This window comes from Pollicipes pollicipes, unplaced genomic scaffold (genome assembly GCF_011947565.3).
Source record: "Pollicipes pollicipes isolate AB1234 unplaced genomic scaffold, Ppol_2.1 Scaffold_4002;HRSCAF=4701_pilon_pilon_pilon, whole genome shotgun sequence".
NCBI classification, from domain to species: Eukaryota; Metazoa; Arthropoda; class Thecostraca; order Pollicipedomorpha; family Pollicipedidae; genus Pollicipes; species Pollicipes pollicipes.
Window position 1 is genome coordinate 5915643 of NW_023596420.1, and position 70383 is coordinate 5986025.

Consider the following 70383-nt stretch of genomic DNA (forward strand, 5'->3'; position numbering starts at 1 on the left):
GCACGGGCCGCTCCACCAGCTCGCAGCCGGTGACGCTGTGGCCCTGCTGGTACAACCAGAGCAGGTCGTACGAGCGGCCGCAGAGCGGTACGAACACGCGCTGGGCCGGCCGGCCGCGCAGCCAGCGCTCGTAATGCGCCAGCAGGTGTTTGTCGGGCGCGGCGGAGGTCGGCCCGCCGACGTCCATCGCCCAGAAGGCGTCCCAGTTGAACGATGGTGTCGGCTCGGCCATGGCGCGCGACCTGGGGAGCACAGCACCACGTGTCAGCGCGGCTGCTGTACAGAGTCGTGGGTGTGTGACAGGGGCTTTACGTGACAGGTCTGTCGGATGTCCAGTTCGCTCAGTTTAGTTACATTCCTTCAAGGGATCAAGCCTGCGCTTGGTAACTGGGAGTCATCTCACCGCAAAAGCCGCTTCCGAGAAGTCACGCTTAGTGGGTTTCGATTCGATCACACGCATGCAGCGCCTTCGTCCTACTTGACGCGTAGGGATGTGCCACAGTGTGACATGTGGGGACCGGCCGTCTGTGGAGCATGTCCTCGGCTCGTGCCGACACTACGAGGCGCCACAATGTGACATGTGGGGACCGGCCGTCTGTGGAGTATGTCCTCGGCTCGTGCCGACGCAATGAGGCGCCACAGTGTGACATGTGGGGACCGGCCGTCTGTGGAGTATGTCCTCGGCTCGTGCCGACACTATGAGGCGCCACAATGTGACATGTGGGGACCGGCCGTCTGTGGAGCATGTCCTCGGCTCGTGCCGACGCTATGAGGCGCCTACAATGTGACATGTGGGGACCGGCCGTCTGTGGAGCATGTCCTCGGCTCGTGCCGACACTATGAGGCGCCACAAAGTGACATGTGGGGACCGGCCGTCTGTGGAGCATGTCCTCGGCTCGTGCCGACGCTATGAGGCGCCACAGTGAGACATGTGGGGACCGGCCGTCTGTGGAGCATGTCCTCGGCTCGTGCCGACACTATGAGGCGCCACAAAGTGACATGTGGGGACCGGCCGTCTGTGGAGCATGTCCTCGGCTCGTGCCGACGCTATGAGGCGCCACAATGTGACATGTGGGGACCGGCCGTCTGTGGAGCATGTCCTCGGCTCGTGCTGACACTATGAGGCGCCACAAAGTGACATGTGGGGACCGGCCGTCTGTGGAGCATGTCCTCGGCTCGTGCCGACGCTATGAGGCGCCACAGTGTAACATGTGGGGACCGGCCGTCCGTGGAGCATGTCCTCGGCTCGTGCCGACGCTATGAGGCGCCACAGTGTGACATGTGAGGACCAGCCGTCTGTGGAGCATGTCCTCGGCTCAAGCCGACGCCATGAGACCTATAGGCGGCAGAGTTTTCGCCAGCGCCCCTCCGTCGGCTGGTTGGTTAACACCCCCGTTGAGAAATCGCAGGCATGCTTGTACTTTTAGCATACATCGACTTCTGCACTATTTTTGCTCGACCAACAGTATAGGTGCTCCCGTGCAACCGCCTAATAAGAGCTGACGGCACATTTAGAGCTCGACACTACAGACGTAGATGAGTGTTTTCGAGTGGGCCCGGAGAGGCCTCGATGCCGAAGCGCCCCTAAACACCACATCATCACACCCTCGCATCAGTTCATTCCATGAATTAACGCTTAATCTGCTTTTGCTGCTGCGGCTTCTCGTCGAGGTGTTATGAAACACGCAAATGCTCTTAAAAAACAAGCAGGTGCCCAAGCACACGCCGCGCATGCCGAAACAAACAATGCATCTTGCGCACGTTCATCCACTCAGCGTTCTACACAAGTCATTGCTGATAGGTCTCGGAAAGAACGTGTGACATCAACGCCATTGTTGAAGTCATTACAGGCTTAGGCCACGTCGCAGCCGGTCCACCACCTTTCAGCCTTGGGTCTCTGATTCGCAGTATTCACTTTCGTTGGAAAGTATCGTTTGGAATTCGTGACGTGCGCCAGCTCTAAGCCACCCGCAATATGTGGGCGAAAAAATGCACATCAACCACAAGCTGGCAGAGAACCAAAGGCAAGCCGCCTTTTGCGACGTAGGACGAGCTGGGCGATAAAATATGAGGGAGCCGTCGGTTGCTAGCATGGAGACGCTGTCAAAAACACTGAGTTAATGAAACCATACGCCCTAAGGAACCGACGCCAATGAGTTTGAGCAATGCGTTGAAAAGTGCGTGGCGTTTCAGGAAAAACGGACGGATTCAAGTCGTTTATACTTCAGACATTTATTTGCATTCCGGTACCAATGATACAACGACGTAAAGAGAATTCAACGCTTGTTTGTACCTGGCCACTGGCTTAGTTACGTCCTTCTCAGCTGGAACGGCGCAGCACGCGCTGCATGTGACCTCCACCTCACTTCAGGCACGGCAGCGTTCGACCTCCTGCTACCAAAATGGTCGCATGCCGTTTCTCTAGCTCCAATGCCTTCTCAAGTACTGTTAAACGCGTTGTAAGTTCACGCTTCCTGCAGGCTCTCAGTACATCTGCGACTTCAGATATCCTCACAGAGAGAGAAAGAGAAAAAGAGAGAAAGAGAGGGAGAGAGCGAGGGAGGGAGGGAGGAGGGAGGGAGAGAGTAAGGGAGAGAGAGAGGGAGGCAGAGCGAGAGAGTGATATATGTATATAGATAAACATTATGGTATGTTTGCTTGGCCAGTTGCTTAGTTCCTTCAACGAAATTACTCTTCGTGCGAGCCGGTCTCTGAGACAGCATCTTGACTCATTCGCCGTATGTACACTGTGCAGTTATATCATCTTGCTGAAGCCACCGGCGTTACACATATTCACCGCAGACTTCCCCAACGCAGTCCAGAACTTGTTGAAGACCGCCACGTACTGTTCTGCCGCTGCGGGCACTGCAGCCCTCGGCTGGCCTGACACCAGAAGGGCCAGTGACGCCTCGGCTACTGATGGCGCACCAGGCGGCGTTCTTTTCACCGTGCAGTGGCGTTTGCGAGCCTTAACTACGCGCCCGGGTGGCCGGCTAGATGCCCTTCGCTCGGGTGGGGGAGTCAATTTGACTACCCGCTGAGATCTCGGGAACTAAGAAAGCTAGAAACACCAAATTTGCAGGGTTTTTTGACCTGTACGTGAACTCACTTAGGTCAAAGTTTGAGCCTGCTAGGTGATGATCTTCAGGCCAACTAACGTCAAACAAGGTCAAATCCAAATTGGTCTCCTAAGTGCCCCCAAATCCTAAGCACCTGTTCCTAAACAAAAGGTCAAAAGCCCATTTGAGGTCAGTAGCCTTGTTTGACTTTTTCAAGGTCATGGTGACCAAAATCATACAAGACTGCTCTGAGCTTTTGCATTTGAATAAGCGACAAAGATTACGCTAGACAGCATGTTCATAAAATTAAATGTCGACCCGGGTAATCTTAGATCAATGACCTTTTCTGACCTCTAAGACGTCAATGGATGATGTATAATGCGGTTACTACTGTCAAATTAGAAATGAGAACTATAAACTATCCCATACAGCAACCCCTAGAGTAATACATCAGGCTGGTTGTGACCTTGGTCTGACCTTCACACCTGACCTTAGGTCAACGTAATTTGCTCATTCAATATTTGTAGTGCCTAAGAAAGCATATCAGAGACTTATGGCCTCGTCAAACGTCCGTTATTGTATCAGATTGGACGATTCCCTAGAAAATGCCTTCGCTGAAAGCATGGCCTGACTTTGAACTGCCATGGGTCAGTGATCTTACAAGGTACATTTAACGTTTTGATGTTAAAAGATTCGCTATTTAATTGGCTGCAGCCATGAAAAGATTGGCGTGGCTACGCTGTGCCGTTCGGAAACCATTCTGAAAAACCGCGCGCTGATCTCTCCCGAGATGCGAAGTAGTCCGGCAGGTCGGGGTGCTTCTCTCCCTCCTTCCAGCCAGAGAGAGTCTGCTGAACTACGCGCTGTGGGAGTTCGCCTGCTTGCTGCGCCTTGCTGATCTCCACCAGACGCTGCAGTGTGGCGGGAAAATCGCTGAAGATTCTCTCGCAGAATTCATGTACGTCTTCTTGAGGCACAGCGCTGAATTCATCCTGCTTCTGGAGCGGGTGACGTGAGAGGAAGTCGTCCCGCATATTTGGTGTTTCTAGCTTTCTTAGTTCCCGAGAACTCAGGGGAGTCAAATTACCCCCCCCCCCCCCCCACCCGGGCGAGGGGTACCTAGCCGGCCACCCGGGCATGTGTTAACGGTAGTCTCGGTAGACCAAAAGTTACGTCGCAGGTTATCTGCAGGCTAGCAGCCGACGGCTCTGGCTGCTGACTTTACTGTCTAAAGAAAAGTTTTCCTCGTCGTCAAACTAAATCTGGTCCATGAACGATGGGCTTAAATCCTGGTGGACATAGGAACCAGGTGCTGCAGTGCATGCACGCGTTGCAATCGACTGATAAGAGCTTCTGATGCCAGCTCTCTCTACATGGGGGCAGACTGAGCTCTGGTGTCACCAGCTTCAGCAGTACATGCGCGTGTTGCAATCGATTGGTGAGAGCTTCTGATGCGAGCTCTCTCTACATGGGGCAAGACTGAGCTCTGGTGTCGCCAGCTTCAGCAGTGCATGCGCGCGTTGTAGTCGACCGATGAGAGCCTATGATGCGGGCTCTCTTCGTATGCAGGCAGACTGAGCTCTAGTGTCGCCAGCTTCAGCACAGTGGCCTCGCTTCAGCGTCCTCCCATCCGGGCCGACGGATGGGTCTGTGGGGTTCAACAGCAAGACCGATCTTGCTGTTGCAGTCTTGGTCGGGATTCTTTTGGCTCGTTTCCTTGGGCTCACTTCAGTAGTTAGGTTTTCAAGGCTGCCGAATGCGATAAACTGCTGCATATGGCACTGGAACGCGTTTCTTGTTAATGTGTTTCGTGTTTTAAACTACCGTTTAAACTTCGTTGTGTCTTTAAATGCCTTCTTCCTCTGGGTCATAACGGTTGATTACGCTTCGAACTGCCATTTCACTACCGTCTCCTGCATACGATAACATAAAAGAAAATAGTATGGATATGGGCTTCAGAAAAGTTAAGGGAATTGTGCTGTCGTTTCCTATGCAAGCCTCTATTTTAGGAATATATCCTTACGATTTCCTGGAAACTCCCGGTAATTTTTATCAATTGGATCAGATGCAGGCCAGCTGATGTCGCTTTCACGCGGTGTGTAACAAATACTACAACTCTAGATTTGGCCGGCTATGAATCCGGTTAGGCTTGGCCGTTTTAATCGACAACATCGATGAATTCATTATACGGCTTTGGAAAATGTAATGTAAGTATTATCCATGAGAAACACCACGTGGTTGTATAAATTTCATATCACATAATGTTCTAGGTTAAGAGGAATGTGGCCCGTTTGCGTCATATTCGAAAAGAAAAAAATTGTGAAACCCCAGTATCAGTTATGTCGAATAATAGCATTAGGCAGTACCATTGCAGCATCAGTATGTTATGTCCACGAAATAAATCTCAATTATTTCTTTAGAAGGGCTGCCTTTATTAGTATGAGTGAAGTCAGTGCAAATAAATGTTTGCGACTGTTTCAGCACACGGCGTAAGCCATTTAGAGAGAAATGCATTGGTGGAAGTTTATATTTATGTTGTTTAAATCAAAGTCATGGTATGACGGTCAGCCAAATTCGCGTGATAATGGCCCTGTATTTGCATATATTCTTTCCCGAATGGAGTGGTTCAAGCCGTCATAGCACTTATGGCACAATCATTTAGGCCGATCAAGGTATTTCAGACGTTACATGACTCACGCCCTGGAAAAGGCAAGACTTACTCAAAAGGCTTCCTTCCACAGTGATGAACAGGGAGTCCAATGGCATGCAACCCTGCTGGAGAGGCTTACTCAAATACAAAATCTGAGTTTTTCAGACGGATCAAGAAAGCGGACATTACAGATCAAATAGAACGCATCTGATCTGACAGTAAGTGAAAAGTACAAGGGTGGCACACTGCATTTAAGGCCACAACGTATCGTATTTACAATATCCTTCCGAAAGGTGATTTTGGTCGTTTTCTAGTCAATTGCTGACAAATCCATAGGTTGGGCACTTAAGGTCTGCTAGTGATTTGTAGCCGAAGGTTCACTTATACCGGACAGTTAGTTTTTGGTGTTCATCTGCCCCGATTATATATATATATATATATATATATATATATATATATGTATATGTATATATGCATGTATCTATATACATATATATATATGTATATGTATATATACATGTATCTATATACATATATATATATATATATATATATTTATATATATGTATATGTATATATACATGTATCTATATATATATATATATAATATATATATACATATGACCACATGGCGATTTAACATCAACGCTTGAACATCTCCAAAAACGACTGGATCCACGGCTTGCGCACGATGATGTGAGCTGGTCTGCACACATCACCCCATACTTCCGCCAGTACCATTGCCTGGCTTCTCCCCGCTGGTACATTTGTCTCGTGTCGCCATGCCACTGGGTCGCCATGGTCTGGATCCGGTTTCTCTCCGCTAGTACATTAGTCTATCGTCGCTATGCTGCTGGGTCGCATGATATGGGTCCTGTTTCTCTCCGCTAGTACATTAGTCTCTCGTCGCTATGTGGCTAGGCCGCCATCATCTGGATGAGGTTCCGCCCATGTTCTTCAACCTTTTGTGTCGGAAATTTTGCAATTTTCATCTAATCTTTGAAATTGTTATAAAGAGCATTATCACAGAAGACACGGGTTACAAGTTTGCATGCACATGCCTAACAAAAGAGTAACGTTCGAGGATTGAGCCTGTTTTTGATGAAAACTCAGTGCCGGCACAAGGGTACAGTTTCGCAAAACCAGTTGGAGGCGTGGCTGAACAGTGAAACGGGATGGAACATACCCCGAAGATAACCAAAAGTGGGTTTCTCTCCGGATTTGGCCTACTTGCTGCTCAAAGTTGGTGGGGGCACACACCTGTTTTGCGAAGCTTCATCCCTGGGCTGGATCGCCCCAGTCGAAAACTTTGTCAAAGTCCAAGTAAGACCTGCCGGCAAGTAACCTCACGCAGCAATGAAGCACACACATGTATCATTACATTGCATATAGACCAGGACATAGATCAATCGCCTTCCTGATTTCGTAACAGGTAGCAGGCTGACTAATGACCTCAGAGCTGCCAAGATCGATGCTATTTGCAAGCGTTTGCATTCAGTAGTGACCTTGTTCGTTTAACGAGGAGACACCCAGGGAAGGTAAAAGTGTACTTTTTGTCGCCGATTAAATTTTTGGAGGAAAAATTGTTGCCAATAGTGCAGCGCCATATCATATGCCAAAATGGTCATTAAGTCCCCTCCCAGTAGCGTCATCGCTGATAAGTCTATCACCGAGAGTCTCATCGGCCATTGCAATTTCCAATATCATGCACATAACCAAAATGTTCAATCATGCATTGCCCTTCAGTAGATGACAGGATAAATGCTTCTGCTAGGAATGCAGGCGTACCCACCTCAGAATGATGGCATAGCCCAACCACAACAGGCGCTTTCTCTCACCCTCTGGTCTTGCCAGGGCCTCACATTTAAACTCGATCTACGGCTGGATTTGCTTTCCCCGACCGCACAAAAGAACACAATGAAGAGCCTTAATAGCCACGGCAGCAGAATGCATGGCAGATCTCGAACCAGTGGCAAACGGCGCTGGGAATTATGTCAAATATGGGCGCCTCCACGAGGCCACGTCCGCTTATGAAAGTCACGTGTGTGCTTCGAGCCCCATCACGTCATCAAACACTCCTGCATACCTCAGGCATGCTCCAAGCCTGGCGCGACATGTTTTGACTGGTGAGCGCCTTTCGCCGTGACCCAACAAGTAAACTATATCGAAATTCGTCAATAGCTTCACATCAGGCGGCTAGCTCCTTCTGAACAGGTAACCGCCCCCACGGGAGGGTGGGCTATGCGACACTCTCCGTGCGGTTTTCTGAGAATGGCAATGCGGCATATTGTGCAGACTCGCTCAAATCTTTGGTAGCCTCTGCGACATCCATTTCACGCGTCTTGTCACCAAAGTATGTCGCTAGCAATTCTAGTCTCAGAGTAGCGATGTTTTTTTTACAAGCATTACAAAACGATTTAAGGCCGGGGGTGCGGCGGGTGGCAAGCAACGATTCTGTGGACCGCGCGCGGAGGGTTGGCACTGTTAGATGAATAAAACCCTACATTACAAATACTCTCTCCAAGGACTCCAAACAGATGAGATTACATGCTAATGCACTCATAATTACACAAGAAACGGGCCTATTTATGTTTCATGACACTACACTGCATAGCTTCGTATATATGAACATGCAAAAGTGATGTTTGGTTTTCAGGACAAATCTGACCTTCGACTGGGTCTAGTGGGGTCAATTAATAACAGGAGGCTTCTTACCAATCACGAGATCTCGTTAAAGACAGTTCACTGTTCGTTTTTTTGCTAGGCTTTACCTCTCTACCTCTCTTAGTTTGCAAACGTCAGGGAATCCCGCCCCCCACTAGTCCGAGTTACGGAAACCTGCGAATCAAGGTAAGGGTTAAAATTGCTAGCTGCCATCCTTCTTTATTCATTTTATATATGCTGGCATAAAAACCTGCGCATCAAATCATGAAAACACCAACTACTACAGCAGAGCGACACATTTCATTATGAACATAAGAACACTGGTAGAAGCTCAATCAGCACGCCAAAATTGCCCTTTGCATGTAAAAAACATGCAAATCTAAGGTTAGCTGTGATGTTTGCCATGTATGATGTAGGAGTATCAATCCAAATTAATTTCTGGGGCACTAAGCAATATCTATGTCGGGTTGGGCCCCCTTAATGCTGACTACTCCCTCCCAACAAACATTTCTGGCTGGAAAATGACAAAAAAGATGTGAGAAAAAGCTGACTTTAACACAAAACCATCTTCTCAGGAAGTTACTTATTGACCATCGAGCCATGGTTTGCTACCTTCACTGATCATACTTAAAAATTGGCACTCCTGTCATTATGCCACCTACCACATAAACAATATGTATTTCTACTATCAATGTGGACTGCATATGAGGTGGGTTGTATACCTTCACAACATGTACTTAAATGTATGCAGGGGGTGTGCTAATGGTTCCATCAGCACTATTTTACAATTCAATGTTGCAAAAATAGTCATGAAATATGCCATATTTGCATCCATGCAATGTCATACTCAAAAGTACAAATAAAATAGGCATATGAATGAGCATTGCAGAATGAATTATTTTCAGAGCTTTCCTGGTACAGTACGGGTGCTATAGGGAAATACCCAACATTACCCTCAGAGGCAGTCAAGTGCCAACCTTTCACTAACTTCATGGGACAGTTGGACCAGCAGTGCCATAAAACCACTGTTATGTGAAGTAAGGCCCTTGAAAAATAGCCTTTTCAGGTGCCTTCAAAAGGCGTTTTGGATAATCACAGGTCAATTTTATCTTCATCAGATCATCCCATCGACTTACCCTGAACTGTTAATGCCTCTCGTCGCTGAGGACAGGATGCCGAATCGCGGCACCGCCAACGAAGTAAGCGAGGTAAAAATTAAACCCTGGACGGGTATTCATGGCACTGTAATGCGAATGCCATTTGCAAAACTACAGCGTGTTAGAAGGTCACCGCCCGCCTCATATCAGTCGCATCGCAACGGCTTAAGTATGACCTCGAGACCAGATGAATCTCCATATTTAGATTTTTCAGTATTTTATGCTGTCTATTTCGAGACACTGAACTTCGACTGCTAAAAAAGCGAATCGGCTGACCGGCCGGGCACGTCGGAAGTATAACCATTTGTCGCCGACCTGTCGACAGAGAAGCCGACCAACTAAAACCGTAGGATATTTTTGCCGCCGGGTTGGAATGAAACCTGGAAAGGGTACCATGGGTGCCGGAGAGTACAGTACAAAGTCGTTATGGAAGAGCTTGTTGCTGCTGTGTGATGAAGTGTATTGCCATGGAGGCATGATATCTATGTATGGAGACCTTGTGTTATGTTTTATATACGGGTGCTGTATTATTTCGTCTTAGGCCGTCAGCCAGAATTCACTGTCCAACAGCATTTTTGACTCAAAGGCTTCATATACATTTTTCTCGCCAACCTATCCACCAAGTTGGCAGAGTTTGCCACCCCTGGAGACACCAATGTTTGGGTAGTGCGACCCTCTACACGAAAATAGCTTCTTGTTCGCACCCTGAGCTTAAGGCCAGAATACAGCTGGGAGGGCGCTGTGTGACGGAACACGGTTGGGTAGGTGCTGCTGGACGGCTGCCGCCACCCAGGTTGCACGCGTGTGTGCTGCCACCTATATATAATAGACAGTCGGCCGACCACGGTCGGGCGGCTGAAAGCGACAGTGATCGGAAGTAGCAAGCGACTAGTGAGGAACATTCACGCCACCCATGAGCGACGCGACTAGCCGACAAGTGATGCCACCAGCTACAGGCCCAGCATCTCCTCTCAACTCCATCTGCTGGGTGGCGGTCTCTCTCCTTCCCACCCATGGTCGGTCCGCCGCCTGCTGGCCGGTTTGCGCAGATGATCTTCCGAGGCTCACCTACGATGCACAGCACGTGAACTGCAGGCTCAGATTGGCAGAGAAGCTCGCTGAACGATGGCAGTTATGGTCTGTCCACAGTGAGGCACCTCTGACGGTGGCTAACTGCGTTGTTCTCGACTGTCGAGGCGAACGTCTTCCTCAGATGCGAACCGCGGGCCCACGCGAACGCGGGCTGCACCGGGCGTACAGCGGTCTGAAATTCGGGTTAAGATTTTCGTGACCTTAAACACCACCAATGGTTTTTAAAATGCTAACTGAACGGTTTCCGGGTGATAATGGTCGTGACTATCAAATAAAGTTTAAGCGTTTTAGTTTGCCGATAGTATCCTGAGATATCAACGGAGATCTTGGATCAGACATCCCCTTTCATAGATTAACATTTTAAGCCTGGTTTTTTTACATGACCATCCACACTCCTAACCAGCGCATGCCAATGTCTGCCGCGTCGATGCGACTGGGGAAGATACGTAAGTCATTGTTCTAAAGTCACCTGTGATCCTAATTGGCCTGGGAGGACGTGGAAAAAGCATTGATATACAATAGACAATACATCTGCCTGGATAGCCGGGCCCCGTTTCAGTGTCTAGGCTGCCCGGATGGGCTGCCGCTGCCGCGGCTTTTTCTGCCTTATTTCAATGACATAAATGTGAGCTATTTAATCCACCTCATACCCATTTCAATGGTGCTAAAAGCAAGGCAGCTGATCTGCAAGAACAAAAACTACATTCAACAACCCTACCATAAACTGCACCATTGCTGGTTGAATGACCTGTGATGCCTGTTGGACCAGTGACTGTCTCAAATAAAATCCCCATGCAAATGTGGAACAGCGCCCTTATAGGTGATGTTCCATCTGCCGGGCAGCCGAGCTATGATAACAATAATGCATGTCTCAAGGGTGCGTATAACATTTGAGGATAATGAGAACAGTGACCTTGGATGTTCTTTATCAGAGTGGTAATGCATATACTTATATTTAGATTAATCGCGTAAGGTCGTTGACGTATGGCAGGTCAAGGTCAGGCCATGGCTGTCACTGAGGGACTTTTCTAGGGAATCGCTCAACGTGATGCAACAACGGAATGTTAAACGAAGCCATGCCTAGCTGAGCCGGTTTCTCAGACAACAAAGCAATTTAATTTAGAATTACATCCAATTCCACTGACGTAGGATCCAGCATAAAGACGACATCGAGGTGAAAGCCAACCTGCTTTTTTACGCCAAAACTTGGTTTCATGGGATAGTTTCTGGCGTTTATTTTACATATATTTATGACAGGGAACGCAACAGACATGTTACGTGGACTTCTTAAAGGTCAGAGTAGATTACTGACCTAAAATGGTCCAGGTCAACATTGTGTTTTACGGAACATACCGCCTAGCGTAATCCCCAACGCTTATTTGTGCTGAAAGGTAGGGGCAAACTTGTAGGTATTTGGTAAAGCGGCTCCAGCCCGCTGCAGTCCGAATGTATGGCAACTGAAACAACCATAATGTCAAGGTCACGTGCCATGCAGGTTGATTGTAAAAGCGTTGGTAGTTGAGCTGGATGAGCTGGCTGCTCAGTAGCCATGCTCGTCTGGGAAAGTTCGACCTTTTTCAGAACCGAGAAGTGAAAGGACTACGTAACATAGCTTAGACCACGCGAGCTTTCAAGTCTTAGAACAAAAACACCGACGCCCGACGTTGTAGTCTTCACAGGCCATGTGGCGTTGGTCCCGTTGCTCATATTAGGTGGTGGTCGGTAAGCGGATGGAAACGGCAAAACGTTTCTGAAAGAAGCACCTGTGAACGTTTTAGAACGTCAATTCGTGCGTGTAGAACGTAGTCCGGTGGCATGTTTTGCCTACACAATTTACATATAATGATGGGAACGAATTAGTGCTCACATCGCTGTAAGCCGGTGCTGGACAATGGTTTTGGAGCTATGCAAGTAAGCATAATATCCCTTTTTCTCGCTGCTGGCTCTCTTGATATGTTCAGGGAACATCTCCCAAATTTGGCGAGTGAAATTTAATCCCCAGTCTAATTTTTTAGCCGGACAGATACGCTTCGAAAAACTTTCGGAGGCATTATTTCACGACGGCTGTTCTCGTGCGCCAGGCGCCCGCCGCCCGATGTTGCCCCATGAACGCCACTCGGTTTGATCAAAACCGCAGCCTCGGCCATTGATATTCCTGCTTCTAAGACTGCGAGCATGCAGGCTCCAATGCTTTAAAGTAGCTTGTGTGACATGTTGCTCCGGAGCAACGATGAACGCCGTAGTGCAAGTTTGTCAAATGGGGGAAGCGGAGCCAATAAGGTTGACCTAACCTGCCCTCAAATCCTGATGGCTTCCGGATTTTGGTCACTTTGGTCTGCGTCTTTGATGTCAAAACTGGGCTTAAAAACAAATATTTGGTCGGTTTAAAAAAATGTTGTGATATTGACAAACTACTTTTCTCTTGAAGCCAATGTGATCGTAATAATGATGATATGTGAAGATGATGATAAAGATTGTGATGCGTTTAGGACCTATATTGTACCTGCGGTTCAGACACTAGATGCATTTAATTGGCCCAGTGTTTCCTTTTCGCTCATGTACATTTGGGGCGGGGGTTCAGAAGAGCATTGAAGTGGACTTAAGTGAGTGTTCCACATTTGCACGGGGTTTTGAAATGAAATAGTTTTTTAGATCATTCGGTGCAGTTCACAGTTCCGCCCTTCTTGAGATATAAAACGCTCTAGGTTCTCAGCTATTTAACCATGCATGACGTAATAGTAACGCCATTTAAATCCCGCCATCCCATAGGTCACGCACGTTCAAGGCCAATAAGAGTATTTTCGTTGAGCCATTCCGATCTGGCGTCCATTGGTACGATTTCCAACTCTTGGGGCTGTTGGGGACATCACTCGACTCTCACTCGATATTGAGCAAGCTCTGCAAGTTTCAATCACGAATCGCGTTTCGTACTAGCAATGTAAAAAGTTGAACGTGGTTGGTAGTTGTTACGGAAATGAGCCTTATGGTCGAATAGCTTGAGTGGCGTGCCATAACTAAGCATATGGATGCAAATAAACTTATTTTCTACGTGAGGGTATTTCCTTAAACCCACGAAAAAGATGCAAAAGCGCCACGAGGCAGCGACCAAAAATACGAGCACATACCGATATTTGGCATAGCGAACACTTTCAGCACCGCCACTGACATCTTCCGGTGAGTTCAAGTACTACGATATTTGGCATAGCGAACACTTTCAGCACCGCCACTGACATCTTCCGGTAAGTTCAAGTACTACAGTTGGGGGCTGAGGTGGCGATTTCGCATGGCTAGTTTGGCACCATAACGGCATGCAAACGTTCCATGACGCAATTAAGCAGTGACATATTGACAAAACACAAGTACCTGGATTGGGGAATTTTGTCATCTAGAACAATCTCTTCCACTTGAAAATGTACCAACGCTTATAATTTCGTTGATTTCATCACATCTGATGTCTGTTTCAACAGCGTCGAATGTAGAACATTACCTTAAAGTCAGCATTATGGAGGGAGGGGCTGAGGCACTTCGAAATTATACAAAGTGGCACCATTGGATGAACGTCCTCGTTTGTGTTGCCCTTTTGTTATTTTTTTATCATTTTGATCCGCCCTATTTAACGCAAAGGAAACCCCTTACCTTTTTCCGAGCAAGGAACCCAGCGGGTAAAACACTAGGAGCACATTTCCGTTCCAGCCCGGGGTGCCTACCGGCTGCCATTCTGGTGAAATAGGGGCTGTGTGTACGTGTGGGCCTTCCTGACAAAACTGCACGCACATTGGTCGCCTGCCTGATGCTGGGGGCCGCTGACCCGGAAACTTGTGCCTGGATCGACGCAGGGGCGCTCAGTGACGTAAAACACATCCCTTATCGACACAGCTGTCCAATGATTGGCACAGAGTCTCAAGTTCAGCATAGCGGGCCTCTGGCTGAAATGGGCTGGAGAGCTGTAATGAAACCCCCGACTGACTGAAACACGGACCTGACCTTCTTTTGCCTCATTGTGCACTCTCATCGTAAATGATCATATCCACTTTTATTGCCAGAGGTCCCCGAGCAACGCAGGAGGCCCTCTAGCGCTCCGGGTCCAGTCTCTGTCCCTGCTCAGCAAATGCTACCGTGGCCAACTTAGAGTCCCTTACCGACCCAAACTACCTATTTGCTTGGGCATCATTGCTTCTGGGGTCCCGACCAATGTTAAAAGCGGGTCCCAGCCTTGTCCTCGTTTGGGAAATGGGTTCCCAGGGCTCAGAGCGACACGGAGCCGACTGTTGGTTGCTGATGGTATCTGACCAAAATAGAGGCCTTTATCGTCCTATCGCGTCCCCTGGGCCACCTAAAAGAATATAAATCGAAACCCGTGGGCTGCAAAATGCGGCAGCTTTTCAGAGCACAGGGTGGTCCAGATAAAAATAGACGCACGTGTTCACCAACAGGTGTATTTGTCGCACAATCGTGGCTGTGGTGGTTATGCAGCGCGATCCAGCGGCAACGGATGATAATCAGGTGATATTTCATTAAGATCTATTTAAATGTCTTCCCGTGAATTACACACCCTTTTTAAAAAGCGTTTCCAAAGAAGGACAGCTAACATTTATTAGAAATGTGAAGTCATTCTTCGACAGAAAGCAAATTAGCATCTACGAAATATGTCGACAAATTCTTTTACATTCTACTGCTTGAAAACACAAATTCCAAGTGGCTCAAATCCAGGCAGAAATTGGGTTCTGGGGTAGATTAGGTCAACCTTTAAGGTGTAGCCCCCCTAACTGATTTTAGAAAATGGCACCCTTGTCCGCAACACAGCTGCGTCTGGCACCATGACAGAAGATTGTGGTCTCGTCCTAGTCCTACAGTGATGCCAGGCGCAGACAGCTGATACAGATACCTGTATTGTAAATACTGTTTTGGCCGCCGGTTGGCTCAACGTGTGAACTGTACACACTACGACCATCTTTACGATCGTTGCACCGATACGGCACCCGAAGCTGTCGCCTGCAGGTTGTAAATCTTTTGTGTGACGCCTAACAGGCTCAGGCGCACAATTTTCTTCGTGCCATGTTAGTGTGAAAATGCATCTCTGTGAAAGCAAATGAGATTTTAGTCAGTCCTAGCTGAAAGCCAGATCCAAGGCCTTGGAGCCTGTGTTTGCCGTTGTGGACTTCATCGTGCGTTAGTATAGTTCAAAATAGCGGCAGGGGCTGACGACCCCTAACAAACCAAGTGCAGAAGACAGCATACCAATTGAAGCGCTACAGGCTATACATTCGTATCGCTAAGCACTCCACACTGTGGTAACAGTCTGGCTGACTCTGTGTGGCAACGGCATGGCAGCGGTCGCACGGCGGCCCCACAACAGCTGAAAACACATGGCTCTGCCACCTGCAGATTGAGACGAATGTCCACGGGTCCATGCGGTCAATGCCACAGAGAACGCAATGCCTTCCAAACCACGCTCCGGTGCGATCGATGCATCATGGCGACCTGGCAAGCGCACAAAGCCCCGGGCTTAAATTCGCGTTGCATGGGGTCGACGATGCATTGCTGCTTGTGTATACTGTGCCGGGGTGCTCGGTGGTCGATAATGATAATGGTTCGATACCGACACATGAGGCACAGGAAACTTGTTTTCTTGTTTTCATCGACCCCGATGAGCTCCATAGAAGTCAACACTACTTGTGCGGTGACATTGCAAGCATAATTTGACCGACTCCGCTACCTGTCGTCCGTCCTTCCTCTCCTTCTTATCCCCACTGTCAGCAGGACAGGCCACGTAAAAGTGGAGCGATGCTGATGGCTCACCAGCGCTATCCCAACAGTCAGAAGTCAGTCTGTCCACAGCTCAGCGCGCTGTGTGCGGTCCCGGCATTGCGCGTGGCCACTGAGGTTTCACTGGCAACAGCAGCGACGCGGGCCGACCGCCCGCCGCGCCAGCCACTCGCTGCGTTGAAGTCGCGGTGAGACCGAGTGAAAGACATAGCTTATGCCCCGAAGCGGCCACAAGGGTTGATCAAGTCCTTGCCGGCATGCGTACCTACCAGTCTGCGTTTACTGAACGTAAACATGGAAATAAACAGGGAGCTGCAGGGTGGAGTCGTGGTATGTTGTCTGACCCTGGATTGTCGAGGAGTTTTTCGCCCAAGGGACGAACATTAACCCTCGCAATTAAAACTAATACAGGGATATTCCCAACCCGGCACAGATTCTACCTATCCAAAGACAGGGCCTCCTGTTCCATAAGAGGCCTTTTGGTGCAACGATAAGCTTCCTGATTCAGACGGGAATCGGAATCCTTCAGATTCACAAAGCGGGGCTCCAAATCCGACAAAAAGCTTCATGTTCTCAAAGCAGGGCATTCCTATCCAGAGAAGCGGACTTCTGACGCTTAAAAACGGCCCCCCTGGCCCAGAATAGTGGCCTCCTTGATATGAAGAAGGTGCCCCTTATCTAGAACAGGGGACTCCTAGTACATTGCAAGACATCCCAAGCCAACTAATGGGCCTTCTAAGGCAACAAAGTAGCCTCCTTAATACAAATTGGGTCTCCTGATAAAAAACGGGCCCCTTCATGCAGGAATTGTTCCTCTGAGCCCAAGTTAGTACCCTCTAGCTCAGTTATGGGGGCCTTCGTGATCGGAATTTTGGTAAGGTGTAGCTAAGAAACCTTCAGTTTGCGCAAAAAGAGCCTCCAGAAATTTTGGGTGGGCAAAGCGTTTTCTTGCCTCCGCTACCAACCGGCAATGGAGGTGGGCATGTGTCCCCTTTACCGCCCCCCCCCCCATCCCCCTCCCCCCCCCCTGCTGCGCCGCCCCTGACAAGTACTCACGTGCTGTGGCGGCGAAGTCCAGGTGTGGCGACGGCCGTCTCGCTGCTGCCGAATGCCTCGCAGGTAGCGCTAACAGCGCACTCCAGCTCGCGGGGCGCAGCACGTGCTGCAGTGCCGGTCAGCCGCGCTAAAACGGCGGAGGGTGCGCCGCCCTTGAGCGCGCAGAGACGGCCGTTCTCACCGCACGTCGTCGCCGGCAAGCGACCGATCGGTCTGGTTGGTTCGCAAGCTGTTCGGCAGATGGCTCTGCTGCAATATTGCATGCCGTTGCAGCAACAGGCAGCAGGTCAAGGCGTGACGAAGCAGCAGAAAGCGCATGATTGCATGACACGGCACTTACAACCGTTCTACTCGATGGTAGAAATCAATGCCACTATAGAAGTGTCTGAATATGATGAGAAAATGTTAACTAGCAGAGAAACAACATTTGGGTACTCAAACGGACTGGAATTGGTACGTTATCAGTAGCAATGGAGGCACTGAAGTAGTGCCTGGGCTGACATAGTAAGCAGCTAACTAATACATGGTACGCAGCTGACTATTACATGGCACTCAGCCGACGCCAGGTATTAATGGCTCGATCGAGAGATTGCATCGGCGATGTCTCGGACCTCTGTTCAATATCTAACAGTGGTGCAACAAACACGTTTTGAACCGTGTTCTCCACTTGACGCCAAATTTGCAACTTTGCTCATACAACTGGTACTAAAAGACTATGATAGCGTAATTGGTTGTGTTTGTGATTGTTTATGGCCGCAGCACGACAAAACAAACCACAAAAAACAACTAAGCAATACAGGAAGTTGAAATTTGGCACGCAATTTGGTATCTAGCACTCAGACATTTGTAGCGCAGTAGCTACAAAATAGGTCGTTAACTGGTACCAAAAACGTGTGTTCTACGCGCGAATATTGCGGTAGTTCTGCGATGACAGGGACGATTGGGACCTTGGGCGATTTATAACAGGGTAAGTGATGGGTGACCGACGCATCCCAGGCTTACACTCACCACTCACCTGAAAGTTGAATTTGGCTGCGAGAATGTCACAGAACTTAGTGTACGCTGTACAGTGGCGTAACCAGGATTTCACCCAAGAATGCCTTAATGGTGGTATGGGCGGCTCTCCAGCCGAAAGGGCTCATTTCTTCGCTGAAGAGATTCGAAGGGTTTCGGAATGTAGGGCATTTTTAGCCTCACCATTTCATGTGAAACCTTTTGGGGGTATGTTCAATGTTTTGGATGCCCCATGGCTTGTTACTTATGAGTGGCATATGGGTGCCTTTGACTGTCAAGAAGTACTGGGCCTGGGGTCTGAGGGCTACTCTGCAAGAATTTCATCTATGCACCAAAACCTCCTGGTTGGTATCTTCCCTGGTTAGAGAACTCCACCTAGTGCACTTGTGTATCAAACACAGGCCGGATGTACTTGCACATAATTTTTCAAACCATTTGGGCTAGGAAAGTTGTTTGAGAGTAATTTTGCCTGAAATGGTCTGGGGACCATTGCAAGTCCTTGAAAACTGGCGCTGTAAAATGTGGGTGAATGGTGTTGCACTTCCAACTGCTTAACATGCTGAAGTGATCCGCTCTAGCTCCGATCCTCTCTACATCCATTGAGAGTGAAACAAAAACAAAAAAATTAATTTTAGTTGGCTTTGATATCTTCAGGTGGTAGGCTGTGAGCCCGCACACCAAGCTATTCACAAAACACTCCATAAGCACAGAATGTTAATAAGTATTGTGTTTTCACCAAAATATGTCACCAAATTAATTATTCCATGAAGCATCACCATAAAAGTGACATTAGATAAAAAAATGATTACCAGTCAGCATATGGTATGCTCACTGTACGCTCTTCGATATGCTATGCTGACCAGTTTACAAAGGCCAAGTGTGAAGTTGTGATAAATACATCATCTCTTTTCACAGATGGCTTTAGCTGGAATCAGAAACAGTCTGTGCAGACAGAGGGCCAGTGTCTGCTCACCAGACATTCCCTGGCCATACCTTGCCACACCTCTTCATAAGAGCATCAGGCAGGCCTCCTCAAAACGCTCTATTCCACGTTACCGGTTTGAGCTGGAGAACCGGCTACTGTATGGTGAGGTGCTTCGCCGGCCGGCCGGCCGCGCCACCACCACTGCCGCCGCTGGGGCCGATGCCCCTGACCGAGCAGCAGCAGCGGGGGACGCAGCACCGGCGACTGGCATCACTGTGGTCTCCCATTGTGGCTTCCTGGCCGGTCGGTCCGGCGTCACGGTTAGGTCTCCGGCGGCAGCGGCGGACGGCGGCCTCCGACGCCCTCCTGACCGCGCCACCGCCCAGCTACCTGTACCCAGAGGAGCAGCAGGAGGAGGAGCAGGGAGCCAGACCGGTGGAGCCGGCCAGCCGCCTGGTCAGCGTTACGCGCGTGCTGCAGGCCACGATGAGCGAGGAGAGTCGCGCCGCTCTGCGCCGCTGGGAACTGGCCATGGTGAAGAAGCACGGCGAAGACGGATTCGCCGAAATCAAACAAGGTTAGCTGGCCTTCGGAGACTCCGCACCAGGAATCTCCTCTACGTCGGTGAGCAGCCGTTGGTTGTGGTTTGGTTTTAGTCTCGATAGGACGCTACGAAGTGAATGTGGCTGACGTGTCATTTATTGGTTAAATCTGAGTTGTTTACATGTCATGTGGCCCCACTAGTTCTTTTTGCGAATTGATTTATCCTCCATGCTGTTGTCACTAGAAGTCTACGCAAGTGGTGTCACTATCAATCAGTGGAATCAGCACCCCGTTCGAAATGAAGGCAAAGCCGACATGCCCTGCTCACACCCGCCCGGGCCGGCCCTCCGCTGCCCCGCCAGCCATGCTAGAGACGGGACGGGAGTGGCACGCGGCCCTGCACGCCCACCTGACTGGCGAGGGCGAGGTGCGTCAGCTGACGCCGACGGCCGACGGCTTCTGGCGCAGCGTGCGTCCCGTGCTGGCGCTGGTCGACTCGGCCCGTGTGGCCGCCTCCGAGCGTGACGTCACACACAGCCCGCTCGGCTACCACGGCGTGGTCGACTGTGTGGCTCCCTTCAGGTGAACGACGGAGCGGCCGCACGCTGCGCGGTGTGTCCGGCGGCCTTCTGACGACCGTCATTGCGTTGGCGGGTGCTGTGGTCCATTGCGTTGGCGGGTGCTGTGGTCCATTGGCCCATTAGTCACTTGACGCCTGCCAAATTGTGCGTAATCCCATCTGTTGTAATCGCATGATGATCCCAATGTGACCCGTGATGAAGCAGGACGGGGCCAACTGAACACTGATGGGGCCGGTTAAGACCTCGTAGGTCTGTTGTCGGTCTCACGCCAACCACGCCCCGTCATCGTTGTAACTGATTTGTAAAGTGTCGGACATTTCGGTCAAAGTGTGGCAGTCGCGGAAGCTGGGCGTGGGAAGCGGATGTTCTCTAGGGAAATGAAACCATTGCATTTTATTTCCAGATTATTGGATTGGAACACTAAGATTTGTGTGCATTATGTTAATAACGTCAACATCCTGGTGCGGGCTAGGTGAAATGGGTAGCCGTGTCCTAATGTTACTGCTCCATTTCAGTAGACAGTTAAAATTGTCCGCATGCAATTTTTCACCTGCCAGCAGATCAGTAAAGACTGAAAGAAACGACATACCACTTTCAGGATATGATCGTTTTGATAAAACTGAAGAAGTATTTGGGGGAAAAAAATAAGTGTTCCTTCCTACGATACTTCGATTGACCGTCGGCTTAGTTTGAGTCTGTAAAAATCACATCACCCCGCTCGCCGAAATATTTGTACTGTGAGGCCGAAAATGTTCTGGCGGTCGGGAAACGGAAGTCAAATCCCACCCTGGCAGCTCGCGTGCCAGAAGCCGCGCTTTACGATTCGTCTTGACGGTCATCTGATGATAGGCCGACACAGCCCAGACGAGGATCAAACGTGGGGGAAATATGAGGGGGGGGGGGGGGCGGCGGCACCTCCATTTCAGCCCCACGGCCGTTTGTTGTCACGCCGCAGCCTCGGTAGTGTGTGGGGGGGGGGGGGGGCGGCAGCACCTCCATTTCAGCCCCACGGTCGTTTGTTGTCACGCCGCAGCCTCGGTAGTGTGGGGGGGGGGGGGGGGCGGCAGCACCTCCATTTCAGCCCCACGGTCGTTTGTTGTCACGCCGCAGCCTCGGTAGTGTGGGGGGGGGGGGGGGCGGCACCACCTCCATTTCAGCCCCACGGCCGTTTGTTGTCACGCCGCAGCCTCGGTAGTGTGGGGGGGGGGGGGCGGCAGCACCTCCATTTCAGCCCCACGGCCGTTTGTTGTCACGCCGCAGCCTCGGTAGTGTGGGGGGGGGGGGGGGGCGGCAGCACTTCCATTTCAGCCCCACGGCCGTTTGTTGTCACGCCGCAGCCTCGGTAGTGTGCTGACGGTAGAGTATTTCTGCTGAAATCCGTCAGCAAAAAAAGATGAATAAATAAAAGAAAACGTTTCGTTGGGATAGCTCTGCAACAGCTGACGTGCAGGTTATCGAGTAACCTATGCTTGGCAGGAGCCCTGATCCTGCGAAGCCACTGCTGCAAAATACGCGGTCAAATTTCTCACAAAAAAACTACCGCAGGGTCCGTGATCCAGAGATGGATGAAAAATATAATTCAACACAATTCCGATCCAGATGTGTTTGTCGATCAGAAACCGAAGGTGTGGGGATGGGGGACCTGTCGGAGGCACAGTGCTGTGTGAATCATCTTCGGCAGTCAGTTGGCAACTGAGTGAGACAGGACCGAAACAAAAGTGAAACATGGACGACGCTTAGGCTGAAGCAAGGAAGCGCGTCATGACAGTATAGTTTTCCAGTGAAAATCTTTCCGCAAAAACTTGTCCGTTGACATGAAATCGCTCCACGAAGCGGCAATGTCTTTGCGGTATCCCGCGATTGGCCAGGAATCCTCATCAAAGCCATTCTTCTAAAACGCTCGTTTAAATTTCCAATGGGACGCATTTCAGTGCCGAGTGCAGTGACGGTCCCCCGCTGCCTTACTGGTGTGAGGTCCCATCAGCTGCCTCATCTTCCCCACGTGAGGCTCTTTAATGGCCTGACGTGTTCACTGCAGTTTGAATTATGCTTTCGCGCCAGCCCTATGCTTTTTGTTAGTCGATGCCCTGCCACATGTCACATGATGACCTGGCCTGCGAGTCGTGTCAAGTGGCGATCTGATATCAGTTTCATGCCAAATGGTGACTTGTCATATGGCTCAGGTCAGATGGTGGATTGACCTCAGCCACAGTTCCGTCGGTGACCCATCCCCAGTTTCAGTTCAAGTGGTGACCTTATTTCACAGGTTAAATGTTGATCTGACCTCTCTCAGGCCATACAGTTGCAAGACCGCTGCCTCCGGTCCATGGCCACCGGACCCGGGCTCAATACGACAAGGCCAACGGACCTGACCTTGTGGGTCAGGCGGTGCTAACTTAATTCCTGCTCTAGGTCGTCTCCGATGGTGATCGAGTGGAAGACTGCCAGTCGACCCAAGCACCGTGTCGAGGATCTGTACGACAACCCCCTGCAGGCGGCCGCCTATCTCGGCGCGTACAACCACATGCATAGGAGGGCGCAGGTGCGTGAGAGTGGCCCATCTGGCCGTAGCAGCTGATTTTTATGGAAGCTGGGTCCCGCTGTCGGCCTCACGTTATTACAGGACCGACGGTGGCCTTATTTATAGCGGGCGTCCACATCCTTACCGATAGTTTGCATGTCCGCTAGATGCGCTTCCGGTTTCGCTGTTCCCTGTGGTTGTCGCGGCCTGCTGTTGGTGTGGAAGACCGCGGTCGCTCGGGTTCGTTTACCACGTCCCGTTTTCATAACCTGTTATGACTCTGACGGTTAAGGATACCGCAGCATTACCGGAGGATTTGTGCACGTGGTGAACCACGCTTCCGCATTGGGCACTTCCCTGCCGTACTCGGCGGGTCACACAACCTGAGCGGGGGAGGGGGGTCGGTACCACCATGTCGTTGGTGACCGCAGTGTGCACTCAGGCCGCTGGCCCCAGCTTGTGTCAGTGGTCTCAGTGTTTCCCATTTGATGACCGCAACGGCTGTCTTAGTCGGTGACATCAGCGCTCGTCCCGGCTGCTGACCTCAGGGCCCGCCTCTGTGTGCCCCAGCGTCTGACCCCAGCGTGTGACCCGTGTGTGCTACGGCCGCTGACCTTACCGCATGCCCCTGGCTGCCGTTCTAGGTGCAGCGGGCGGCCGTGGTCGTGGCCTACGGGTCGGGCCGGCCGGCCACCGTGCACGTGCTGTCGCCGCCTGCCTGCCGACAGTACTGGGCGGCCTGGCTGCGTCGGCTGCTGCTGTACAGGCAGACGGTGGGCGTGTTGTGACGGGCCGGGTCACCCGGGCTGCGTCCGGCCCCGTCCGGGCCAGCGGGCCGGCTGCTGCTGTACAGGCAGACGGTGGGCGTGTTGTGACGGGCCGGGTCACCCGGGCTGCGTCCGGCCCCGTCCGGGCCAGCGGGCCGGCTGCTGCTGTACGGGCAGACGGTGGGCGTGTTGTGACGGGCCGCGTCACCCATGCTGCGTCCGGCCCTGTCCGGGCCAGCGGGCCGGCTGCTGCTGTACGGGCAGACGGTGGGCGTGTTGTGACGGGCCGGGTCACCCACGCTGCGTCCGGCCCCGTCCGGGCCAGCGGGCCGGCTGCTGCTGTACCGGCAGACGGTGGGCGTGCTGTGACAGGCCGGGTCATCCGCGCTGCGTCCGGCCCTGTCCGGGCCAGCGGGCCGGCTGCTGCTGTACCGGCAAACGGTGGGCGTGCTGTGACAGGCCGGGTCATCCGCGCTGCGTCCGGCCCTGTCCGGGCCAGCGGGCCAGCTGCTGCTGTACCGGCAAACGGTGGGCGTGTTGTGACGGACCGGGTCACCCGGGCTGCGTCCGGCCCTGTCCGGGCCAGCGGGTCGGCTGCTGCTGTACAGGCAGACGGTGGGCGTGTTGTGACGGGCCGGGTCATCCGCGCTGCGTCCGGCCCCGTCCGAGTCATGGGGCCAGCTGCTGCTGTACGGGCAGACGGTGGGCGTGTTGTGACGGGCCGGGTCACCCATGCTGCGTCTGGCCCCGTCCGGGTCATGGGGTCGGCTCGGCGGAGGTTCGTACTGGCTTGGCGGTGAAACGCTCTGAGCTGTGAACGGGTCGGTCTTGTGTTTATTGTGGTCGCGGAATACAAGTCGTTTTAGGACGTGGATGTTTTATTGGGGATTTAGGTCTTTGAGGCGATTGAGTTCAGCTGCAATGTGAATCTGTCCGGCAGACGTAACATCACACGCTTGGTAACGCATCATTCGGACGAGCCCAAGAAATCGTAGGACTCGTGGTGTCTGGTCATGAGTGAAACATGCGGGCATCAAGACCTTTAACAGCGAACAGCTCGACCCCACATCTCGAGCAGTATTTTGTGAGTACCGTGGGAGTCCTCGAGGCCTCAGCGAGCGAATGCCGGAAACACGTGGTACTGACTACGTATGCAGTCCTTGACTCACCAGAATCAAACCCTGAGGTAACCAGTGTGGGCCTGACTAATTCGGCGAACCGAAGGAGACGGGCCAACGAGTGGTTCGTAAAAGTTAAAAATGGCGCTGACCTGCATATCAGCGTCGCTGCCTGTGAACGGCACGCTGACAATGACTGTATCAGCACCACACGCTACAACTTGTACTAGCGTATTAACGACGGCGGACAACCGGATCCTCCACTGGCCGTCTGGTGCCCGACAACTGCAGACGCTTATCGACAGCCGATACATAATGGTGGTTCATGGTTCATGGGCGGTGTTGGAACTGTCCGACTCTGGTGCCTCAACAACGGGCTCCTCCGCCTGGCCCTGGACCCGCCTGACGTCATTAGCCCCGCTGGCTCGGTGAGGCAGCGGACAGACGAGTCGCTCATGTGACGCTTCCCGTCCGTCTCAGGCAGAGGACAGGTCAGTGACGTTACTCGTCCTGCTCGGGCACTGGGAGGCAAATGACGTCACTCGACCTGCTCGGACGGTAGACGGGCAAGTGACGTCACTCGTCCTGCTCGGGCAGCGGGCAGATGGGCTGCTCGATGTCCACCTGGACCTTGCCGAATGGCCTCATATTGACGGCAGCCTGCACCATGCGGACGAGCTTGCGCCGCTCCAGGTCGAGGCCCGTCATAGTCTTGTGGACGGGCTGCAGGGAGTGGTCGGCCGCTTGCGAGGAGGCCAGCAGAGCCGCGCGCAACTGCCAGTCCCGGTCCATAGAGGCCTGCCGCGCGAGCGGACGTCAGCCCACGAGAGCGAGAGCGACGCAGTCAGGCCAGCCGGGGTCGGCACGGGCAGTACGCCACAGACAGTCAGGTCAGCCGGGGTCAGCACGGGCAGCACGCCACAGACAGTCAGGTCAGCCGGGGTCAACACGGGCAGCACGTCACAGACGGTCAGGTCAGCCGGGGTCAGCACGGGCAGCACGCCACGGACAGTCAGGTCTGCCGAGGTCAGCACGGGCAGTACGCCACAGACAGTCAGGTCAGCCGGGGTCAGCGTGAGCAGTATGCCACATACAGTCGGATCAGCCGGGGTCAGCGTGAGCAGTATGCCACAAACAGTCAGGTCAGCCGAGGTCAGCACGGGCAGTATGCCACAGACAGTAAGGTCAGCCGGGGTCAGCACGGGCAGTACGTCACAGCCAGAGTCGGTGGTCGTCACTGTTGAACCGGAGATGATAGCACCAGACAATGGTGGCCGCTTCGAAAAAGGGTTCATCAGAGGCAAAATGTGATAACCACGGGGAGGGTAAACATGGTCCACATAGGAACACTGGGAGCAGATTTGAAGTATGATAACCACTTGGCAGGACCCAACATGGCTCACATAGGGACACTGAGAATGGCAGCATTTGGCAGACAACACATGTATGAACATAGACACGGCAAAGGGCTACGCAGATTCGATATGTGCAAGATCCCCCCAGCATCTTAGCTTCGCTTACTGGTAAAACGCGTCGCTCTGAGTATTCGAGCTGTTGCGGAGCAACTTACAGCGTGTTTCTGATTATGAAGTTCGGTAAGATGTTTCAGCTCCTTCTCGGCCCGGGCTATCGCATTAGTACTGTACTCCACGTCCTTCAGTACTGCCAACTCCATCTTGTCGTAAATGTTCTTCATCTCATTTTTCATTCTATCGAAAATGAAACATTTAACAGCCGAAAAATCATCATTTTACTTCACGGCTGTTGTCTCCACCACCACTGTGACTTAGGTGATTTGATTACTTTGATCGGTGAGCTAATGAGCCGCTGAGCTCGCAGTAGTGGCTCTCGCGATGCAGGCCCGAGGTGACAGCCTTGCAAGATCACGAACGGCCCCTCCCCTCCCCTCCTCTCCCCTCCCCTCCCCTCCCCTCCCCTCCCCTCCCCTCCCTCCCCTCCCCCTCCCCTCCCCTCCCTTCCCCTCCCATCCCCGCCCCTCCCCTCCCCTCCTTTCACACTCACCGCGCGATCTCGATCTGGTAGCCGCCGTTGCAAAGCGCCACCTGGCGGCACCAGGTGCGCAGCCGCGTGATGAGCTGCTCCTGCTCCAGCTGCTCGGCCGACAGGCGGCGGGTGAGCTCGCTGAAGGACGCCTGCAACGTCTGCAGCCAGCGGTTCCGCTCCGCCTGCCGCCGCACGCCACGATTTGTGTCCACCGTCACGTGCATTGAAGCGCACGTGCGGGTGCTGTACTTGTGCTGACGTAAAATGCGAAAACGCGTGAAGAAGTCTTCGGAAAATGAGTACTTATGTCGCCATCTACAGACAGGATTGCCCGGTGGGCTTTAAGAGCTTTCCGATACAGTCGATCATTGATGCAGTGCGCATTGTTTCGCAGCTGAACATTACACAGCAGTGACAACGTAGTCGTGAGCGAACCCCACCCACAAGGCCTGGTTGTCTCTGACGTCACTCTCTGAACTATCTTACGATATCGCGCGCCTGCTCCCGCTTCAACTTCTGCAGGTCGACGGCCGTCTGAAGCTGCTGCCCATGCTGCTGTCGCATGTCTGCCGCGTGCAGGAAGGCGGGGTCAGTCCACACGCGTTAGACTCAGCCACATCACACTCCTCTCCACGGTCTGTCTGTCACGAACCGGTGACCGGTGCCAGCTCCCCTCCTCTCCCCGTCTTCTCCCCGCGGTCTGTCTGTCACGGACCAAAGGCAGGTGCCAGCCCCCCCCCCCCTCTGCGGTCTGTCTGCCCCGGACCAGTGGCAGGTGCCAGCTCCCCTCCTCTGCGGACGGTCTGCCCACCAGTGACCAGTGGCAGGTGCCAGCTCCCCTCCTCTCCAGGCGGTCTGCCCACCACGGACCAGTGACAGGTTCCAGCTCCCTTCCTCTGCGGGCGGTCTGTCCACCACGAACCAGTGGCAGGTGCCAGCTCCCCTCCTCTCCGGGCGGTCTGCCCACCACGGACCAGTGACAGGTTCCAGCTCCCTTCCTCTGCGGGCGGTCTGTCCACCACGGACCAGTGGCAGGTGCCAGCTCCCCTCCTCTCCGGGCGGTCCGTCCACCACGGACCAGTGGCAGGTGCCAGCTCCCCTCCTCTCCGGACGGTCTGCCCACCACAGACCAGTGGCAGGTGCCAGATCCCCTCCTCTCCGGGCGGTCTGTCCACCACGGACCAGTGGCAGGTGCCAGCTCCCCTCCTCTCCGGGCGGTCTGTCCACCACGGACCAGTGCAGGTTGCAGCTCCCTCCTCTGCGGGCGGTTCGCCACAAGGACCAGGGCAGGTGCCGATCCCCTCCTCTCTGCGGGTGTTGTCTGCCACGGACCAGTTGCAGGTGCCAGTCAGCTCCGTCTCAGGGCGGTCTGCTGCCCCAGGACCAGTGGCAGTGCCAGCTCCCCTCCTCTCCGGGCGGTCTGTCCATCAGTGACCAGTGGCAGGTGCCAGCTCCCCTCCCCTCTGCGGTCTGTCTGCCACGGACCAGTGGCAGGTGCCAGCTCCCCTCCTCTCTGCGGTCTGTCTGCCACGGACCAGTGGCAGGTGCCATCTCCCCTCCTCTCCGGGCGGTCTGCCCACCACGGGCCAGTGGTAGGTGCCAGCTCCCCTCCTCTCCGAGCGGTCTGCCCACCACGGACCAGTGGCAGGTGCCAGCTCCCCTCCTCTCCGGGCAGTCTGCCCACCACGGACTGGTGGCAGGTGCCAGCTCCCCTCCTCTCCGGGCGGTCTGTCCGCCACGGACCAGTGGCAGGTGCCAGCTCCCCTCCTCTGCGGGCGGTCTGCCCCCACGGACCAGTGGCAAGTGCCAGCTCCCCTCCTCTCCGGGCGGTCTGTCCGCCACGGACCAGTGGCAGGTGCCAGCTCCCCTCCTCTGCGGGCGGTCTGCCCCTACGGACCAGTGGCAGGTGCCAGCTCCCCTCCTCTCCGGGCGGTCTGTCCGCCACGGACCAGTGGCAGGTGCCATCTCCCCTCCTCTCCTGGCCAGTTAGTGTCATCGTCTGGCACAGCGTCTCACCGTCCACTTCCTGCTGCAGCGCGGCCGCCTCGCGTCCCCGGACGGCCGTCTCCGTCTTCTGCTGGGTCAGCCTCTTTGCCAACCGACCACGCAGCGCGTGCATCTCGTCCGACTGCGCTGCCAGCTCGGCCAGCTGCGCCTGGGGTGAGACCGATGAGAGGTCAGGCCGAGGGACAAGTCATGAAGACTGGCCAGGACTGGGGTCACGTGGCGACCAGTGAGAGGTCAGGACCGGAGCGCACATGATTCACCGGTGACCCTGTGTGACCCCGTATCAGGGCACAGGACCACGGGGCACATAACAGGGGTTCAGCCCAGGCAGACAAGCCTGTGTCGTCTACAATCTGCTGCAGCGCTGGGGGGGGGGGGGGAGGGCGACTGGTTGCTCTGCCGACCCAGTCCGTCGCCCGCCGTACCCTGATCTGCTGCAGAGCCGGCTTGCTGCCGTCCTTGATCTCGGCCACCACGACATTGAGATGGTCTAGCACGTTCGCTTCCTCCTCCGTGTTCTCCGAGAGCGCCTGCTGCACCTCCACCGCACGCTCCAGCTGACGGCGGTGCCAGCGCCAGGTCAGCCGAGGTCAGGTCAGAGCAGAGAGCAACGATTTGGGTTCAGACAGCTGAACGAACAACCAAAGATTTGAGCAGATAAATAGCAAAATGGCACGAATGTCGATGCCGACGGAGGCCAATGCCTCCGAATTCACCCCACGCGTTTCGTAGCGATCCATTTCCGACGTCGAGATGCGCACAGCTCACAGGAGTCATTCTCCTAGAGTTCGGTTTGCGGACCCGGCGGCCAGCTCTGGTCTGCAGACCCGAGGCTCCGCTCACTACTGGTCTGCCACCCGGGGCTCCGTTCACCCCTGGTCTGCAGACCCGGGGCTCCGTTTACTCCTGGTCTGCAGACCCGGGGCTCCGCTCACCCCTGGTCTGCAGACCCGGCGGCTCTGCCCACCTCTGGTCTGCAGGCCCGGCGGCTCAACTCACCCCTGGTCTACAGGCCCGGAGGCTCCGCTCACCCCTGGTCTGCAGACCCGGCGGCCAGCTCTGGTCTGCAGACCCGGCGGCTCCACTCACCCCTGGTCTGCAGGCCCGGAGGCTCCGCTCACCCCTGGTCTGCAGGCCCGGAGGCTCCGTTCACCCCTGGTATGCAAACCCGGCGTCCAGCCCTGGTCTGCATACCCGGCGGCTCCACTCTCACCTCTGCGTGCGTCTCAGAGACGATCCGCTTCGTCTCCTCGCCTCGAGCAGTCAGCTCCTGCTCCATCGCCTGGATCTTTTCCCGGACCTGGTCCAGGTCGGCTTGAACTTGTCCGTGTCTGGGAACATGACAACGCATGCACATGGCGTGTGTCTGCAAGACAAGTGCGTTACGCCCAACGTCTTCAAAAATGCAACAGCACGCGGTTCTCGTAACAATGGCCTGTGATTTACCATATATGGAAACTTTTCTTATCGTTGGGAATGGCGATAACATCTGGTGCATACATGTCTCAATTTCAAATTCACGCTTTGAGCTCTGGTATCCTACTAAATAATATGGTGACAGCTTATCGCCCCCCCCCCCCCCCCCCCCCGGCAGCAGACCTCCGCATCTCGGGACGTGTCCCCGCGTCCTGTCTTTGAATTGTGGACATTCTGATTCATGTGGTTTTCAAACACCCGAATTTGAATTAAACAACGGAGTAATGCGACTGGAAAGCGTATGCCTCAAACACGCCCCTCACGCTGCCGCCGACAGGCCAGGTCCGTGTTGTTTCCCACTCTGTGTGACCGGCCACCCCCGACCCCGGATCTCACACGTCCTGGATCTCGGCCCACTTCTCCCGCGACGCCTCCAGCAAATCGTCAGCCATCTCCATCTGCTCCTTCAGCACACTCATCACCGTCCTGAGAAAAAGATCAGACACAGAGTGATCCTCAGCTGGGATATAGGGCTGCCACAGTACCGGGAAGGAGAGCAGATGAGGCGTGGCAAGCATGCTGGACGCACGCTGCGAATTGCCTTTGGTACAAGGTATAACCTAACTTGAAATGCGAGAATGCCTGCAGAGCTCTGAATGGCAGTAAACTGACAATCGATGGGATCCAAGAAGCAGGGATAACCACCACAAAGTTATGACTCACGGATACAGACGAGCAAAACGAAGCCAAAATGCAGAGAAAAGAAATGCCAAGAAATATTGATAACTATTCTCATTGTTGATAGACTATTCTGCTCGCTGTCGTTTCGCGCAACAGCTGGCACTTAACGGCGCTGTCATGTGCGCTCTCTTCCAAGTCTGATTCATCAGTAAGCCACTTTAAAGAAAGCGGCGAATCATGCCATCCTAAACAGGTGAACATGAGGACCTCATCATGACTACATTTGCATCACAAATCAACAGTTCACCGCACTCTTCGAACATCCTGCGGGGCATGAAGCCGCCTGACGCCGACCACGGATCACCACCAGCGATAGCAGAACCTGGGGTAGGTCGAGGAGTGTCGCGCCCATCGCTGTCACCCGCCGGTGTCACACCCACTGGCGGACAGGTCGAGGAGTGTCGCGCGCATCGCTGCCACCCGCCGGCGTCACACTCACTCGCGGACAGGTCGAGGAGCGTCGCGCCCATCGCTGCCACCCGCCGGCGTCACTCCCACTCGCGGACAGGTCGAGGAGCGTCGCGCCCATCGCTGCCACCCGCCGGCGTCACACTCACTCGCGGACAGGTCGAGGAGCGTCGCGCCCATCGCTGCCACCCGCCGGCGCCACTCCCACTCGCGGACAGGTCGAGGAGCGTCGCGCGCATCGCTGCCACCCGCCGGCGCCACTCCCACTCGCGAACATGTCGAGGAGCGTCGCGCCCATCGCTGCCACCCGCCGGCGTCACACTCACTCGCGGACAGGTCGAGGAGCGTCGCGCCCATCGCTGCCACCCGCCGGCGCCACTCCCACTCGCGGACAGGTCGAGGAGCGTCGCGCGCACCGCTGCCACCCGCCGGCGCCACTCCCACTCGCGGACAGGTCGAGGAGCGTCGCGCCCATCGCTGCCACCCGCCGGCGTCACACTCACTCGCGGACAGGTCGAGGAGCGTCGCGCCCATCGCTGCCACCCGCCGGCGCCACTCCCACTCGCGGACAGGTCGAGGAGCGTCGCGCGCATCGCTGCCACCCGCCGGCGTCACACTCACTCGCGGACAGGTCGAGGAGCGTCGCGCCCATCGCTGCCACCCGCCGGCGTCACACTCACTCGCGGACAGGTCGAGGAGCGTCGCGCCCATCGCTGCCACCCGCCGGCGCCACTCCCACTCGCGGACAGGTCGAGGAGCGTCGCGCCCATCGCTGCCACCCGCCGGTGTCACACTCACTCGCGGACAGGTCGAGGAGCGTCGCGCGCATCGCTGCCACCCGCCGGCGTCACTCCCACTCGCGGACAGGTCGAGGAGCGTCGCGCCCATCGCTGCCACCCGCCGGCGCCACTCCCACTCGCGGACAGGTCGAGGAGCGTCGCGCCCATCGCTGCCACCCGCCGGCGTCACACTCACTCGCGGTCGCCGTCGATGTTAGCCAGGTCGATGTGGGCATCGTTGACCGTCTCCAGAAACTCGGTCATCTCGGCGTGCACCCAGTCGCGCTGTGACGTCATCGAGTGACGTCTGCGACGCAGCTCGTGGTACCGGCGGCGACTCTGACGTTCGCGCTCGGTCGTCACCTCCAACTCTGCCGCCGGAGGCGTGGCGTCAGACGCAGGGGTTAGTCAGGGACGGGGGGGGGGGGGTTGTTGGTGACCGCATCTGATGACGTGTTCCCGTCCCAAAAAAGTTATCTGCGCATTTGTCGCATCGCGTAATTGCCGTTGAGGTAAGCTGACTCCTGCACAAACAATCTTTCACTGTTAACAACGAAGCCCCAACCAGCAAAGCTGGGGCGATACGTTTGCCGCTGAGCATTTCAAAGAAAAGGACCTAAAATTAAATCAGCTGTGTTTTTGTTGGCAGCATCTCTGTTGTGCTCGTTGATCGCCAGTTGCAAAAGTCCAAAGTGCAAACAAGCGCCACAGTACACACATGCTGTGACAGCTTCAGCTTTGACTCTTCAAGGCCTGGGCGAGCGCGCGCTCGTTCCTGGACATTTCATCGAAGACTCAATCAAGTAAGACATCTCATCGACATGCTACTACAAGTATGTCCAGATGCGGAGCCAGGAGCCCACTGAGTATGTACTAAGCAGGGGGTGGTCCTGACAGCGTATGTGCTACGTAGTGTTCCGGGAGAGAAGGTGGCGGGGGAGGGGTGCTGACCTTTTTCAAGGGTCTGCAACTCCTGCAGGAGCGGGCTGATGTCCACCTCAGCTGCCTCCGCCTCCATCTCAAGCTAAGCACCGACAGCGGAGGTCAACACCAGCAATGTCTTACAACTCACTCTGCGAGCGTCAGCAATGTCTCACAGGTCACTTTGTGAACGTCAGCAATGTCTCACAGGTCACTTTGTGAGCGTCAGCTATATCTTACATGCCGCCAGCTATTTTGTCAACGTTTTCAAGGTGCGATAAGTTCACACACTTGTAGCTCACGTTTCCAAACAATTTAATTTTGCCTATGCGGCATGACTCAGCAACAGAAGCGTTTCAATTTGCGCGCAACTAAAAAACATTATCTTCTACTACTATTCGTCAAACCACCTCTATTAAACCCCGCGACCACCTCCCCCGCCCCGAGATAAGCTGGGTAAATATTACCGCCTACAAAAACGCATGTTCACTTCCACTGCCAACGCTTTACCTTCGCGTAATACGCTCCATTAAATATGATCTTCCTTGAAACGTTTAAGGCAACGACAACAGCCAAAACAAAACGAACCGAAGTAGCCGCAAAGGCCACGCCCCTCGGCATATCTCGGGATAGCCGCCTGCAGCGTCTCCACCCCCTCACGGACTATCGGAGACGGCGGCATTGGCGGCGTACCTGCTCTAGTCGGTGCTCGTCCAGCAGGTCCTGCACCCGTCGCACCTCTGTGCGCATTGTCTGCACGTGCTCGCTCACACCGGACCGGTGGCGCACCAGCGTCCCGTGCGACCTGCGGACAGGCCGGCGTCACCGGGCTGGCCGAGCGGGGCGCAGCACGGCGACCAGGCCGGCGTCACCGAGCGGGCCGAGCGGGGCGCAGCACGGCGACCAGGCCGGCGTCACCGAGCGGGCTGAGCGGAGCGGGGCGAGGCGCTGAGGCCGGCGTCACCGAGCGGGCTGAGCGGAGCGGGGCGAGGCGCTGAGGCCAGCGTCACCGAGCGGGCTGAGCGGAGCGGGGCGAGGCGCTGAGGCCGGCGTGGACCGGGCTCCGAACGTCAGGCTGACGCACCGCATCCGACAAACGGCAGCTATCGACGACGTCGGGCCGGGGCAGCCCTGGACAACGGAGGGTGGCGTGAACGACAGCAGACACACACTGCACTAGATCATGGCTCATATGGGAACACACACGGTGATCGACTGGGGCTGCGTCGACCTCGCTCGCCTGCGCGCCAGCCCGGCTGCGTGCATGGGGCACGTGCCTGGTGCGGTCCTCCATGCTCTGCTCGGCGTCGGTCTGGAGCACCTCCAGGCGGCGCAGCTCAACCACGACGTGATCGGTGCGCTGGCGCAGGCGCCGCTCCAGCTGCACCGCCTTGTTCTTGCGCAGCACATGGCGCTTCCGCTCACTGCACCAGCCGGCCGGGCAGAGAAGACGCCGCGGGGTGACGGAGGGAAATGGGGTGGCGGAGGGACACGGGTAGCGAAGGGACACGGGGTGGCGGAGGGACACGGGTGCCGAAGGGACATAGGATGACGGAGGGACACGAAGCGGCGGGAGGGGACGGGGTGACATAGGGGCACGGGTTGACAGGAGACACATATTACATACGGTTGACAGGAGTCACGGGTGGCAGGAGTAACTGGCTGACTGACGGCAGAGCCAGCAGCGAAGTGGTCATGGGGAGGAAGACGCGTACATACTTTTCTACATTCCTTCTCCGATATCGTTGCTAATCTCAGAAGTCGTAGCGAGCTGCATTGTGAAGTTTACTAGTTATGGCCAAATGAACAAAGGTGACCCGTACGATTTTTGCGAGGATACATAGTTCACGAACACTGTTTGCTTTAGATTCTTCAGATCCTATTTAGTTATTTATTTACCTTCCTTTCAAGACAAATGGCATCGGTACACACTACCCCACGCTGACCCATCTACGCAAAAAACTACCCTCGCTGTATAGTGTGTCAAATCCAGTGAGCGGCTAAACACCAGCCAAACGCTTTGATAATTAACCGGGAAAGTAAAATGTGTCTGTGTAAACGGCCTTTATCATCACACATTTTTGGAGAGTTGTGGAACAGCTTGTTCATGTTTACCTTTTGATTTTCTCAATTTTGTTTTTAGTTTGCGTAACCACGTCCTGAAGGTGAATGATTTGCACTTCCGAATCCTGCACAAACTGCTCCTCCAGCAGCTGCTCCAGTGACGCGGCCCGTATCATCTGCACTATGCTGTGGCGCATCTTCACTGTCTGTCGGCCAACTGTCGGTCATCCACGAGCGACTACTGTCGTTTCCTTCAGATCAACAGCCGTGATCACACTGAGCGCTTTGGCTTTGGCTGGGTTAGTTCAATGTCATCATTCAGTTCACAGGAAAGCTACTGAAGACATTCACAAGTACTGCTGTACATACCGGAACAACCATATATAAATCTAAACACCCATGACAAATAACCTCTCGTCCATTAGTTCAAAAACAATATTGATGAAGTGTTACAGGTAGTTGAAGCAATCGCAAATACAGTTCGCTCAGGCAAATGCTAAATGAAACATGGTTTGAGTCGACATTCTGCTGGCGATCGCAGTTCTTACCCCTCTTCGATCAACCTACGCAATGCCACTGGTGTTATAATACCGGCAGGACTAAGACACCCATCTACTAAAGCGGACGCGGCTTACACCAGGACTAGTCCACTTCCCTCCAGCAGTCAGGGACACCTACTGCAGTCTCTAAATTCCTCCACGCCTGAGAAATATCCAGTATTTGTAAGCATCCCCCCCCCCTGCGTCAGCCGTGGACGCCCGGATCTCTGTCCTCGCCTGCACTCTAGTCCAGGTCACGTACCGGGGCGGCGGAATACCGACCTCTGTCCTCATCTGCTCGCCCGCCTTAGACGTGTCGAGCAGCATGGTGCGGTACATGAGCAGTTCCTTCCGCTTCATTTCTGTCATGTTCAGCAGCTGGGCGTATGTGTTCTGCGTTCTGCTATGGCCCTCGCTGAGAAAGAGGCCCGACATGGGTCGCTACCGGGCGGGGTCAAGGTCGGACAGTGGTAACAACTGGACAGGGGTGGCACGCGTGCGGGGAGGGGTCACGCGTACGGGGGGGGCTGGGACAGGGGTCATAGTCAAGCTAGCAGAGGAGGGCCACGGTTTCAGTCGCGGGTGAGGGGGTCCGGACACGGGGTCCGACCGCCAACAGGGTGGGGGTTGGGCGGACGGGGTTAGACGTCAACATGTCAGTGTGTCCGGCACCGGGGGTCCGGACCAGCCACACAGAGGCCCCTGTATGCCGGGGTGGCGGACGACGGGTGTTCACGACCGGGAACGGTCACACATGGTCAGGGGTCCGGGCCACACGGGGGTCCGGACCGGCCACACAGAGGCCCCTGTATGCCAGGGTGGCGGACGGACGGGTGTTCACGACCGGGAACGGTCACACGTGGTCAGGGGTCCGGGCCACACGGGGGTCAAACCGTGACGACTGATGTAGATGGGGAGGGAGGGGGGAGATGGGGGCGTAAGCGCGGAGCGGCCCAGACAGAAGAAGCTGTGTGTGGTAGACGACGTCGGGGTTAGCGTTGCTGCGAACACAGTTGCATTAATTGGAGGAGCGATAAGTTTTTGAGGTGTTTGAAGCAAATTCGTATTCGTTTGGAAAGTCGGGCTCGTTATTTTGGAAACACAACAAAAAACAAATAAACTACATTTGCCGTCTTCGGAACTATTGATGCTGCAAGCGGTACAGCAACTATGACATGCACCATGCGGAGACCCCACCAGGGATTGATTTATGGTTGAGTTCACACGGAGTTGACGGGTTTTTTTCATTCAAAGGTTTAGCACCAAGGTCGAAAATGGCTAAATTACGGGACCTTGCAGTCATTTTCTAGCGCATATATTCGTACTTCAGCTTCTCGGCCTGGGCGACATAATAAGACAGCTTCTGGAGAAGTGTCATGTTGCTTTCGATCTGCTCGGACAGCAGCTCCATCGCGTCGCACCGCTGGGCTCTGACCTCCGACGCAGCCGTGTTCACCGTCTCTGCACGGAGAGGTGATAATGGGATGTCATGTACTCAGAAGCTAGATGTAATTAATCAGCGCGATCTGCAAGTTTCAATAGCCAGCTACTCTTCTCTGGCGCTCCCATTTTCATTTAAGGCGACTTTTATTCTCTGACAACTTATAAAATGTCTCCTCTGACGACTTTGTGCCACTCTGTCTCCTGCAACCCATCTCTCTTATGCCACATCTCATCGTTGACTATGTCAGGTGAATGGTAGCCGCCCGTTTCTTTGATAGTCATCCCAGTCCTCCGCATAACATGCCCCCCCCCCCCTTCCATCCATGGACGGCATTCTATTCCTCCCACAGAACCATTCCCCACTCCCTTCCCGGGTCCTCTTTGTGGGCGCCGCATTGACTCCGTCCATGAGCCCCACCCCTGCTCTCTATGAACCCCTCCCTGAGCTCCGTCCACGGGCCACAAACCGTTCCACTGCCGGACGAGCCGGCGCCGAAGAGCGGCCAGCTGCAGTCGGCCGCGGCTGTGCGCGATGCTGCGCAGCTCCAGCTCGTGGTGCAGTGCCGCCGCCGTGCTGCACAGCGCCCGCAGCGCCCCCCGGAGCAGGTCGGCCGGCTGCTCCAGCTCCGAGAGGTAGCTGAACGGCCCGGTCAACAGCACCGCGTCTGGAGCCGGGCGCGCAGGGGCGGCGTCAGGACGGCAATATGGGCGGGACGAACAGATAGGGACGGGGATGTGGGGAGGGGAGGGGTGCCGTTGCAGCACAGCAGACGCGTCAGCCGACGCAGACCGGGGCTGTCTGGACGCTTGTCGAACGGAGGTGCAAGTAGCTCCTTTGACAATGTCGTCGAAGTCCACCCGGGAAACAATCCATCGGCCGTTCACTTGGTACCCAGTCAGTGTAGCAAGCGTAAAGCGTATGATTAGAGACGCGTTGAATGCGTGCAAATTGCATATATGTACCATTACCACCTGTTAACAGAATCAGCTAAGGGATATTACTTCTGTTCAGTTTGTATTGTTCGATTATAAACACGGGTAAGGTTTAGCTTACAGATTGTTCAGTCTTTCAATATCCTGAATTAACAAATCGCGTCTTTTTAACACCCATACGTCAACGCCCACGTCCTCAGTGTTCGTCACACTGCACTATTTTTGTTTGCTTCAACTGTGAACCAGGCTATGTATACCTCCTGCAATACCACAGTTACATACTCAGCTCTTCCAAACAGGTTTTGGCGAAGAGCAGGTGCTCCTCGCCCGGGTTCTCCTCCAGGCACAGGGTGACGCCAGGCAGCGGCCGGGGTGAGGCGGGCAGCTGCAGTTCACCGCCAACCAGCTCCTCCCGCCGCATGGCGGCCAACACTTGCTCGTACTGCCGCTGCAGCACCTCCAGCTGGTCCTCCAGCGCGACGAACTGCCCGATGCTGGCGGCGGACTGCGGCGCCGACTTGGCCTCGTCCTCGTCCGGCACCACGTCCAGACGATAGTGACCTGACGCCACGTGCAGCTCGTCCGACGAGCCGGTCACCGTCCCTGGCGCCGACTCGTGCGGCTCGTCCGGCGGCGTCCGGACGGTGGCGGACGGGGGCGCGCCACCGGCGGCGGACACGGGTGCCCGGACGGCGGAAGAGGGCACGTCGTCGTCGGCGGCGGCCACCGCATCTTCGGCTCGCTCTAGTCGCAGGTCGCGCTCACTCGTCAGCTCCGGCAGGGCTGGCCAGCCGCCCCGGGCTGACGGGTGCAGGCGGCGCAGCGCCTCGAGCGCTGAGCCCGGCCCGCCGCAGACACGACGCGTCGGGCCGGCACCGGACGCCGGTGTTGGTGGCGCCATCTCTTGGAAGCGCGAACGTCGGCGCGGGCGGCGATTGGTGGAGGCGAGGATCGACGTCCAACAGAGACAGGAAGCGGGCCGTGGTGTTGGCTCGCGTGGTTGGAATAGGGACCACCGCTTTTGGAGAGACCTGAGGGCGTCCGGTTCTGTACCCAGACGAGTCGCCCCGCGCTGGATGTGTTCAATAAGGGCACCGCTGTTGCGTTCTAACCGTACTAATAAGATAAAACTCTGTCCTGAGTGATGCCAGACATTTAGGCCATAAGCAACAATATTCAACAACTGAGAAAAGGATTGTAAGCTGGGCACACCACATCTGAAGGACGTTGTACAATGATTACGAGCGCCGCCTCCTGTGTAACGTTACAAATATTTATATCCATACCCAGACTCTGGCAGCATTTAATTCACCAAATGTCCCTATCACTTATGACAATCACCCATGAGGTGTCTAAGAGGGGTATGTCAAAGCACCTTCAAACTTTGTTAATGGGTTTGAAATGCCAGACAAATACGCATTTCCCACGAGCTTTTCCACCTTCCCCTCTTCTTGTAAGAAGACGCCATCTTTGCTAGACACTTTTCATATTGCAGATCATACAAAACACCCAACAAAAACAGAGGTGGCTTGTGGGGGCCAGAACACATAAGAACACACATGGATCCCACGGGTCCGTGTGTGTGCTCCCACACTCCCACAGCTCCCACACTCGGCACTCATCGCAAGCGACATATATCGACGCCCCCACCGCTAGCTGGCGGTGCCGGCCGGGTTGGGGGCCACCTTCCGCTTCCGCTTGTCCGGGTCCTGGCCGACCTCCGACAGCTGCTGCTTCAGCTCCTTCAGCTGCAGGTCGGGCACGTAGCGCAGGTCGTCGTGCTGGGACTCATGCGGATGCAAGCGGACCCACACGCCCGGCGGCGTGCTGCGCTGCAGCAGCTCGGCCACCAGAGGCGCCACCGTCGCCGGCAGCTCGCTCAGCTGGCGGCGGCGGAGAGAGGTGTCACGCACCGCACGTGCCAGAAGTGGGCCGCACATTTCCGGCGAGGGAAGGACAGAGGAACGGACCCGCCTTAACACTGGTATGTGTTGGACAACAGTATTCCCCAATGAACTGACGGCGTCAACATTGCAAATATCCTTATAATGGCCTCACTGTACGCCGAATTCTCCCGAAATGTTCAGCGCAACGTCTATAGCTAACTATCGAGTTATATTAAACAATTAACCCCGAATTAATCGCTGGTTCCATATGTGCAACAGCATGGCGGTGGTGACCGAAATAGCGTTCGGCGTCCCAAACCGACCGCATTCCACTATCGCCGGCCACGTCGCGCGGGGCCTCGACCGTCGGTAACGTGTGCGTTCGGCAGAGTCGAGTCACAGCCCGTCGCCGCCGCCGTCCGGTGAGCTCCCACCTGGACGTTCCTCTCGTACGTCTTCATCTCGTAGGAGGTCTCCACTATGGCGCTGTCGAGCTTGAACCGCGTGACACGACAGCTGGAGTGGGGGCTGGCCCAGCTGCCGACCAACGCACAGGTCAGCCCACACATCGGCGCGCCCATAGCAGCGCGCTACGATAAACTCCTAATGAATGCATCGTCGTGCAGTCCGGATTGTCAAATCAGAGGCCGTGGATCAGAACACGCCACAGGCACATATGCATGTGTAGGCATACAGAAGACGCCTAATACGTGCTCTGAACGGCTGCCGCCCTGCACACGCGTCCACGTGGCGACGGGGGGCCGCGTCGTGTCCGGCAGAGGTGCGCCGTACCGAACAGAGACCGGCCAGCGCGCCAGGAGCGCAGCGCGCTAGAGACACGTCAGGTGTCGCAGTGCTCGCCCGGGCGTCCCAACCCCCGACCCTGTGCGAGACCCGCCAGCGGCGGCATCACCACTCACCAGTCACTGACGTCAACGTCCAGGGCGCACAGCACGTGGTGCACCATCACCACTCACCAGTCACTGACGTCAACATCCAGGGCGCACAGCATGTGGTGCACCATCACCACTCACCAGTCATTGACGTCAACGTCCAGGGCGCACAGCATGTGGTGCACCATCACCACTCACCAGTCATTGACGTCAACGTCCAGGGCGCACAGCATGTGGTGCACCATCACCACTCACCAGTCATTGACGTCAACGTCCAGGGCGCACAGCATGTGGTGCACCCACTTGGCGTAGTGCTCCAACATGGCGAAGTCATATGACTTGAGCTGAATGTTGATCAGCGGGTAAATGGGCACCATTTTCTCCGAGGCCTGCCACCACATACGGGCTGGGTCAGAGGCAGCAAGGAGGCAGCAAGGCTGCAACTGGTTTTAATGGCATGCCATGGCATGTTGTGTTGAATACACAATTCTGGGCGTAACACTGTGGTAACAAGAACACAAAGAGGATGAACTCACTTATGTAGAAAGTTGTGCTCTGGACTGAATAACAGTGTAATTTGTGATCTAGTCATGTGCACACAGCAAGGAGCTATCACTGCATTCAAAAGATCAGTTGCCTTCTTGTGTTATCAAGAAGGCAACAGAGAGGAAGTTGTATATCTAAAAACAAGTTTTAAAAATAACTGTTGCTATGCAGCAATGTCATCATCTTGGCACCTCCTCCCCTTGGATGTTTCCACTCACAGTCAGGTAAGCCGGCTCCAGTTTCTGGTTGGTGACCTTCACCAGCTGTGGAGCCCTCATCTGGCATTGTGCAGATGTGCTGAACTTTGTAGCATGGGAGGGGCCAAAAATGGCGGTCGCCACAGCTCGCCTCCACATCTGAGAAACACACCCTCATGAATATCCCACTTCATCATTTGAGTAATGAGTAAGTCATTTCTGTTAGCCTTGTTTCTCTTGTTTATTCTCCTGTTCATTTCTCCTGTTAACATAACATTTTGAATTTATTTCTTCTATTTCTTTTGCAAAAAGCATGTTGCTGAAATACCAGCACCTCTAGATCTCCATTCTCCTAGTTCTTCTCTGAGGGATAAACAGTTGCTACTGTCTGCACTCATGCACAAATACACTCAACAATAAACAGAATTATGAGGAACTATACTACCAGTAATATATTACCTATATGTTTAATGTTCCTTATAATAACAACTTCCAATAATTCAAGTAAAATCATAATTGTTTGCAATGATTCACTCATGTTAAACTGGAAACAAGAAATAAAAATGAGAAAACTTCTAAAATCATAAGGAACTCTTGCTTGATCACAAACATGGCCAACTGCTGCAAAAACACTCTGAAGTATTATGTTGTGCACGCAACTGACATGGCCAAGCTATTCAAATTGATTACAGTTTTGTCTTGGGCTCAGAGCATGGTATCATGTTAATATCATATTCATAGTTTTCACCCAGGGTCACATGAGAACCACTGCTGTCAAAGCAATGACCATGGATCCTTTACAAGCATCCAAAATTGTGGAACTGCTATCAGTGACCTTTTTGCTATCATAAAAAATAAACTACTAACCTTCAATCAGATGTTGATTGACACTGGGCAAGTGCTGGTAGGCAGGCAGGACTGACTTAAACTAGGCAGTGATGAGCTGAGCCCACAAAGTAAGCCTTGGATTGATATGATCATTGTGGTTCTGATTTCCCTTTCCACAAAGCACCCACCAGCGGTGCCTTCTGCTGGCAAGTGCAGCCAGGCAGCAAAAACACAACAAATAAATGAAGCTGATTAGACCCCCTAACAGGATTTTCAACTGTAGAGGGAGGGAGGCACTAGAGGAACTCACCTCCTTCCCCCCCATGAAATATATTTTATCACTGATGTACATGATAATAGCTGTCAATCACTAAATGGTAGTACAGAATTACAGCATGGAGATTAAAAAATATGACATGTTGCACATAATACACCCTTGATGATCACCTGCAGTATGTTAAAATGTTTTTTTTATTGAGAATGCTGATTTAACTCCCTATCAATAGCCAAATGAAAATGGAAGCACCATGGTGAAACCTTACATGTACTCCTGAGACTACCACATTACAGTCAGGTCACAGTGTACACATGTACTATCCCACCCAGCTGAATTTTCACAAATATTGACAACACATGCACTCAGATACCTATCTCACTTCACAAACATCAACAAGGCAAATCATGTCTAGTGCATTAGTGTAAGTCACTGCAGTATTCAGAGACTTTAACATGGAAGAATCTGCATTAGAATACTGTAGTGAGGAAGCATACTCTTTCGTTTTGTTTTTTCCTTACTGTCCGACTCCTTTGGTAAAAAGGAGAGCCCTGGCGAGCTAGGTGACACGTCTCACACCTGAAGCCTTCTTTAAAGCACTCCTTCACTTTTCACTATTTATCTTCGATATCAATTAAAGCCCGTAATTTTCCTTGGAGGGGAACTTTAAAGACTGCACACAGTAAAAATTGAATGCAGCATTCGCCCGCGCCGACCTCTCATGGACCGCAGCCCCCACGAAAACAATCACCGGCCTTCCAATTCAGCCGTGCAACCCCGCACCAAGGCCTTGTAATGGGGTATGATCATCCAGGGATTTTTCAGGCACTTCTGTTCATTATTCCAGTGACGTCACAAAATCGCAGCCTGACATCGCCGCACAGCGTGCATTGCCGTCGCGTTTGCCTCATCGGTACATCTGCGAATATGCGTATCTGGAGGGCATTTCAAGAGATCCTCTGAGGAAACATGGAAGGGATATTTTTTTGCCACATTCCTTTTGTGTATAACAGCGAACATAGAAGCAGGAAGCGGAATTCCGTGCGCCTCGGCGCTCCCACTTTCTGAGAATGCCAAACATTAAGTCTATGGCAATGAGTTGAAGCTTGGCCGGCTTGCAGATGCCTAAACCCGAACGTAGCAGACCTGCCAAAGGTCGAGCCTTAAACACAGGAGGAGCTGAGCGACATCAGGGTCACTATCTGGACTGTTGCGATGAACCTAGCGCTGTGTATAGCGATGCACCAGATTGCACTGGTGTGCGATTGAGGTAGTTTGAGACGACGGAGGTGGCGTGCTGTCTCATGCCTGGTAGGAAATGGAGCATCGTGGATATTACAGCATTTCATAGTGCACCACCAACGCCACGAAGTTTCCTTGGGTCATGGCGCATGATGTCAATCAAGATCATATCCCCATGCCATCCTAACAATGCACCCACACGTTCATGACCAAAAACGATTCTTGAGCACCACGTACACTTCATTGTGCATGATTGGCGAGGGCACAAAGCAAACGGGGGGGGGGGGGGAGGGGGACGTAGCTATAGATCTTTAGCTTGAGCGTGGAGTTGCGCGACATGAAAAACTCGTCTTAAACAGCCCAGACATTTGTCTGCGATGAAGCCGTCTGTGCATCAGACAGACACATCAGCATGCGAAGCCAAAAAAGATGCAACCATGTTCACTTTGCGCTGCCAACGTGCTATTGTGACAGGCTAGCTGAGCGTCTGGTATCAGCCCGCTCAGCCCTAGCCCGATCATCCATCCATCGATATTCATCCATCATCATCGTCATCAGCGCATCCATCTGAGGCACAGATGGATGCGCATCGCCAACAGTTTCCATGCAATTCACTTGTCCAGTGCGGAACATTTTTCCAGTAGCACCAGATTCGTGGCGCGGTCGACGATACCAATGTATCGGTCCAAGCCTCGGCCAACCACTAGCTGGAATACGACCTCGAAAGCCTCGACAACGCTCATTCGGGCCGGCGACGACTAGCAGCAGACCATCCTGACTAATTGTGCGTAGCCAGCTGTCTGGCACACAGTGGATGGTGCCTTTCGGGTTGACAGTCCCATGCTTGGGTCGAGTTGTTTGCACTTGGCCGTGATGAACCCGGAAACGAGGGCCAGCGCCTCGTGTTCGATGCTAACCTCGTCCTCTTCGTCGCCGCAGCGGAGGTCATTCTCGTCCCTCTCGCCGTCACCCCCACGGAGCTTGTCCTCGCCCACCTTGCTGACCTCGTCGTTCTCGTCAACTTTGTTCAGGACAAGCACTGGAGCCATCGCGCCTGCTTGCTGGTGGGCTATCTCCGTGTCGTCCGTGTGCCTCTGCCGCTTCCATCACAGCTGGATGTTGGATCACAACGAGACACGGTCATTTCGACGTACGTAAAAGGTGCATTGATCAGAACCCATTACACGTAAGCAATTTAGTTCGTCGTTGCACGACAGCAAAACGTCTTGGACCCAGACATGACCATTCTTTCGTTATGGCGCCCTGTTTTGTATACATCCACAGTTGTTGTGGTCCAGCATGACATCATCCTGGAGGCTAAAAGGGATGGCTAACGGACTTACGGGCACTTTGCTGCGTGCACCTTGCCGATATCCACCGCCTAAGTTTTGCACATGACGTAAAGCATGCATAGGCTGATCAAACCGGACCAATTGGGAAGGGGGTGGGGCACAAGTAATGATGCCGAAATATCGCATGGGTATCCACCCAGCATCCTGACCGACTTCCTTTTCCTATGCAGCTAGCCGCATCACAGATACGGGAAGACATAAGCAATGCATCCAGGATTGGCTCGCGAGGTATGTGTCGGCAGTTATAAAATGGTATAATACAACGACTGTTCGCACGGCTGTAGATTTGTATTCTTTTGGGTGGACCACTGAACCCCTCCCCCACATTCAATCTGGCCCCCTGCAATGGCGAGTTTGCCCCCCCAACCTTCTGGAGCCGAGGTACATGTAGGATTTTGCAAATATGATCTCGAAATTATATGAAGCTTAAAAAACACTTTTACTAATTGTTTTACACGTGATAGGCCAAAGACAATGAAGAATGCAATATGAAATACACTTTACTGCACCTCACTGAACAATTCAGCCACACTTTTAAAGCCCCGCGGTCGGACCGTGTTTACTTAATTCTTATGTAGCTTTTTCCTGCATACTGCGTGTTTTTAACTGCACGAGTGATATATCTTGCTGAATCTGGTCTAGTTTTGTGCTATTGTGGGAATGTTGTGGCATAATTCAGTGATATTGCAGTTATGCAGACCGCAGCAAGTTGCGTTATTTTGCTACGTCTTATCACGAGATGGAAACAAAGCGGCGGAACATTTGCATCCAAAACCGTAGCCAAGTTATTAGCCGCCTACATTCGAAAAAAGTCTCGAAATGTATTAAGCTTCACTTCAGCGTAAATATTCGATGAAATAGTTGCAAAAACCAAGTGACACGGCCGCCTATTTGTATTCCTTTGATTGGGCCACTGTCCCCCAAAGTCCCAAAGTCCAGTTTGACCCCCAACAATAAGTTTGGCTACCTTCGTTTGTTTGGCTACCTACCAAGCAGAGCTTACTGCAGCATTTTTAGTTTTTGCTGTACTGTATGTTTGGATTGCACAACTCATCTGCTCTGTTGACCTTGGTCCTAGTTTTGGGTTACTGCCTGGGTGATTTGGCGTTGTTCAGCGATATGTCAACACGCGCCCGGGTAGTCGGCTGGATATCCTTCGCTCGGGTGTGAGTGGGGGTGGGGGTCAACTTGACCCCCCTGAGCTCTCAGGAACTAAGAAAGCTAAAGGCACTAAATTCTGAGGGTGTGTTGAACTGTATCTGAACTCACTTAGGTCAAAGTTTGAGATTCCTAGCTCATGAGCTTCGGGTCAAATAAGGTCAAGTTTCAGGCTGGTCTCCAAAGTGCCCCCAGAACTTAGATAGCTGTTTCTTAACAAAAGGTCACATGTTCATTTAAGGTCAGGGACCTTTTTTGACCTCTTGAAGGTCATGGTGACCAAAATCATACAAGACTGAACCGAGTTTTGCGTGTGAATAAGCGACAATAATATCACTAGGCAGTATGCTTCTTAAAACAAAATGTTGACCGGGGTCATTTTATGCCACTGACCTATTCTGACCTCTAAAAAGTCTATGGAGGATGTATAATGCGGTTCCTGCTAATAATAGATTTGACATGAGCACCAGAAACTGTCCCATACAGCAAGCCCTAGAGTAATAAAACAGGTTGGTTTTGACCTTGGTGTGGTCTTCATACCTGACCTTGGGTCAACGTAATTCGCTCACTTCAATATTTGTGTTGCACAAGAAAGCATTTCGGAGCAGAGATGTGTGGCTTTGTCTAACACTCCGCTGTTGCATCAGATTTAACGATTCCCTAGAAATTGAGTTCGCTGAAACCATGGTCTGACTTTGATCTTCTATAGGTCAGTGACCTTACAAGGCACATCTACATGTTTTATACCAAACGATCTGCTATTAAGTTGTATACAGCTATGCAAAATTTGGCCTGGCTACGCTGCGACGTTCGGAAACCATTTTGGAAAAATCTTCGGGGGGTCAATTTGATCCCTCGCCCCCTCAACCGTGCGCGTGTAAAGACTGCGGTAAGCTGCTGTCACTGCTAAATGCTGCCACGACATGGTTATCGGAGAACTAACACGCGCCTCGAGTATAGGGTGACGTTGACCTCCCAAAGGTTTTTACGAAATAATTTCCGAACGACCCGGCATAGCCGCGCTAAGCTTTGCATAGCTGTAGGCAATTAAACAGCGGATGTTTGCCACAAAAATGTACGGACCTTGCAAGATCATTAACCTATGGCAGGTCAAAGTTAAGCCGTGACTGTCAGCTAATGCAGTGTATGGGTCTCCGTTCAGTCTGATGCGACAACGGAGTGTTAAACGAAGCCATACATCTCTGAGATAGTTTCTAGACAATCAGTCAATTGAATTTAGAAAACCTACATACTTCTTTGACAGCGCTTCAAGTATAAAGGTCAGACTGACTTCAAAATCAAATAATCTTTACTCGCGAGCTTACTGTATGAGAAAATTTCTGATGCTCACTTCAAATGTATTGATGACAGGGACCGCAATAGACATCTTTCACGGACATTTAAACGGAATGTTCCTCATGTAAGCAGACATTAGGCATGATACAGTCAGCTCACTTACATAACTGTTGGCATACCTCTCGTTGGGAAAGACTGTTCTAGAGAACACAACCCTTTTAGTAAATATTCTCCTCAATGCGTCATTGTTTGATTAGCATCATCGCACTTCGCACAACAGTGATTGAGAGCCAATTGATGGCCGTTATACCTGGATATCTTGCTCACAAATGTTAGATGTGAACGATTCCATAATCATATTTGTATTGGTTTTGAGCGCCGCATGCCTAGTAAAATAGCAGATTCTGGAATACATGACTTGGGTGCAGTCCAGATGGATGGACAATCTAGCTCACAAAAAATGTTGCATCCGCTGAAGCATTTTATTCTTTGCGCAGATATCTTCCAAATTGCCTCAGTAATATAATGGTTTGCTTCGTGAACAGGAAGGTACACTGGAATAGACATAGGGGCTGCCTAAACTTGATTGACTCGTTGCCCCGTTTCCTTGCAGGTGAACAGCGTCTGTCTGTTATGTGACTTTGACAGATCGGCGCAGGCAAATGCGTAGGGATACTCAAATATAATGGCTAGTGCCCAGGTCTTCATTTAATTCGCAGCATGTCTGCACCCCGAAAGTTGCATTCCAATGAATCTCTATTTTTTTAATAATTAATTCCACTTTTGGAGGCAATGTAGCCCATAGCGCATGGGGAGAAATTAAGTTGAGTCCAAATAAACTGTTTTCCAGCAGTCTTGTTTTTTGATGGTTGATATTTGATTTGGGCTGATGATCGAGGATGCAGACAAATGCTGTCGGATAGCCGTCCTAAGTTAATTTACTTTCCTTGACAGTTTTGCTTTTGTTTTAGTGAAAACAATGCTTTCTTATTTTCAGGAGCTGATTGTCAAAGTCAGGGGAGAGCTTTTCTTTCATAGAGGGTCCATGCCTGAAATCACGTCGCTGCCTATCCCCGTAACTACACAGAATGACTGACACATTCAGGTTTTACCCAAGGTAATTCGGAGTTTTACCATTTTTGTAGCTTTAAGTCGGTGGCCTGAAGCAGATCTCAAAGTTACTTTTCCATGACACGTTTCGTTTATCAAAGCGTTGTCGCACAATTTTAAGCAGTTATTGCTCACCAGCTTAAATTGAGATCCACATTCCAAAAGGGCGCTAAACCTATTTTACCTGTACAAACGTCTATAAAAGGACATTTCTTGTGCACATCTAAAATACAAATTTCACGTGCTCGGCTGGATTTCCTGCTAGTTTCCCGAACGTTCTCGTTTACCTGCTTGCGGGGTCTGACAACGTAGTTGTGCAGAATATTTGCGACACACGCTTTGAATGTGGCCGGGGATGTGACAAAAATGACAAGTGGGCCTATGGTCCTCGGTAAACTGATGTCTAGGTCGTGCCGGGTCATCGCTATGCAACCTTGGACCTGGCCCGGGGTGGGTCTATGTCCCCGGAAAATTTCGTGGTGGCGGTGGTGGATATTGTCTACCTTGTCCAGAGACGTGATGCGGCATGAAACGTTTCTGATACTGTTTTTGAGGCATCCACATTTCTATCGCCCTGTAAAATCTGTCCCTCCATGAGTGTGATGTCATAGGCAGTGTTTAGAGTCAAGGGCTGTTGGCAAAGCAGTTTATTCGCTATCCCTTTCTTCACAAGTCCGTTCGTAAACAATTTTGCTTGGGCCTTTTTGTCCGGGGTGTTTGTAGCGCTTCTGTGCGCTTCCACAGCTAATTGATTTAGTCGCTCGTGGAAGGACTGCAGCGGGTTCGCTCGATTTTTGAGTGGTACGGTTCAGTTTTTCCTCTAAAATGTCGTGATCGCGGAGGTTTGCGTAAAAACGTCGGAAAAAGTCGTTCATCTGGGGCCATCTGCAGTTGTGTTCTCTTTTGCGCCAAAATAAAGATTTCGCTGTCCCGGTTACGAGACGTCCTGCAGCGGTGAGAGTGATTTTGTCGTTACCGTTGCAATCCTGATGGATGTGATCCACATCCACTGATACGAATTTCCAGCGTTTAGGCTGCCAAAATGCGCACAACCAGTAATGATGGAGTTTATGTTAAAGAGGAATACAGATTTCCCGGTCCTTTTCATACATTGTATGCAAATTCTGCCAAATGCAAGAGCCCGTCCGGCAACGGGATCTCCTGAGGTGCGTGAACTATGGTGCTAGAGGGGATTGCAAAATGGAGGATGGACAGTCATCACTTCACATTACTAATGGTTTATAGTCTGATGTATCACCAGATCACCAGTCCTGGCCCTCGTGCTCGTCGGTGGTAGGCTGCGCGTCGGGCTCGGGTTCTGCATCCGCAAACTACGTCGCTTCTTCTGTCGCGGTCTCTGGAGCTGCTGCGCTTACCGTGTCGGCAGAGGCGGCCTGCCTGTTTCGCAGAGGCGAAGGCACTCGAAGTCTTGCGTACTTTGTAAGCGCTGAGTGGGCGTCCGCTGCACTCACTCCTGGTTTCGTGAGCAGGCGGTGAGGTAGTATGATTTAACGATCTTTCCGCTCCTGTTCTAACGTAAACACTTTCCTCTTCCTATCGCTGGTCTTCTGATCTCTTCCGTGGCATCTTCGCTGATCGATATCAACGGAACTTCTAGTGTTTGGTAGGTCGGGTGATAGAGGGTTAATTTGATCTTTTGGTAGTGCTTTTCCAACAGCTTAGCAATGACAGGGGAGACAGGACCAACGGTGATTGGCGAAACAGGAGGTGGTGATATGATCGCAGTTGCAGGTATGACAAATGCCATACAGCAAACAAATGTGACGCTTGTTTGTATCATAACAAACGCAGAAGTGTTTGCGTTTCTTTCTTCTGTTCTCCAGATAAGAACAATGGTATGAAAAGAGCTTCTTCAGAGTGTCGCCTTGATCGGTGGCAAAAATGTCCTTCAAAATCTTCCTAGATCTTCCAACAGGTGCAAGTGCCAAACGCAAAGGAATCTAGTTCCTTTCCCGTGATCCAGCGACTTGTATGAAACGAATGGATCGGTACCTGTACTTCAATAGCCGTACCTTCATTGGAGACGAGCAGTCTGTTCGACGTTGAAGAAACGCTTGGTCCAGTAGATCCGGGTCTGAAGCACCAATGTAACGCTTCACCTGATCCTTCACCATTCTTATTTTCACTGTCCATTAAAAATATAAGTAAGAAGGTTACATGTAATTGGCAACACGATAGTCAGACTCGCTCGCGTTGTTTAAGCAATGCAGAGTCGTGGCCCTGGTCGTGATCTGACCTCATCTCTACCGCTACGCAGTATGCGTCAGGTTATACACACCGAGGGGCGTTGCCAGGTGACCTCTGGTCCCGTGTGGCGCACCCAGGAGTGTTCCATTGCATATCACAATGACTGCGCAGATCTCGTACACGAGCTTAACAAGACTGCAGATGCACAAAGAACATGCCAAAAACAGCGACGAAGCGAGGGAACACGCAAAGAGCGAAAGTGGGAGTAGCAGTTACAATAGTACGGGTTAAATACATCTACCGCATCAGAGCATCTATTTTCTAATCCTATCAACCTATAACCCGGCATATCCAGTTGGAGCTGGTACCATAAACTTGTGCTTCCTTTACAATATCATTTAACATGGCGTATTTTGAACACGTTCATAAAGTTGTTAACCATATCAACCTTTATATGACACATTCGTACCTAAAATTCGCTCACATCCGCGAGCTGTAACACTTCAACGTCAGCGGCGTATTCATCTTTTGCACTCGTGCACCATTCCTTTGATGCTCCAGCGTCTGACCGACGTTCATCGCTAATCACGAGTGAAAATGCACCTTGGTCGTGCTTTACTCTATTCTGAAAAGATTTGAGAGAGTGACATTGCTTTATGCTGTAAAACTCCAGTTTGAGGTTCTAGAGAGGGTCAGCAGCATGTGCTGTATCAAACCGCAAGAAACTAGAACCTTCAAAACTTTGCATCCAGGGACTTTGTTTCTCTGTTTGTTTGTTTTCTTGGATCTTAGTACGTCGGTACTTGGAGTATAGCAACGCCATCTGGGGCCCGTTCGGCAAACTGAACCATAAGCGGCTGGAGTGGGTTCCGCGACGAGCTACCCGTCTTATCTATGAAGTGAGGCGCCGGCCATACCTTGAGAGGCTCGCACCCCTTCAGTTGCCCTCGCTGTACTACCGTCGTCGCAAGGGAGACATGGGAACAGTGTACCAGCTGTTTCACGGAGGTATGACGCTGCCGGAAGAGGAGTTCGTGACAAGACATAACTCGAAAGTGACAAAAGGACCCCAATGGAAGCTGAGAAAACCTTGAACCCCGCAGGGGCACCGGCTTCGGCCGGTGTAGGGGACTAGCGCCCCCCCCCCCCCCCCGGGTCCCAGTTCCGATAACGGGTAGGACAGCGCAAGCTGTTCCTCTCAGAGCGTAGCGACCCTGCTGGTACGTGAGCTCCTGCTCGTTGTCCCGCATGCTCCCTCCACATTACCCGCACTCCCGCATCCGGCCATATCACCATCCTCGTCCTCGTTTTATCGGGATCGCCGTGTCCCTCGCCCACGTCCCCGGGTTGATCGGACCCTGGTAGGCTGAGGGGCGCGTCGTTGCGGGTCAGTTACGGCGCGTCCCATCGCTCCACTTTGGCCAGGATATCCGGGGGCGTGGGGCCCCACACGGGTCTAGCGGTATGTCGCTCGTGTTGCGGTTGGGTGCTCCTTGTGGGCTTCCGCTTGGGGCACCTGGCCGCGCGCAGCGGCTTAAGGGGTCAAGGGGCGGCGGCGCTGAACCACGGTCAGGAGGGCGAGGGGTCTCCCCGGTTACACCTGGCCGTGTGGGAGGCGTCGCTCGCCCCGTATAACACCGGGGTAGTCCTGGCGGCGACCACCTCCCGAGGGAGTGTTGGGCTGCCCCCAGTTGGGCTCCGTGGTGGGTGGGAAGACCCGGTGCCGAAAGAAACCCCCTTTTTGCATGGCATCCTCTACCTCTAAAAATACCCGTCCTCCGAAAGGGGGTCGGAACACGATTACCCAAGGGTGCAGAAGAGACTCTGCTATCCCGGACCACGGATCCTCGTATTCGAAAGTGACGAGATTAGGTTGGCGTCCCTGTCACCGTCTCAGAGACGAAATGGCCGCGACAAATTTGGAAAAATTATCAGATGTGACAAGCTCCGGGATGAAAAAATAGAAGTTGAACTAGGTGGTGACTTGGAGGCGAGTCGGGCTATGAAAGCAACTGAATTTTCGTACAGCACTCGAGACGGGGCTGGTAAACGGGAAAAAACAGTGTCAATGTTAGCGACACCACACAACACCAAAAATTCGTCCAGGGGCGTGGTGAACTGTTTTGACCTGCGTAACGTTGACGAGGAAGAGATCGTGGAGGAGCTCTCGGAGTTTGGAGTGACCGCCGCTTGACGGATCCTTGTCAGAAGAGGGGGAGAGTTAGTGCCCACGAACAACCCTATACTCACGTTCAGTCGCCCTGACTTACCATCCGAGATACGGGTGGAATACGTCCGCGTGAAAGTTCGTCAGTTTGTGCCTACTAACTCCATGCGGTACTATCAGTGCCAGCGATTTGGTCACACGAAACCCAACTGTCGAAACCGCGCAGCGTGTGACAGATGTGCGTCCCTCGAGCACATGAGCGAATACTGTACTTCTGACAAACTCCACTGTGTCAACTGCGGCAAGGACCAGGTTCCACATATGTCGTACGACCGTGCATGCCCAGCCTACGCCAAGGAGAAGGAAGTCATATCAATTAAAACTTCTAAAAACGCATCCTTCCGTGAGGCTCGAGAACTTGATGAAACCCACCCAAAAATATCGTACGCGTCGAAGGTGAAAGCTTCGTTGCCGGACACTAATGTGATCGAAGGAAATGACGGCTGTTCAATTTCTGGAACTTCTAAGGTCATTTGGCCTATCAGTTGTACCCTCAGCACGCGCGCTGGATTCGCAGCCAGCACCCCAAGCTCCTTCCCCACCAACCGAGCAGTCGCCCCAGTGCGATTTCGCCCCCACCAACCAGTGGCCGCCGTGCTGCCGGCCTCCTCGGCACCGGTTGGATCGCCAACGGATGACGGCTGGACGGCGGTTCGGCGTGGCTGCAGTCCTCGCGCGCTGTCGGGTATTCCCTTGTCTGAGACACCACCGGTCCCCTCATCACAGACACCCCTCGCCAGTGTCTGTGGGCGTGTAGCAGAGACGATGGAGCGTCAAGAAGCCGACAGGCGCGCCCGCGAAGCCAAGCGAGCACGTCTGGTTGAGCAAGAGAGGACGAAGGCGATTAACCGGCTGTCGGGAGCGGACCATTGACTCGCTCCCGCGGGGGAAGCCGGTTCACTGCCCAGACGACGCGTAGAGGCCCCTGGTGGATCATCCGGGGTTCGAAGGCAACCGATGGGCCCTCCTCCTGCGCCGCCTTCTAGGGTCACGGCTTCGCCGGCGCCGTCCCCGTCTAGAGTGAGGCGCCCGGAAAAGCGTGGCCCTCCCTGGCCCATATCGCCCACAGACGGCAGCCCACGTATTCGGCCTAGAACCCGGCCGGCGTCGGTGAGATCAGACCCCGGTGGATCCTTGCACCCCGTGGCTGGACCGTCTGGGTCGGCTACGGCCGGCGCAGCCGAGTACTTTCAAAGTAAGTCTGTCTTACACTTACATCCCACTCACATGCTCCCCGCCCGTAGGCGTCGATACTGCGGAATGATAGGAAGTTAAGGACCGTCCTAACCTCTAAGCTACATGACGAATATCTTACAGTGGAACTGCAGGGGCGTCCGAACAAGCTACCAGGATCTCCAAGTATGCGTACACAAACGACGTCCGGCGGTGATATGTCTCCAGGAGACAAAACTGGCACCTGGCAGCGTTTTTGGTCTTTCGGGTTATGCTATTTGGCGGCGAGATTTGCCAGCTGACCCTGTTGCACATGGTGGCGTCCTCCTGGCCATGCACCACAGCGTGCGGGCACAAAGGCTGACTCTAAACACGGAGCTTCAAGCCATCGCAGTCAGTGTTGTTAAACTGTCATACGATCACCATGTGCTCAGTCTTCTTGCCTCCTGAGACCGGGTTTCCGTCCGCTCATCTGAGACACCTGGTGGCTCAGCTTCCGCCGCCTGTCCTCATATTAGGTGATTTTAACGCTCGCCACTCAGCGTGGGGATGTATCCAGACAAACACTAGCGGGAAACGCTGCGAAGCCGTCATACATGAAGAATCGCTGTGCCACTTAAACACGCGCACTTGAACCCGTTTTACACTCCCATCGGGGCAGGCATCAGCAATCGACTCAAGTCTTTTGAGCCCACAACTTATCAACCATTTTGACTGGTCGGTGCCAGAAGATCCATTGGGAAGTGACCACTTTCCCATCCGGATCAAGTACCAGGCTGACGTTTTCCTTGGTTCTCGACCACAGTGCTGGAATTTTAGAAAAGCTGACTGAATTGAGTTTCGAGCGAGGATCGAGCACTCCCTTATTATGCAACCAGCATATTATGCAACCAGCAACCAACCAACCAGCAACCAGTAAACCCCCGTTAGTAGAGGATTTGACCTCGTTGATTTTGCGGTCTGCAGAAGGGTGCTTACCGCGAACGTCGGGCTGCCCTCGTCGTCCTCCTGCCCATGGTGGACGCAGCAGTGCCGGGACGCCACATGTGCGCGTAAGCAGTGCCCTCAGGAAGTTTGACCGCCGGAGCACTACTGAGAATCTAGTTGCATTTCGACGAGCACGAGCGCCTGCTAGACGCACCATTCTAGAAGCTGAGCGGGCATCTTGGCGATCGTACGTCGGCGAACTAAACTGCCAAACACCTGCATCCAATGCATGGGCGCGGATCAAACGCATTGCTGGACAGCACTCGTCTGTACCACACCCTGTACCCCGTATGAATGGACGTGACATTGTATACCAAGCTGACGTAGCAAATGAAATCGCCCTCGCATTCTCCGGTGTGGTAACAGCAATGCCATCCCGCAGTTTATACGCCACCGGATCCTCTGCGGGGCATCCCCCAGTGGACTTCAGCACGACGGAGCAGATGTCGTAGGGCCGACCTTGTACAATGGCCGAACTAATTTCCGCAATCGGATCGCTGCGCAAAGTGGCAGCGGGTCCGGATCTAGTTCACAACGCCATGCTTAAGCAACTCCCCACTTCAGTAGTTGAGGCCCTCTCAGCAGCTTACAACAAACTCTGGTCGACTGGAGGTTTTCCAGAGCATTAGCGTGAGTCATACATTGTCCCTACGCTCAAGCCCGGTAAGAGTGGGGCTAACCCTGCCGACTATCGCGCTATCTCACTGACATCATGCATTTGTAAGTTGATGGAACGAGTGGTAAATGTACGTTTGTCGTGGTTTTTGGAGCGGTTCGATTTTTCACGGCTGCTCAATGTGGATTCAGGAAAAATCGCAGTATCGTTGACCATCTTATAGATCTCGACACGAACATCCGCACCAGTTTAAGGGAAAAACGACACGTTGGCGACGTGCTTTTTGATGTTGAAAAAGGTTATGATGCGACGTGTGGTTACGGCATCCTGGACAAGCTTTTTCATTATGGCATTCGAGGAGCCATGGGCACATTCTTACCGAACTTTATGACTGATCGTTTTTTTCAGAGTTCGTGTTGGCTCACACTTTTCGGATAGGTACCAACAAGAAAATGGCGTGCCCCAGGGCAGTTCTGAGCATCGCTTTGTTCGCTATGATGATAAACGATATTGGTGAATATCTTCCAAAGTCTGTCAGTCGCTCTCTCTCTCTCTTCGAGCACGATGTCGCCATCTGGTACGCCTCGTCAAACCTTGCTTCTTTGGAGCGTCACTTGTAGTTGGCTGTGATCACCCAGGAAAATGGAGAGTTGTAAACGGACTACGTCTCTCGACTTCGAAAACAGTCGCTATGCACTTTTGCAGACGACGTCGTCAATGCCCCACCACGGCTTCAAGGCTATACGGCCAGACCATTCCGAACCAATCAAGTACCCGCTTCTTGGGCCTGCAGTTTGATAACCGTTTGATCTATGGGTCACATCTGAAAACCCTACGTGACAACTGTTTTAAAGCATTGCACGTATTGAAGTATGTGTCTCGAACATGTTATGGAGCGCGCAAAAGAACACTGCCACTGCTATACCGCTCACCTATACATTCGAAATTTGACTAAGGTTATTTTATTTATGACGCACGCATTGTGACGGGACCATCTAGGACGTCGTCAGTTGATAGCCTTACCGTGGAAGTAAATGAGCCGGCGTTGGCACTGAGAATGGAAATGCTTGCGGTACTTTTGCAAGCTGGCTCAATTTCCGAACGATTCGACTCACCGAGCAATTTTTTCACGTGATGTAGGCATGTTCTAAAGAAGCGAAAGGCCGCCCGGTATTCCATTTGGTGTCCAGATGAAGAAGCTGTTTCGGGAAAGCGACATAAGTCTGCGTGGTGTGCTAAGGTCGCGTCCTGTATTATTGCCTCATGGGAGCTTATCTCACCAAAAGTGGATGTATCCCTTTCATGTGTCAGCAAACAGGGAGCGACCCCATGCGACTTGAGATCGAAGGCCCTGAAGCACATCGGGTCGTTCATAGGATTTCAAGCCACATATACTGATGGGTCCAAAACGGAGGTGGGCGTTGGCGGCTGCATTTGTTAATGGCCAAGCCACCCGCTCCTTTTCTTTGCCGAAACACGCCTCAGTTTACACGTCCGAGCTCGTTGCAATCAGTAAAACCCTATGCTTCATCGAAGTTGGTGAGAGCAACTCACACGTGATCTTATCCGATTCTTTGAGCAGCCTGTTAGCCCTGACAGCCTTTAAGCCACCTTGTCCCATTATACAGGATATTTTAGTTCGCCTGACTGCGCTGGATCTCGCTGGTAAAACCGTCGTCCTATGTTGGATACCGAGTCATGTGGGTATCTCAGGTAACAAGCGTGGTGACGCGGCCGCAAAACGGGCAGCGCGTGCACCTTGCACCCGTTCTTTACCCTTGCCGGCAAGGGACTTTTACCCTGCCATGGCGACCTTTGTGAAGGAGAAATGGCAACGCTGCTGGGACGCCGTTGTAAGCAAAATGTTAAAGGTGATCCAGCCACGACTGGGTACATGGCCGTCAAGCTCACGTAAGTTGAGACGCGAAGAAGTAACCCTCAGCAGATCACGAATTGGCCACACGCACGCAACACATAGCTACCTTTTGTGCGGTGGAGAACGGCCTAAATGTCCTCGCTGTGATGCACTACTTACGGTTCGCCACGTTATTCACTCATGCCCACAGTTCAACGAAGGGCGGGCACTTTGCTTCGGACGAGATGCGTCAGGTCTTACCTTTTCAGACCTTATCGGTGACGATTCTCGCATGCTTGGCACCGGGCAGCTGTTTTCATTTTTGATAAGCGTAGGATTCACAGTCATTCATACACCTCGGGCGCAATATTACAATTATATTGTATTAATATACACCTCTGTCATGGGCGCAAAATGACCCAGAAGTCGGCGCGCCCTAAAACCCCAATCATCATCATGAGAAAACCTCGAAATGACTCTCGCCCGTCGCAATTCGTTCAGCAGCGGGTCGTCAACGATTTAAATGCTCTTCCACACCCGGTCGTGTCGTCATCATAAGTTGAACAATTCAAGTCAAGGCTTGATGTGCAATGGACTGACATCATGTATGACATATTACACTAAATCTACCCATAATTTGAGGCTGTTTGGTTACCGAACCGGGTGCCTGACTAGACGGGGACCGACAGGCCTGGTGGCCTTATATAATTCCCAATCACCACAAGGTAAGGTGAGGTGGTGTAAGTATCTATGGACACACTAGCTTGCGGCAACGGGACAATAATGATGCGTCGAGAACTAATGCAGTAACTTGACTAAAACACTGGCATACCGTTGTCATCGGACGTGCAATAGGACCTTGGGCATGCTGAACAGACATGCTCATTTTCAGAAAACGCTTGAAAACGACAACCGCCCTGATCACAAAAGACAGTTGCTAGCTGGTAGTGGCTAGTCGACAATATTCATCTCCTCATAGCTATGTCAGGCAGCGCATTCCGTTCGATGACCTCCGTTAGTCGGAGTCTGCCGTGCAGAGCGAGCGCAGCTTGCAGCAGAGCTCCAGCGTGTGCTCCTCCTCTTCCCGGCCACGCAGCTGCTGCTCTCGCAGGTGCAGCTGCTCGATCAACAGCAGCTCGGGTCGGCGGCACTCGGCTGCCGCCCGTCCGCCGCCCTCGGCCAGTACGACCAGCGCGCCCAGCAGGTGCTCGTGCCAGGTGGCGTGCGGCGAAGCCAGCAGGCGGCACGCCGCCGCCACCAGGCCGGCGGCCAGCGCGGCGTGGCGCAGGACGGGACTCTCGCCGCATGTGCTGCTAAAGAAAAAGGCGACCCTGTTCTGCAGGCGCGGCGCGTCGACCTGCAGCGTGCGCACCAGTGCCGCACAGCCGCCGTCCGCGCACAGCTGCTGCTGGCCGGCCGGACAGCCGTGCACCAGCGCTGAGACCGCTTGCATGGCCATCACACGCGCTTCTGGCACGGCGTCGTGCTCCACCATCCGCAGCAGTTCCGGCAGCGCGCACTCGCGCAGCGCCTCCCGCTGGCAGTGCGCGTTGTAATACACCATGTCGGCGAGGACGCCGGCAGCAGCGGCGCGAACCGCGCTATCGCCGCTCGCCAGCAGACAGCACACGGCGCGCAGACCGCCAATCCGCTCGAACGCGTTAGCGGTGAGCTCTGTCGCGTCCTCGCGCAGCGCTCGCAGCGCCGCGAGCTGCTGCTCGGAGTCGGGCCCGGTGAGCGCAGCCAGCGCCGCGCGCAGCGTCTCGGCGCCGCGAGTTCTGGCGCCGTCGAGAGCCGCTTCCAGGAACTGGTGCCGCTCCCCGTCCAGAGGCGCCGCCGCACCGCGTGCGGTGCTGTTCCTCAGGCTGGCACGCAGCAGGGTGCGGAGGTCGTGAACGCGGTCACGCCGGTCATCCGCAGACATGGCTCTGTCGGATGAAGATGTGGGCTTTACCGGCTTGGTACGCAGGATTTGGAAATATTTGTAGCCCGAAATGTTTGGTTGTCTGTGGAACAAATGGCTTTTCTATATGAGGTACTCTTTAAAATTTTGTCATCTTTGTGGGATCGGGTTGCTGACTTTGTCTTCTTAGTTTTGTTTTCTAGCTGTCTTTACTGTACTCAGAATTCACCTGGCTGCGTCTTAGATTTTTCATCGGTCATTTAAGCAGCATTTTGACTTTTAAATTAACAAATGCTTTATAGAAGTAATTCACCTATATACCGCCTGCAAAACACCTGAAGTACGCAAAGAGAGGCAGTCTGGCAGCTTGTTTCCTGTTGCGTTATGTCTGTTAGCTCCCGCCAGGCTGATAGCAGACGCTCAAATACCACCTACTTGAGGCGCGGGTGGTCAAAGATTAGGAATGTTTGTCTGGTATTTGAAAGGGGCGTAACATGCGCTGGTGCATAGGGCACTCCGAAAGCTGCAGCTATTGTGTCGGCCTGGAGAAGTCCCGCAAGCGTAACAGATGGCGGCACTTCAGAAAACGTCCATCGTACTTACCAACTGCAGGGACACGGCCCAGGTGGAGCACGCAGCGAGTTTGAATTATCCCCCAAAGCGTCAAAAAAGTCTTATCAAGAGGAGAAAACGAGCAAAACAAGCGCCGAAAGCGTTTACAGCAAAGGTTCGCTGCAAACTGAGCAAACTGAGTGACTTGATATGAGAGCATGCTGCCAGGGGCGGATCCAGGATTTAATCAGGGGAGGGGCCACGTTTTGCTGCAGTGTCCCCTGGAACTTGGTGCCCCCTCACAATATGTCACCTTATTTCGGTTACTACATTTCATATTTCGCTTTCCATCGGTAAACTGTCTTCCGTTGGAGCGGGCCGCAGGATTTCCTCCGATTTATCTGTAAAGGTGAATTTTATTGTTTTACTTATTTATGTTAAATTTCCTTGTCTAAAGGAGAAGGTCCGAAGCTACCTATATAAATCATCAACATGAATTAAGCAGCAAATAAAACCAAATTAAGCATGGATTAAATGTGTGCGTCGAATGAAGCACAGGAGCTACGCAACTTCCAATTGTTTATTCGGTCGCTCTATATAAAAGGAGTGCAGTCATGGATGTTGCAGGATTTTTTAGGGGTTTTACAAAGGTGATGATTGATTCGTGATTTCAACGCCAGCGGGCATCCAAGATCAAAACAGGGTGAGAGGGTTACATTAATATGCATAGCCCTTGTTCACATGGAACAGTTTGGCCCTCCCTCAGTATTCAACGGCGAAAATCACATAAATTGACTTTAAGTATGCGCACTCGCCGTGTAGGAGAAAGAACACCGACGCCCGGTGTTGCAGTAACCATGGGTCGTTCGACATCTGTCCCACAGTCAGTATCTAGTAGCGGTCAATGTCAAACGACCATGCATCGAAAATTGATGCTTTCGAACGCTTTATGAAGTCAACTGGCGTGCGTCTGGATGGTATCCTGGGTCGAAGATTTCGCCTGTGCGTTATTTGGATTGTTACTCTGGACCGATTAGCTGTTACAGTACCACGAACTCATGGCGCATTGCCGCAGTCTCTACTGGTCGTGTTGCTGTAAGTGCTAATCTCCTCCAGGAATCAATTCGGGATTGCACAGGTAAAAGTCCCTGGTCAGGGGCTGAAGGACATTCCGTCCCAGCCCAGGATCCCTAGTGGCTACCATCATGGCGATATGGGGACAAGGTCCCCCTGCGGTCGATACGGAGGTCGTCAGAGAGATCTATCAAACACTGACCCCCGCTAATGCGGCAGGTTCTCTGACCCAAACATTTGGCACCAGATCGACGCGGGGTCCGCACTGATGCAAAAGGATGTCTTATGGGCGCAGATAATTTGTATTCCCTGAGACACCATTTTGACATTTATCCGCCCTTGCTTGAAACGGCGCGGAGGGCCCCTTGTTCGGTACTGGGGTCTCTGCCTGACACAGGGCGTTTCCACTAGCTTATTGTGGGTATGAGACATTGGACTGCCATTCTCATAGCTCATTTTAATGTTACAAGGTCTCTGACCAGCGCAAGAGCCCCCCCCCCCCCCCTTTGACACGCCGGGCTCCGTCCCTGTCCCTGTTCAGCAAATGTGCACTTGGCTGACCACTGCCCACAAATGTGCACTGACGACAAGTAATCCTCTGCTTGGCACGGTGGGCCCATGACGAGCACATAGGTCCTTCACAGCGTCAGGGGCCCTGAACATTGCAAGAGACCTTCTGATTGACACTTGCAGCTTTGTTCTTGCATGTGAAGGGATTCAGACCAGTGCATAACCGACTGTTCAGCATTGGTGGATTCAGTCAGCTGACTTACATAGAGGCCGTCACTGTTTTATGAAATGAAATATTTCACTATTTTATGAAACCCCGATCCGTGCAAGAGGCCCTCTGACTGACTGGATATTTTGACATCTTAGTGTCCGGCCGTCGGACTGGTGTCTCCTCGTATGACCTCGGGTCCTGCCTTTCCGGCCCCCAATCAGGCCTTTAATCGTGGGCTTTGGGCGGCTTTTTGGGCCCTCGTGCCCTTGGGACCGTGATACTTCGAAGCGGCATCAGAACGCCATAGGAGCCAAGGGGGAGGGGGCATGGCCCCATGCCCTCTCCCCGTCTGGGTCCGCCGCTGCATGTTTCTGATAAGTGACGACGACAAACTGATATGGCATGCCGTAAACGCCAGTGTTAATTCCACTGCACTCAGGGTCAGCCCGCCAGGTTTCCTTTGTGAGACATAGCTGGCCTCGGGTTCAGGGATGAAAGTGAGGCAGTTTCGGGGATAGACCCGTCTTTAGTTTATTTTAGGGTATACTTATCCAAAAAAGCCACGAGGCGTTACCCATGGGACAGTTCACTAAAACGTATTTTGCCAAGTTATATTCCTAGCTCTTTCTGCACCGTCTCTAACGGCATTACATGTTCAACATCCTGTTGCTGCAGCGACTGTGACCGTGTTGTTATGCCGTCGGTGCAACGGGTGCACGTTTCCGGTGCGTGCCCGCGCCCCGTCATCATGATCACGCACGATCACGCAAGTGGGGACATCGTGATGTGGCAAACGTCATTTGACTGGGTGGGCAATCCTGGGCAAGACATAAAAATAACATAATGCTCGTGATGATGTAAGCCGAGGTCAAAGACAAGATCATGTTAGGAGATTTGTGTGCGTGCCAGTTCAGTATGATGCACACAGTCGCACAAAATGGTCGCATGTTCAGTGACGCTCAGCTGAGTCCATCAGTGCTCTCTCTCTCTCTCTCTCTCTCTCTCTCTCTCTCTCTCTCTACTCTCTCTCTCTCTCTCTCTCTCTCTCTCTCTTCTCTCTCTCTCTCTCTCTCTCTCTCTCTCTCTCTCTCTCTCTCTCTCTCCTCTCTCTCTCTCTCTCTCTCTCTCTCTCTCTCTCTCTCTCTCTCTCTCTCTCTCTCTCTCTCTCTCTCTCTCTCTCTCTCTCTCTCTCTCTCTCTCTCTCTCTCCTCTCTCTCTCTCTCTCTCTTCTCTCTCTCTCTCTCTCTCTCTCTCTCTCTCTCCTCTCTCTCTCTCTCCTCTCTCTCTCTCTCTCTCTCTCTCTCTCTCTCTCTCTCTCTCTCTCTCTCCTCTCTCTCTCTCTCTCTCTCTCTCTCTCTCTCTCTCTCTCTCTCTTCTCTCTCTCTCTCTCTCTCTCTCTCTCTCTCTCTCCTCTCTCTCTCTACTCTCTCCTCTCTCTTCTCTCTTCTCTCTCTCTCTCTCTCTCTCTCTCTCTCTCTTCTCTCTCTCTCTCTCTCTCTCTCTCTCCTCTCTCTCTCTCTCCTCTCTCTCTCTCTCTCTCTCTCTCTTTTGCTGGCGTAGCATTAACACGCGCCCGGGTGGCCCGCTAGATACCCTTCGTTCGGTGTGGGTGACCCCCTGAGATCTCGGGAACTAAGAAGGCTAGAGACACAAAATTTACAAGGTGTGTTGATCTGTATGTGAACTCACTTGGATCAAAGTTTGAAGTTCCTCGGTTATGACCTTCGGGTCAAATAAGGTCAACAGTGTCAAATTCCAGGTTGGTCTCCAAAGTGCCCCCAGAATCTAGGTAACTGCTCCTAAGAGAAAGGTTACATGTTAATTTAAGGTCAATGACCTTGTCTGACCTTTCAAAGGCCATGGCGATTAAATCATACCAGACTGTTCTGAGTTTTGCATTTGAATAAGCGACAAAGATTACGCTAGGCAGTGTGCTTCTAAAGACAAATGTTGACCTGGGTCAGTTTAGGTCAATGCCCTTTTCTGGCCTGTAAGAAGTCTATGAAATATGTATAATACGGTTCCTGCCATAAATAAATTTCAAATGAGCACCAGCAACTATCAGATACAGCAAGCCCTAGAGTGACAAAACAGGTTGGTTTCAACCTTGGTTTGGCCTTATACCTGACCTTAGGTCAACATGATCTGCTCATTCAATATTTGTGTTGCCTTAGACATCATTTCAGAGATGTACAGCTTCGTCTAACACTCCGTTGTTGCATCAGATTGAACGATTCCCTAGAAATTGACTTTGCTGAAACCATGGCCTGATTTTGACCTGCCATAGGTCAGCGAACTTATGAGGTACATGTAAATTGTTGAGACCAAACGATCCGCTTTTTAATTGACTACAGCTCTGAAAAAATTTGGCGCGTCTGCGCTGCGCCGTTCGGAAGCCATTCTGGAAAAGCCCATTCTGGAAAAGGGGGCCAACTTGACCCCCCACCCGAGCGCGTGTTAAAACAGTGTCAAGTTAGATCAGGCAGAATGCATTGCAGAACTTGGCACATTGACGAAAAAACTTGGCGCGCGCATTGCCAAACCGGTTTCTACCAAAGTTCTCTCCTTATCAGATCATGTTGTTCCAGGAACCATGTAAGTCATTTGTTAGCAGTTATTTCGGACAGGTTACATAAGTACGTTGTCAGCGAGACTGAACGGTAGTCAAATGGACAATTGCTAGCTTTCCAAGCTTTCAAAATAGATGATTGCTTCCCACCACTGTTCTGGGAAATCGTGTTCGGTCAATGTGCTGTCAAACAGGGCGAGGAGACCCAAAAGGGACTCCTCGCCCAGCCAATCCAGCGTCTTGTTGCATATATCATCAGGTCTAGGTGTGCCACCCTATGTGCTGCGAAGCGCATGTTTCAGTTATTTGACAGAAAACGTATCATTAGCGGGAGGCCATTATTTTTGGATTTTACTTCGTTGTTACATTAGAAACGTTTGATTTCATCGGCCATACGAGTTTTCGCGAAATGATCATTTTGAAGGGCTCGGAGTTTCCATTTGGAGGACTCGCTCCGGCGGGAGCAATGTCATTAGACTCCCTGTACATCACTACGGAAATTGTGCCATTCATTTGCCTATTTTCCTATGGCGACTGCCTGCCATTCGGTGTACAAAGGGACTGGTCTTGTGGTGTCTGTGGTACACTAACACCGCCACTGCGCCATTGTGATAGAAACACTACTACCCACTCTCGCTGTGCCCGAAGCTGCTGTTTCATGTGTAGACAGAGCCAATCGTCCTACAGCTCCGAGGTCCAGGACTGCTGGACGAACGCCCGGCCTCAACCCTCGCTGAGCTGAATGGGCTTGCTCCGGGATGTGGTAGGCAGCTCTCGGGGGCCCACTTATCGACGGAGATACAGCAGGACCCACCGCTAAGCCACAGGCGTGGTGGACCTGAGCCACAGGGCGCAGTGGACCTGGTCCACAAGACGCAGTGAACCTGAGCCACAGAACTCACCGCTGAGTCACAGGACGCAGTGGACCTGAGCCACAGGACTCACCGCTGAGCTACAGGACACAGTGGACCTGAGCCACAGGACTCACCGCTGAGCTACAGGACACGGCGGACCTAGGCCACAGGACACACCGCCGAGTTACAGGACGCAGTGGACCTGAGCCACAGGACTCGCCGCTGAGCCACAGGACGCAACGGACCTGAGCCACAGGGTTTGCCGCTTAACTACAGGACCCAGTGGACTTGAGCCACAGGACTCATCGTTGAGCCACAGAATGCAGTGGACCTGAGTCACAGGGCGCAGTGGACCTGAGCCACAGACGTAGTGGACCTGAGCCACAGGACGCAGCGGACCTGAGTCACAGGACGCAGTGAACCTGAGTCAAAGGACTTATCGCTGAGCGAAGTGCGTCTGGAAGCTGATGCAGGCGATGGCGGTGGATGGAATGAGAATAGCCGTGCGGACTCTGCCACAGAAGGCACTTGCACCCGCTGACCCTATTCCTTAATCCTTACACGAAGACGTAACGGCATCAGATGAGGCGAGCGTGGAGAAAAAAGTCTGCACACACTCGCCGATTGGCATGCTTTTAAACGCATTCAGACCACAAATTATCAGCACGTCAGTGGCTCCGGATATCACCAGGGGTACGCCCCACGTCAGTGCCTCCGGATATCACCAGGGGTACACCCCACGTCAGTGGCTCCGGATATCACCAGGGGCACGCCCACGTCAGTGGCTCCGGATATCACCAGGGGTACGCCCCACGTCAGTGGCTCCGGATATCACCAGGGGTACGCCCCACGTCAGTGGCTCCGGATATCACCAGGGGTACGCCCCACGTCAGTGGCTGCGGATATCACCAGTGGTACGCCCCACGCTGGTTTAGTCAGGTCGTTTCCGTGAGACTTCCCTGCAATCGTCCGCTTATGTCCACGCTGGGCCTATCTAAAAGAACCACCCTCCCTCGCCTTGGTAGTCATGATGGCTTTTTGGATCAGAAGAACCGGACAGCCTTGGAAAGGTAAAACATGCCCTTGACCACAGTCAGCCCAATAAAATGCTTTCCTTTGTTATCTGAATGTTGTTATCTTGCCTCCGCTCAACTTCCGCATCGTATGTCCATTCAACTCTTCTCATTTACGCGTCTAATTGTCGGGCACCTGTAACATCTTACGGCCTCAATGGATCGGCGTCCATTCCTCATCGACAGACTTCGCATCATTGTGAAGTTAGTGGGAGCACCGGTGTCCAAAACCGAACAGGGATGGAATGGTAGCCAACGCGTACTCTAACGAAGACTGCCATCAACCGAAATGTCAAGATGATAGCGTCAGTGTTGACAAGATCGCCCCTCTCCGCTATTCTGATGCGCTTCTCCGTCGCCGTGCCCTCATCAGACACCTCCTCAACTGCGATCTTCTCACTCAGACCCAGAGATCGCGGTACGTTTTTGCGCCTTTGATGCGGCTTTTTTGATCGATGGGCATGCACACCAGTGACACTTAGGCTTTCTCAAGTTTTATCCGTCGGTTCCCGAGGACTTTTCAGATCTTGAGGACTATCTCTGCGTGTCCTCGTGCCTTGTAGGATGGCTGGTTTGTGCTCAGCATTTGTTTCATATCGTCGTCCGTTGCAAACCTCACCTCTACACATCCATCAGCGAACACCAAATGATCCTCTGGCTTTCCTATCTTTGAAAATGCCGGTTTACATTGAAATGATTCATGGGTGGGAGATCGCTTGCCCTTGGCGTCCAGCTTCGTGTATCGCACGACCCAAAACTACGGCAAGGATGGAGTTGCGGCCGGTCTACAGGTATCACTGGAGTTCGGGTCCGCCGCTTGAGCATCTTCGTCGCTGCGGGAGGTGTTGTGATGGGATTTCGTTAAGCATGTGCCACATAAGTTTACTTTGTATTCTGAACCACCCCGGTGTCGAACCTGGGTGCCCACCCACCTCGGAGCACAACTGAGGGACGGCCCAACGTTCCCCTGGGAGCTGATCACGGCCAGGCATCCCACGACGCTGAGCAGGGCGAGCGATACCTCCCACACCGCCAGGTGTAGCCGGGCAGACCCCTACCCGTCCTGACCGTGTCTCAGCGCTGCCACCCTTTGGCCCCTTCCACGTGCATCCAGGCGCACCAAACGAAGGGCACCCAGCCGCGGCGCAAGCGACAGGCCAGTATGGCGCCCTACTGGCTCCCCGCGTCCCCGGATATCCTGGCACAGGTGGAATATTGGGACGCGCCATGAAATACCGGCACGACGTACCGCTCAGCCACCAGGATCCTGTTCAGCCCAGGGACGCGGGCGAGAGGGCACCGACCCCGATAAAACGAGGATGAGGAGTGGTAAGAATGCGGGATGCGGGAAAACGTGCGTCGGGGACAGAGCGGGCGGGAAAAGAGCAAGAGCTCACATGCCGCCAGGGTTGCTAGGCTCTGGAATGAACGGTTTGCACTGTAAGCTGGTTAACGTAGCTGGCGCTTAGGGGATCGACCTCATAACTGCACGGGTAAGATATACACCATAGTGTAAGTTTCAAACCGTAGAAATTGATTGTCAAGGTCTTTCGAAAGCATCATTTCCCGATCATGGTCGTTCTTGCGCGCCCGCCGCCCTCCTGCTGGTGTTAACAGCGGTGGCCACCGCTGCGGGGCGCCACCGACTCTTAACCCCAAACATCGGTGTTTTGCTCCTAAAGACTGTGAGGGTGCATACTCAAGCGGCCAAACTTATTTTACCTTTTCGACTACTCGTTCTGAAATTTATGAACCCATTCAGGCAAACATGGGGCGCTGTCGTCGATAGTAAAGCTTTGACCCTGTCCCAATCCACCTGATTGAACCGTGTGGTCCCATACCTTTTCCGAGCAGGGGCCCCCTGGGTAGAGCACTACGGATCATTACTTTTCCCAGCCAGGAGCTGAAATGTTTTTTCCGTTCCAGCCCACGTACCTACCGACTGCCAAATGGCGACACAGTGGCTGGGTTTTCTGGTCGAGCCGGAAGCCCTTAGGGGGTACATCATACCCCGGATTCCCCTCTGACGTGGAGGGCCCCTTGACCGGAGCAGTTAACCCCGAACCGACACAGGGGCCCGTACTGACACAAATGAATCTGGTACAGCTACACGAGGTCTGATACAAGAATCCCAGTTCGGCTGTTCGGTCCCCCGGCTGAAACCAGGCGGAGGCCCTCCACTTGTGGTGCTGAATCACCTGGCTGAAACCAGGCGGAGGCCCTCCACTTGTGGTACTGAATCACCTGGCTGAAACCAGGCGGAGACCCCTTCCACTTGTGGTGTTGAATCGCCTTGCTGATACAGGCCGTCCATTAACTTATTTTAGACACTTTTATTGCCATTTTACATTTCTCCTTCCATTGCTAGAAGGTCACGACGAACGCTAGAGGCTCTCTGACATGCAGGGTCCTAGCCCCATCCCTGCTCAGCGAATGACCCCAGGACAACTCGGCCAGCGGGCCTTTTGCCGACGGAGGCCTTGCTTCTTGCCACCGACCTTGCCACCGTTAAGTGCTATGGGTCCACTAACCGACTCTTATTGTTTCTGGGTTCCGACCTAATGCACTCGGCCTTAAATGGCATTCGGCGGCCCCGCCCTTGCGCTCACTTGCGAAATTGGGCACAAACGCCAAACAAACACAGAGCCGACTGTTCGCACTTGACGCTCGCTGAGCAACATAGAGGACTCCATTATCCCAGAGATATCACGAATGGCGCTAGAGGACGACATTTGACTGGCATTTGACTCACTCTGACCAACATTTGAGTGTCGGCGCTGTGGCTGGGTCTCTCAATATGACCTGCAAACAGTGCTTTGGACCCTCCAAGCTTTCCAATCTTGATCCTGCGTCCCGCGGTGCCCCTCAGGCCCTTCGAAACCTGCGAGGAAGAGGAGCATGTGTCCTCTTTGTCCACCTGTGCGCGCCTCTGAACCACACTGACAATGCTGTCCATTCAACCCTTTACGTCACCGAGCAGGCAAAATTCCATGAGTCACAACAGTGCTGGAAACTCGCAGGCTACAGGCACCACCGGCCGCATGACGCTACACATGCGCAGCAGTTGCAGCCATGACAGAACGACGCAACGAGATACAGATAACTACTACATAATTGGTAATTTCACTGTGAACCAGGGGCATCACTATCATTTTTCATCAGGTACCTGTACTAGTTGGCTGGGGGGGGGGGGGGACAGAAAGGGGTTGAGAAATGTCTGCTGGCGATAGCAGACACGAATAAATGCGATGTTTCCTCTGCTTACGGGGAGTGACGTGTCTCAGATGAAAAGTGCAGCCTGTGATCCCCGACAAGCCAACATAGAGGGCCCAGAGACAGCGTTGACGGCCTCGGGGCAATAGGGAAAACCCAATACAAATATGGAGGGCCCCTGAGCAATCGGGATGGCCCAAGCAGTTTAACATCTAGGCCCATCGGTAACCGCGTAATATCTAGGGCCATCGGTAATCGCGTAGCATCTAGAGCCATCGGTAACCATGTGGCATCTAGAGTCATCGGTAACCACGTGATATCTTTCTGACCACATGGCAATTAAACAGGACCGATGTGGAGGGCCATCAGACAGCTGACTGTACCACGGCCGCTGAACATACAGCGTCC

General features: G+C 52.9%; 4 protein-coding genes across 5 annotated transcripts; 1 reads left to right on the plus strand and 3 right to left on the minus strand.

Moving 5' to 3' along the window:
* The first annotated feature begins 18484 nt into the window (after positions 1-18484).
* Positions 18485-20512, plus strand: LOC119093456 (mitochondrial genome maintenance exonuclease 1). The gene is made up of 3 exons (XM_037216411.1): positions 18485-18501; positions 19770-19960; positions 20289-20512. The coding sequence occupies exons 1-3, from the start codon at positions 18485-18487 to the stop codon at positions 20510-20512; spliced, it is 432 nt and encodes a 143-aa protein (XP_037072306.1).
* A 2890-nt stretch (positions 20513-23402) lies between these two features.
* On the minus strand, positions 23403-24529 carry LOC119093457 (cuticle collagen 40-like). The gene is made up of 2 exons (XM_037216412.1): positions 23747-24529; positions 23403-23411 (listed from the first exon to the last, which is right to left on the minus strand). The coding sequence occupies exons 1-2, from the start codon at positions 24527-24529 to the stop codon at positions 23403-23405; spliced, it is 792 nt and encodes a 263-aa protein (XP_037072307.1).
* A 155-nt stretch (positions 24530-24684) lies between these two features.
* On the minus strand, positions 24685-37729 carry LOC119094600 (putative uncharacterized protein MYH16). Its single transcript, XM_037217665.1, has 16 exons — positions 37703-37729; positions 37118-37253; positions 36075-36207; positions 35305-35459; positions 34467-34613; positions 33883-33994; positions 33220-33292; positions 32465-32639; positions 30737-30826; positions 30138-30255; positions 29350-29481; positions 28934-29072; positions 27404-27483; positions 26936-27099; positions 26484-26622; positions 24685-25711 (listed from the first exon to the last, which is right to left on the minus strand). Exons 2-16 carry the CDS (start codon positions 37201-37203, stop codon positions 25490-25492), a joined length of 1965 nt encoding a protein of 654 aa, XP_037073560.1. The 5' UTR covers positions 37204-37253; positions 37703-37729; the 3' UTR covers positions 24685-25489.
* Positions 37730-39637: 1908 nt separating this feature from the next.
* On the minus strand, positions 39638-43515 carry mRpL48 (mitochondrial ribosomal protein L48). Of its 2 annotated transcripts, XM_037216724.1 has the most exons (5): positions 43314-43515; positions 41712-41849; positions 41203-41336; positions 40489-40591; positions 39638-40051 (listed from the first exon to the last, which is right to left on the minus strand). In XM_037216724.1, exons 2-5 carry the CDS (start codon positions 41847-41849, stop codon positions 39821-39823), a joined length of 606 nt encoding a protein of 201 aa, XP_037072619.1. In that variant the 5' UTR covers positions 43314-43515; the 3' UTR covers positions 39638-39820. The 2 variants fall into 2 exon arrangements, with proteins under 2 accessions (XP_037072619.1, XP_037072620.1); XM_037216725.1 differs by lacking the exons at positions 41203-41336; positions 41712-41849; positions 43314-43515 and adding an exon at positions 41089-41151.
* Between the last annotated feature and the right edge of the window lie 26868 nt (positions 43516-70383).

What these genes read in the sequence shown, in the direction of transcription:
- LOC119093457 (XM_037216412.1), bottom strand. Translation starts at nt 24,529, where the DNA reads ATGGGTGACCCGGCCCGTCACAACACGCCCACCGTCTGCCCGTACAGC.
- mRpL48 (XM_037216724.1), bottom strand. Translation starts at nt 41,849, where the DNA reads ATGTGGAGGCGAGCTGTGGCGACCGCCATTTTTGGCCCCTCCCATGCT. An exon ending in GACGTTGACGTCAATGACTG is followed by an intron (nt 40,592 to 41,202) that starts GTGAGTGGTGAT and finishes GTTGGTCGGCAG; the next exon opens with CTGGGCCAGCCCCCACTCCA. An exon ending in CGTACGAGAGGAACGTCCAG is followed by an intron (nt 40,052 to 40,488) that starts GTGGGAGCTCAC and finishes CGCCGCCGCCAG; the next exon opens with CTGAGCGAGCTGCCGGCGAC.
- LOC119093456 (XM_037216411.1), top strand. An exon ending in ATTCGCCGAAATCAAACAAG is followed by an intron (nt 19,961 to 20,288) that starts GTTAGCTGGCCT and finishes CTGCCCCGCCAG; the next exon opens with CCATGCTAGAGACGGGACGG.
- LOC119094600 (XM_037217665.1), bottom strand. Translation starts at nt 37,203, where the DNA reads ATGGAGCTGCTGTCCGAGCAGATCGAAAGCAACATGACACTTCTCCAG. An exon ending in AGCATGGAGGACCGCACCAG is followed by an intron (nt 33,995 to 34,466) that starts GCACGTGCCCCA and finishes GCCTGTCCGCAG; the next exon opens with GTCGCACGGGACGCTGGTGC. An exon ending in GTTGCAGACCCTTGAAAAAG is followed by an intron (nt 32,640 to 33,219) that starts GTCAGCACCCCT and finishes CTCCGGCGGCAG; the next exon opens with AGTTGGAGGTGACGACCGAG.